Source organism: Triticum dicoccoides, chromosome 7A (genome assembly GCF_002162155.2).
Source record: "Triticum dicoccoides isolate Atlit2015 ecotype Zavitan chromosome 7A, WEW_v2.0, whole genome shotgun sequence".
In the NCBI taxonomy this organism is placed as follows: Eukaryota; Viridiplantae; Streptophyta; class Magnoliopsida; order Poales; family Poaceae; genus Triticum; species Triticum dicoccoides.
The window spans coordinates 405,430,471-405,502,559 of record NC_041392.1 but is presented as its reverse complement, the minus strand read 5'-3'; the positions used below and the strand labels follow the sequence as shown (position 1 = coordinate 405,502,559).

At 47.2% G+C, this 72,089-nt stretch overlaps 1 protein-coding gene across 2 annotated transcripts; it reads right to left on the bottom strand.

Moving 5' to 3' along the window:
- Positions 1-57,622: 57,622 nt before the first annotated feature.
- On the bottom strand, positions 57,623-60,208 carry LOC119329133 (60S ribosomal protein L13-1-like). 2 transcript variants are annotated; one of them, XM_037602131.1, is made up of 5 exons: positions 60,055-60,208; positions 59,626-59,753; positions 58,820-58,953; positions 58,125-58,283; positions 57,623-58,038 (listed from the first exon to the last, which is right to left on the bottom strand). In XM_037602131.1, exons 2-5 carry the CDS (start codon positions 59,732-59,734, stop codon positions 57,814-57,816), a joined length of 627 nt encoding a protein of 208 aa, XP_037458028.1. In that variant the 5' UTR covers positions 59,735-59,753; positions 60,055-60,208; the 3' UTR covers positions 57,623-57,813. The 2 variants fall into 2 exon arrangements, with proteins under 2 accessions (XP_037458028.1, XP_037458029.1); XM_037602132.1 differs by having other exon boundaries at positions 59,983-60,080.
- Positions 60,209-72,089: the final 11,881 nt, after the last annotated feature.

The window sequence follows — 72,089 nt, the reverse complement described above, 5'->3', positions numbered from 1 at the left end:
AACTCCCAGTTGAATCAAGTGATTGCAGTACCCAGAATCTTGAGTATATGCTCACTGACAGAACTATTCTCCTCCATCTTGCAGCTGTAGAACTTATTGGAGACTTCATATCTCTCAATCCGGGCATTTGCTTGAAATATTAACTTCAACTCTTGGAACATCTCATATGCTCCATGACATTCAAAATGTCATTGAAGTCCCGGATCTAAGCCGTAAAGCATGGCACACTGAACTATCGAGTAGTCACCAACATGTGACTGCCAGGCATTCACAATGTCTGCAGTTGCTAGTGCAGGTGGTACACCTAGCACTGCTTCCAGGACATAACTCTTCTATGCAGCAATGAGGATAATCCTCAAGTTACGGACCCAGTCTGTGTAATTGCTACCATCATCTTTCAACATTGCTTTAAAATTTAACGGAACAACAGCACGGGCCATCTATCTACAATCAACATAGACAAGCAAGATACTATCAGGTACTAAGTTCATGATAAATTTAAGTTCAATTAATCATATTACTTAAGAACTCACACTTAGATAGACATCCCTCTAATCCTCTAAGTGATCATGTGATCCATATCAAATAAACCATGTCCAATCATCACGTGAGATGGAGTAGTTTCAATGGTGAACATCACTATGTTGATCATATCTACTATATGATTCATGCTCGACCTTTCGGTCTCCGTGTTCCGAGGCCATATCTGTTATATGCTAGGCTCGTCAAGTTTAACCTGAGTATTCTGCGTGTGCAACTGTTTTGCACCCGTTGTATTTGAACGTAGAGCCTATCACACCCGATCATCACGTGGTGTCTCAGCACGAAGAACTTTCGCAACGGTGCATACTCAGGGAGAACACTTATACTTTGATAATTTAGTGAGGGATCATCTTATAGTGCTACCATCAATCAAAGCAAGATAAGATGCATAAAAGATAAACATCACATGCAATCAATATAAGTGATATGATGGCCATCATCATCTTGTGCTTGTGATCTCCATCTCTGAAGCACCATCATGATCACCATTGTCACCAGCACGACACCTTGATCTCCATCGTAGCATCGTTGTCGTCTCGCCAATCTTATGCTTCTACGACTATCGCTACCGCTTAGTGATAAAGTAAAGCATTACAGGGCGATTGCATTGCATACAATAAAGCGACAACCATATGGCTCCTGCCAGCTGCCGATAACTCGGTTACAAAACATGATCATCTCATACAATAAATTTTAGCATCATGTCTTGACCATATCACATCACAACATGCCCTGCAAAAATAAGTTAGACGTCCTCTACTTTGTTGTTGCAAATTTGACGTGGCTGCTACGAGCTTAGCAAGAACCGTTCTTACCTACGCATCAAAACCACTACGATAGTTTGTCAAGTTGGTGTTGTTTTAACCTTCGCAAGGACCGGGCGTAGCCACACTCGGTTCAACTAAAGTTGGAGAAACTGACACCCGCCAGCCACCTGTGTGCAAAGCACGTCGGTAGAACCAGTCTCGTGTAAGCGTACGCGTAATGTCGGTTCGGGCCGCTTCATCCAACAATACCGCCGAACCAAAGTATGACATGCTGGTAAGCAATATAACTTATATCGCCCACAACTCACTTGTGTTCTACTCGTGCATATGACATCTACGCATAAAACCTGGCTCGGATGCCACTGTTGGGGAACGTACTAATTTCAAAAATTTCCTACGCACACGCAAGATCATGGTGATGCATAGCAACGAGAGGGGAGAGTGTTGTCCACGTACCCTCGTAGACCGAAAGCGGAAGCGGAAGCACAATGCGGTTGATGTAGTCGTACGTCTTCACGATCCGACCGATCAAGTACCGAACGCACGGCACCTCCGAGTTCAGCACACGTTCAGCCTGATGACATCCCTCGAACTCCGATCCAGCCGAGTGTTGAGGGAGAGTTTCGTCAGCACGACGGCGTGGTGATGATGATGATGTTCTACCGACGCAGGGCTTCGCTTAAGCACCGCTACAGTATTATCGAGGTGGGCTATGGTGGAGGGGGGCACCGCACACGGCTAAAAGATCAAACAATCAATTTTTGTGTCTCTAGGGTGCCCCCTGCCCCTGTATATAAAGGAGCAAGGGGGTGCGGCCGGCCAGGAGAGGGGGCGCACCAAAGAGGTGGAGATGCAGAAGGAAAGGGGGCGCCGCCCCCTCTCCTTGTCCTATTCGGACTAGGGGGAGGGGCGCGCGGCCCTTGCCTTGGCCGCCTCTCCTCTCTTCCACTAAGGCCCACTATGTCCCATTAACTTCTCGGGGGGTTCTGGTAACCTCCCGGCACTCCGGTAAAATCCCGATTTCACCCGGAACACTTCCGATATCCAAACATAGGCTTCCAATATATCAATCTTCATGTCTCGACCATTTCGACTCCTCGTCATGTCCGTGATCACATCCGGTACTCCGAACAACCTTCGGTACATCAAAACATATAAACTCATAATATAACTGTCATCAAAACGTTAAGCGTGCGGACCCTATGGGTTCGAGAACTATGTAGACATGACCGAGACACGTCTCCGGTCAATAACCAATAGCGGAACCTGGATGCTCATATTGGCTCCCACATATTCTACGAAGGTCTTTATCGGTCAGACCGCATAACAACATACGTTGTTCCCTTTGTCATCGGTATGTTACTTGCCTGAGATTCGATCGTCGGTATCTCAATACCTGGTTTAATCTCGTTACCGGCAAGTCTCTTTACTCGTTCCTTAATACATCATCCGTACTCATTAGTTGCAATGCTTGCAAGGCTTAAGCGATGTGCATTACCGAGAGGGCCCAGAGATACCTCTCCGACAATCGGAGTGACAAATCCTAATCTCGAAATACGCCAACCCAACAAGTACCTTCGGAGACACCTGTAGAGCACCTTTATAATCACCCAGTTACGTTGTGACATTTGGTAGCACACAAAGTGTTCCTCCGGTAAACGGGAGTTGCATAATCTCATAGTCATAGGAACATGTATAAGTCGTGAAGAAAGCAATAGCAACATACTAAACGATCGGGTGCTAAGCTAACGGAATGGGTCAAGTCAATCACATCATTCTCCTAATGATGTGATCCCGTTAATCAAATGACAACCCATGTCAATGGCTAGGAAACTTAACCATCTTTGATCAACGAGCTAGTCAAGTAGAGGCATACTAGTGACATAATGTTTGTCTATGTATTCACACATGTATTATGTTTCCGGTTAATACAATTCTAGCATGAATAATAAACATTTATCATGATATAAGGAAATAAATAATAACTTTATTATTGCCTCTAGGGCATATTTCCTTCAGTTCAAGTTGGACCCGAAAGATGATGTAACTAAAGAAGCATGCACTCGTGTTTTTCAATCTACTCTGCGACAGTATCGGTACCACCTTAGAAAATCTCACTTTGAAGGCAAGGCTAACAATGAAATCGCCCAAACATCTCTAGTGGAATATATTACAGATGAAGACTGGACAGCCCTAGTTAAACACTGGTCTGATCCAAAGTATCAGGTAGGCTATATGTATTTGATCAGACCATATATTGAACTTGTATTTATGTATGTGCCTTATAAGTGTATCTTCTTCTAGGCTAACTATTTGAAGAACAAGACCAACCGTTCTAAAGTGAAATTCCAACAGACAATAGGATCTCGTAGCTATATTGCACACTATGAGGCTCTTGTAAATAGCTGCTACTTCCTTCTTTTTTATGTGCCATATTATCGTATCGATATTGACTTGTTCCAAATACAGAGGAAAGCGCGGACCAAAAAGAACCTGAACCGAATGTAGTGAAAATCTTCAAGGATTGCCACACTAGCAAGATGAAAGGCATGAGCACACCAGTTGAAGCCGCTGTTGTAAGTCCTTACTCCTCCTGCCTTTGAAATGATTGGTACTGTGATGTGTTCATTTAACTACTTGGTTTGGAGCCAATGTCAGTTACTCTGTTCACTTTTATACACAGTTGTCTTAATGTATCATTTCACCTTACATGGTTTAAAAGAGATGAAGGATATTCTTTTGGTCTTGATCTATATTCTAGTTGTTATGTTCACATGCGCACAGAATGATAAAATAGCATGTTTGTTTTATATCTGTTTGCCCATGATATGAATGATGCCATACTATGTTCATCCTACTTTAAACCATGTCTCTTTATCCTTAGATGTCAACGAATGTGAGGAAATAGACAATACATTAGGCATGCTACATGGACATATGTTCCGAAAGTGATTTTATTATGTAGTTGGCACTACAATACATGCTAATGTATTACAGTAGTTCACCAAAATAAGTTATGTATAAACGTGTAACCTACTTTGTTTGTTTTTGTCTCATTAGTAACTTATCTAGTACACTAATCTACAAGTTCAAACTTTCAGGAAGCTATGGAAAAAAATGATTGAACAGCCACAACCACCTGAAGGTGACGAGGCTACCACAAGCACAATGTCACCTCTTGTTGCAGTGCATCAGTATCTCTCCACTAACAGTGCAAAAAGCACCTTCCTGCGTAATTCTGGGTTGGTTTTCAAGGTAACCTTGTCCAAATCGCCTACTGAACAAAATCTTCCTGCTAGACAGAGTGATATATATGTGCTCCAGACACAAGTCCAATCCCTAATGGACGTTGTTTTGGAAACAAGAATAGTGGTTGACAAATGTCGTCAAGATATGAATGGGTTTGAAACCAGACTATCAGACATTCGCTTCGTTGTTCAAGAGCAATGGCGGAAAAAAGGTGAAGATCGTGCTACTCCGTCAGATTCTATAGCATGAAACATTAGCACTCAGGTCAAATGATCTGTGCTTCTATACATCTGATGGTGCTTTTATCTGCAAGGACTGTAAACTTTATGCCAACAGGCCTTTTGTTGTATGGTTGGAATTTATTTTGTTGTGATACAACATTTATGATGCTGCCAAAGGCTGCAATAATTACGACGCTATCTTTGTATAGTGTAGGTTTATCTTAGTAATGTATTCAGCCGAAAGCTTCATAGGAGCCCAACATGCCAACATTCGTCGGGCCCATTCCAACTGGCTAAAAATGATTATGGGCTAAAATTTGCATGTAGCCCACTAAAAATATCTAGGTCTAAATCAGCATAAGATTTCATATTTTTCTGGTAAGCCTATGCCCATAGTGGGTCTTTAACAGGCATAAACATAATTTGGGCCCTAAGTAACAATAGGCCATTTACAGGTGTAAATATCTAGAGCCCATAAAAAACATGGGCCTTTAAAAGACCGAAAGTGAGATTGGGCCCTGATTGTGCCAAATAACCCACTGGTCTTAGAAGCCCGAAATTGTGGCCCATTTACGATGCCGATCTTTCACAAGCCGAAATTCAGACGGGCCGTAAATGCGCCGACCTAATACACGGGCCTTTAACAGGTCGGAAGTTCGGTCGGGCTAGATTATCTTCATTTTTACATGGACCTTTAATGGGCCCGATGTGACGTTGGGCTACATATGGCCCATGGATTTCGTCCGACGTTAATAGGCCGAAAATCAAAATGGGCCGAAAGTGGCCCAAATCTATAGTGGGCCTCTAACAGGCCGATTGTCAGACATGGCCGAATATGACCCAAATCCTTCATGGTTGTTTATGGGCCGAAAGTTTCAATGGCCTGTAGATGGGCCCAAATGAAGCAGGACCTTTAAAAGGCCGGAAATACATCGGGTCGTAATTCGGCCCATATACTTAGCGGACTGTTAACGGGCCAGAAGTGGCCATGGGCCGCGATGATGACAAGTTTAGGACAGGCCGTTGACGGGCTGATTTGACACTAGCCGTACGGGCCTTAACTGAGAATGTTGGGCCTTTAGCTGGGCCGGCCCATTATGGCCCGCAAAATCTCATGGGCCTTTAGCTGGGCCGGCCCATTATGGACCACAAAATCTTGTGGGCCTTTAGTTGGGCCAGCCCATTTAAAATTTATGGGCCACTTTTGGGCCGGTCCATGTGTCAACATATCCTAGGCGCATCTCGCCCATTGGATGAGTGACACCTGTGCCAACGCGGAGCTGACACGTGTTTCCATCAGCCAATCAGAATTTTACACGTGGAAAATCCCCATTGGTTCGGGCTATTAACGGGTTATCGGATCCAAAACCGGACCCGATAGCTTAACGGTGTTCCGTTACGGTGGATGCCACGTGTCGGTCACCCTTGACGAAAGCACTTCTGTGACGCGTGATTTATCGTCATGGAAGTGGACACTTCCGTGATGATAGTTTTGGTAATGTTGTGGAACACTTCTACGACAGCACAGGTATGACTATCTTGATTCTGTCATAAATTTGTCATGGATGTACATGCTTGACAGAAAACGTGACCTACTGTGACAAACACGTATCATCACAGAAGTGTATTTTTTGTAGTGAAGAACAGATGTTTTTTCTAGATCTTTTCCTTTGGAGCTACATATTTATATATGATCTGTGAATCATTGATATGCATTAGCATGTTGATCTTATGTATGGGAATCGTACTAGTTCGTTGTGAATTTGGGCTACTAATGTGAACACTACAATGCTAGGCCTATGAGTCTTGTGTGAACATTTCGAACGGATCAACTCTAACTACTGTGACAGCATGATCCTTGTTTTTGTGTTCTCAGTGTTTACAAGTTACTGACAGTTCCTTATTTCTGTTCGCTCAGTGTATACAAGTTACTGATCAATCACTAGCTAGCCTACTAATGCACTCCTGGAAATTTTAGATGAAAGATCCAAAGTGGCAGTTTTCTCTACTACCTAAAAGAACCATAAGGTTCTGTTTCCCATTTTACGTCGGCCCTCCTTCGTATGCCTCCCCTTCCAACGTGCCCCACGTCAATTTAGGTATGCTTGTTTGTTCCCATATCAATTTCTTTCCCCCGTAATCAATCCTTCCCATAGCCCTCTCGTCCATCTCCTTAATTGCCACGTAATGTTTCCGCTCCCATGCTTCCACCCCCTCGTCCATCCTCCTACCCCTCCAGCAATTTCCATCTCCTCCTGATCAATATTTGGTAATTTAGTCAATTCACAGATGGCAATTAATATCTTTATTTGGTTGATAACGCTTATACCACAATTAATTCAGGTACATTATGGACGGTAATCTCTCATATTCCTTCCTTTAACCGTTCCCTCTACCTCGCCTCCCTCGATCCCATCTTGTCGATCCTCTACTTCATTCGCTTCTACTAGCCGCCACTGGGTGCAATGCTCGATGGGGTCGTGGCCATCCATGATCCATGACGTTTGAACTTGGAGAGTGGCGGCACAAGAAGATAAGTTCATGGCCATCCATACGATCATGTAGCGCGGCAGGCGTCATGTGGACTCCCGCTTCCCACCAGCGATCTCCATCGAAGAATCTGATATTGCTTAGGAGGGCACCATTGCCGCTTTCCGTGAGCGACTAGCCGACACGGCCTTCTTCCTAACAACCTCGATGACTGATCATGCTAAGGTCATGTCAGGAAACTATTTCCCATTTTAATTATATTTTTTTGCCTTTATTTACTATGCAGCCTCTGTGAGGCCCGTGTTTCACTTCCCGTGTTGTAACATGCGATCTTATCTAACCACTTCCTTGATTGTTGTGGTTGTAGTCTACTCGCTTACTTGCTTGTTGGTACTGGACCGATTTGCAGCGCTTCCACGGCTGGCGACAGAGGAAGACCGTAATTAGCTTTGGACGCTTCATTCATGGTGCACAGTAACCAATTCTTTCATAAGTGCGCCGGAGCAAATAATATTCAAGTGAGAACACCATGCTTTCTTTCTATGTCCAAGCATGGTAGAGTTATGTCATATTTCTAATTAATAAGAATTTTGCATTCTATTGTATGAAAATGTGTACTTTCGAATGTCAGTTCCTTCTCGCAAAAAAAGAGTTAGTTATCTGCTAATTACCAGATATGATTGACTTTATGAGGGGCTGACTGCCAAAAATGTGAATCATGTGGTTCTTACACAAAATTTACCATAAGAGAGTTGACTTTTGTTGGTTGAATTATTTTTGTCTTTAGTAATCGATCATGTATTCAGTGATTGATATACTAATATTTTGTGTTCATTGAGAGTTGTAATGTAGAGCTGGATATTTTTGGTTGGCCTGCCAAAGAAATTGTACACCAGTCATAGTTATACTCATATGACCTTTACCCCTAAATTAAATATTTTGTTCTGTGCATAATAGGGAGCTTTATTGTTTACTAAAGTTTGCTTTTTGTTTGAGAGCTTGATAATAGAGCTTGCTATGGTACTTTAAGAGGAAGCGCGTGACTGACTTGGTAACGGGTTTTTTTGTAGGTAACTGACTTGGTAAGTGTACATTGACAAACAATTTATTCCTATATACTTTAGCTTTACTTTTATATTGTTGTCACGAACAAAATTGTGTTGGTATTTCATGTTCTTATTTTGTTAAATACGCTATTTTCGGGGAGGTGGGGGCGGGGGAGTCCTTAGTAGACATATACAAGTACTATATTCGAAATTATGTACAGTCTCGCTGGACTAATTTCCCACAATAAACAGCCTAGGGAGATAGAGCAACACATATGTACAGGGCAGGTTTTGATTATTTCCATGGTGAAGACAACACAATAGACACGTACTGACGTACATGGAAAGTTGGAGCTATTTAGATTGTCATCACTAACACATATCCTTTGATATAGGTAAGCTTTGGATTCTTTTTAAAACTTCCCTAACTAGAAAATAGAAACCACCCGTAATGCTTCTCCTTGACAGGTAAGCTCAGACTATTTACAAAAACAGTTGTCTATTGACATATAACATACACTCCATCTTTTGTCGGATTATGGGTTCCGGCAAACCCTTGAGGTTCGAACACTCGGGTGCGCACGAAGATCTCTCTCCCCCTGCTCACGCTCTCGCAATGATCTCAAAGCCTAGCTCGTCGAACCCAAGGAACAAAGGACACAAGAGTTTATACTGGTTAGGGCCACCATTGCGGTGTAATACCCTACTCCAGTGTGGTATGGTGGATTACCTTGTAGGCTGGGGGTGAACAAGTACAAGGGAAGAACAGCCTCCTGAGGAGAGGTGTTCTTGAGCTCGATGAGGTTGTGTGGTTGGGGATGATCTGAATGATCAGTTTCCAGATGAGCCCATCCCTGGCTACGGTGGTGGCTAGCCCTATGTATAGAGGTCCGGGTCCTCTCCCCAAATATTAGGCGGGAAGGGATCCCACAGCGGCCAATTTGAAGGGGGACAACGAGTACAAGTGATCCTGACAAAAGGTGGTCTTCGCCTGCCAAAGGCTCTGGTGGTCACGCCGTCGTGGGCTCCTTGATGACCTCCTTCTTGCCGTCCTGCTGGTCTTGGTCTCGTTGCATCGATATGGAAACCTTTGCATGACGCCTCGGGACTCCTCGCCTGCGCCTGCCTCTCTAGCACCAAAGAGGAAACTGGCACTCTGTGCCCACTGGTGCCGGCCTAGCCTTGGTCGTCATGGCTCATGTCACGGAAACCTCACGGGGTGCACCTCGCCTTGATCTCTCCGCTCCTCATGAGCCAGCCTAGTGAGGCTGCCCCTTAGGAGGTCTTGTGTCGTCCGCCTCGCGAGGCTTGGCCCCTCGCGAGGGTCGTGAGTGTTAGTTGATGAAGATGGGCCGTATGAGGCTGCTGGAGGAGCCACGCCCTGGGCCGCAGGTAGGCAAGTCTTGGTACCCCCATTCCCAGGACGTCGACAGTAGCCCCCGGGCCCAAGGCGCGCTCGTGCTTGGCTTCGCGGCGAAGCCAAGGGGCAAGTGTGGAGCGCCATGGGACCCAATAGCCTGCAGCCTTGATTGACGCGTGGCGATTGACGGGACGTGGGCGTCTCCACTTCCCCACGCAACCTTGATTTCCGCCTGGCTAAGCACCCACCATCCTCTTCATAGCTCCTCCTGCTTTACGAGCAGCACTCTCTGCCGCTCCCTCATCTTCTAGAAGGCCGTGGATCTCTTTCCCCGGTCCAATCTTACACCAACACCCCCCGCCGACATGGCACCAAGCTGGAAGAAAAAGGGAAAGAAGGAGTCCCATACCTTGGCCCCCATGATGCCGGTCCTCGAGTCCGCCATCGAGCGATCGGTGGTGCTCAACCAAGAGGCGATGAGCAAGGTTCACCTAGCGCTCGCCGCCGATTTCAATGAGTGGGGGCGACGGTGGCCTGGCCTGCTTCCTGCGCCGAAGTTGACAGGATGACCACCGAGGTCCCCATCCATCTCCACGCCCTCTTGGCAGGCTTGATTCCCCCCTTCTCCAATTTCTTCAATGTGGTGCTCTCACATTACCAAATGAACGCACTGCATCTCGACCCCCAATCCATCATCCTCCTTGTTGTCTTTGCCTTCGTCTGTGAAGCCATGGTGGGTATTGCCCCTTCCGTGGCTCTGCTTCTCCACTTCTTCTCGCTGCACTTGATAGATACTATCCAACACTCTGGGTGTGTATCCCTCTAGGCCGTCACGGTGACGACTGGCTCGAGAATTGACTTCGAGCCCTTGCTAGTCGTCGAAGGCTTCAGGGAGAGGTGGGTGTTCGTGGACGTTGGTGTGTGCAGCCCCCTGCTGCTGCTCCCCCTGGCCCCAGCTGCTCCGAACTCCGACTGGGAGCACACGAAGCTCACCGATCGGTGGCTCACCCATGTCTGGCTCCGGTTTGCCAGGTTGAAGGACCTTGGTGTGACGGCGCCCATGTTAGTGAAGGAGTTCATCCGGTGTCGCATCGCTCCGCTTCAGCACCACTCTCGGCAAATGTGGACCTTCTCCGGCTACGGGGACCGCATGAGGCTTCAGGCTCCGGCTCTTCCTCCTGAGGCGTGGCGCACAGTTCTCGAGCTCCTGACAGGTGACCCGATGCCATCCAAACCTGCCGGAGGAGGGCTGTCTTCTGTACTGCTGCTTGAACAAGGTGGAGTTCATGAAGCAGATGCCCCTCTTTGACGAATGGGGACCATGCCCGGTTGGCCTTGAAGGGCCTCGTGAGAGCCCTGTCTTCGTGGCCCCCCTTCCTTCCATGAGCGTGATGCCCACCTCGGGAGCGAACGCGGGGGCGGTTGCTGTCGGGCGATGGTGGCGCTGCTGCTGAGGAATCGGCACCACTCAGCGCTCCTGAGGTGCCGTCCCCCAGGACCCTGGAGAGTCGTCCCGAGGAGACGTCCTGGGGGGGCAACATAGTCTGATGCTCCTGAGACCGGAGTCCCCGAGGCCTCGGTAAACCTCCACAAGGCGAGTGTCGAGGTCTTAGCATGGTCTGGCACCCCTGAGGTCGCCTCCCCATGGGTCGCACCATCTATGCCCGGCCTTGGTGACCGTGCCTAGGGCTTCGGCCATCTCCGGCCGAACTTCGCAGCACTCCGCAAGAGGAGGGGATCTCCAGGCTATAGAGGTGACGCCTTCCGGCCATTGAAGCAGAGGAAGTACATCGCTATTGATGAGTGAGTACCTTATCTTTGTAATTTCCAGGGTCCCGTTTCTCCTCCTAACCGTGATTCCTCAGGGTCCCTTCTGCCAAGGCGACGAAGTCTCCCGAGAAACAACCTCCTCCTGCCTCGAGTCCTCTGCTGACCTTGAGCGGCTCAAGCCAGCCTGCGGCACTTGGTGTGAGGTTGACCGGAGAGGCAAGCACGCAGGCTTGGCGTCTCGACCCCGCGTTCTTGTCGTCCGCTCTTCGCGGCCTTGCTTGGGTGCGGAAGGTGTGCCTAGGGCTCCTCCTCTAGTTATTGATCGTAGCTGGGTGGCCTCGGTTCTGGCCTCTCCTTCAGGTAACGAGCCTTCGCCCCTCCGGGCCCCCGAAGGGGCCCGAAGGGCGGCTGGAAAGGCGCTAGCCTCCAGCCCCCTGCTGGGAGGAGGCGGGCCACCTCGAACCTCTTCAACAAATCCCTGCATGGAGGACGGGCCCGGTTGCGCATTCGAGCTTGCGCGCAGGCGGGGTGTCGTTCGTCATGAGCTCTTCCAGGAAGCTATGAGTGCACTGAGCCGTCTCGGGGAAGAGCTTGTGGATGTAGATGCTCACCTTGAAACTGAGGGTCTTCGGCTGGTGGATGAATGGCGTCAATTGAAGGTGGCCATCAACCTTGGGCGCCTCCAGCGTGAGCATGCCAACGTGAAAGCCGAGGCATCCCTTGCAACCTCGCGCGAGGCTAGCGCCCGAGCCTTCGAGGAGGCCAGTGAGGCAGACCACCACCGCGAGGTTGCCGAGAAGCGCAGGCAGGAGCTTCAGGCCCTGAATGCCTTCCTGGAGCGGCAGGCGGAGGCGCGCAGAGCTGCCTTGGTGTCGATGAAGAGGGTGTTGTCCGATGAGGAGGAGATCTTGAAGCACGAGGAAGCGCTAATGCTGGAGTCCACAGAGCGTAGCCTAGAGCTCGAGCGGTTGGAGACGTGGGAGCGTCAGGTTGCTCAGGCGGAAGATGCCGTCAGCGCGCGCGAGGCCGGGATCCAGGAGGAAGTGGACCGCATGGTGGAGGAGGCTCGCGCTGATCTTGCCAATAGGTACGACCTGAAGCTGAAGCTCATGGAAGCCAAAGCTAAGGGCAAGACCACCGCCCTCAAGTTGAGGTTGACTGAGGCGGAGCAGCGTGAGAAGGCCGCCGCAGCTACTTTCATCTCCATGCAGGTCGAGTTGGCCTCCGCCTGTGCTGAGCTGCTCCCGCTTCAGCAGCGAGTTACCACTGCCGAGTCCCTCGAGCAGCAGAGCGGGGAGGAGGTGATCCGCCGACAGACATTGCAGCGCGAACACGCCCCCATGCTCCAGGACCTCAGGGTGAGGGCCACCCGGGCGCTGGGCATCATCTGTGATGAAGACGCCCCTCATCCTCATGCAGAAGACTACACCGGCCATCTTCTCTTCTTCACCGACGTTGTGACGCGCCTGGAGGACCGGGCTGAGAAAGCTCGCGAGCTCATTGATGAAAAGAGTCGCGGTCTCCTTGGGCGCGTGTTTTCCTGTGTCTTCAGCCGTCTTTAGAATGCCGATCCCAACTTCGACTTCGACGCCGCCATCGCCCCAGTGCCTGGGGCTATTCGGGGCAACCTGGCGTGCTTGGTGGATGATAACATGGATGTTCTGGTCAGAGCTTTCGCTTCCGATGATGACGCTGTGGTGTTCGCGGCGGATGAAGGCGACGTGGTCGATGATGGTGAAGACGACGCTGGCGACGACGTCCGGTAGCGTGTCCGGGAGCGATTCGGAAGACGTTGCGAGCGACATGTCTGATTGAGCCCACGCTCCTTGTTCTGAACCTACACGCAAAAAGCTCGGGCATGGCCCCCGACGATGTGGGTGCATTTTGGGGAGGGGGAGCCCCTGATGTAATCAGACTATTGTTTTATTCCCTGAGCCAGACTTAAGGCATGCTTTAGCAAGTTCTCAAGTTCCTTCGCGAGCTCGCCACAGTAACTTACCTCAGTCTAGGCGGGCCCCAGACTGGCCTTGTAGTTGTCGATGATTAGTTATCCTGAGGGGGGTCCTCCGCGGACTTGCAAGGTTTTGGGTTTCTGTGGAGCCCGCTAGTCCACCTAAGAGGGCCTTGCGAGAGACGGGCGTTAGATCACGGTGAGACGCGCGCGCATACCACGCCCAGCCCCCGCTCGTGAGGCGCTCATGAGGAAGGGGCGGCAGGCGCCGGTCCCAAAACAAGGCACGGAGCCGGAAAACTCAAGAAATCAACACAAACGAGAAAAGATGCCCCCCATGCTTTGCCAATGAAAATACGAATGCGAGTTCAAATCCAAAAGGTGACAAATCGAGCTACAGAGAAAGGGGTTGAAAGCAAAAGGCCGCGTCCGGCACCTAGCTAGTCTTCTTATCTTCTCACCAGCGCAGAGCCTAGTGCTTTTGTTGGCCGTGAGCTTAGTCATTGGGGGATAGTGTCAACGGCCAGCGCTAAGCATGGTGCGTCCACTAGGACGTGGGCGAGTGCCCCCGAGGCCCGAGGGCGGCTCTCCGGAGACTCTAGGGCGTGTACAGCCCCACTCATTATTACATGAGAGTGTCACGGGCGGAGACCTTCACAGGCGCAAGCCTTGCTTCATATCGCCAGACGAGGGGGCCGCCTTGCGCCATCCTCGACCACCATTGGGGCATCCGGAAACTTGGACGAGGCCAAGGGGCAAAGGGAATGTCAGCAGCGCCCTCAGCGACCACGGGCCCTCTGCCGGGGGGAGGGCTCACCGGCGCCTCCCCGAAAGAGAATCTACCTCTGGGTGACGCCTTTCCTCGGGTGACATGAGGGAGGGCCTTGCTCCGGACCCCTTCCATCCAGCCCCCAGTGCGTCGCCCCTGACTAGAGTGGGGCTACAGCGCTGGGGTTGCCGTCCACCGCTGCGGCTCGGTCCACCTGCAACCCATGGTTAGCATAAGTTGCTCTTAAGATATTAGTGGTACCCTAGGGTGGTTGTCATCGGCGGGGTCGACGAGGCTCCTGGGTGGCTCGTAGAAGGCCTCGGCCTCCATCATCTCTTCTTCCCAGCCTAGGTCATGGAACGTGCAGGGTCGTCCTCTGGCGTGTACTCCTGATCCACCATGCAGGGCAAACGGGCTTCCTGAGCTGCCTCGCCGGAACCTCCACCGAGGCACCCTGTGCCCCACGCCGCTGAGCCCGGCGTGCCTTCCTGGTGGTTGTGGGGTGGCACTCGATTGGTACTGTGAGGAGCAACACACGCTCCTACGCCACTCGGGGGAGGCAAGAGCGCGACCGGATGTCCGATACCACCAATCGTGCTAACTCTGGTGAGCCCCCTGATGCACCTGGGAGCATGCGGGCACAACGAGGCCCGTCGTGTGACCTGGCCACAACTTGAGATGTAAGTAGGGAGCAGAAAGGCGGTGTACCCCTGGCCGCAGCATCCAACAGCTCGGCGACGCATTCTAGCAACGCATCGCGGCCGCTCTCCATCAGTCGGCACCGTAGCAGCTCCCGCGCCACCACGAGCGTGGCTCGCATGTTCACTTGTTCCCGTCGGGTGTGGGGTGCCGTCGCTGCCGCGTAGCTTGCAGATCTTGCGGCGGCCCGCGCATGCCGTGGCGTGAGGGTGGCGGACATCGATCCCTGTTGCCCGCGCCCGTGGGCATTGGGCGGCGCGCGGGCCGCCTGGAGCACGAGGTTGAGGTCTTCTAGAGTGGATCTAGGTACTCGAGCTGGCCGAGCCACCCAGCGGCCGGCCTGGGTCCTTGGATTGTCAGACATCGGAGACGTAGGGCGACAGCAGGTCGGTTGATGGGGAAGAAAACCTCGGCGCACCCCTACCTGGCGTGCCAAATGTTGGATTACGGGTTCCCGCAAACCCTTGAGGTTCGAACACTGGGGTGCGCACGAAGATCTCGCGAACAAAGGACACAAGAGTTTGTACTGGTTCGGGCCACCATTGCGGTGTAATACCCTAATCCAGTGTGGTGTGGTGGATTGCCTTGTAGGCTAGGGATGAACAAGTACAAGGGAAGAATAGCCTCCTGAGGAGAGGTGTTCTTGAGCTCGATGAGCTTGTGTGGTTGGGGATGATCTGAATGATCCGTTTCCAGATGAGCCCATCCATGGCTACGGTAGTGGCTAGCCCTATTTATAGAGGCCCGAGTCCTCTCCCCAAATATTAGGCGGGGAGGGATCCCACAGCGGCCAATTTGAAGGGGGACAATTAGTACAAGTGATCCTGACAAAAGGTGGTCTTCGCCTGCCAAAGGCTCTGGTGGTGACGCCGTCATGGGCTCCGTGATGACCTCATCTTGTCATCCTGCTGGTCTTGGTCTCGTTGCACCGATATGTAAACCTTTGCCTGACGCCTCAGGACTCCTTGCCTGCGCCTGCCTCTTTAGAACTAAAGAGGAAACTGGCACTCTGTGCCCACAGGCGCCCGCCTGGCCTTGGTCGTCATGGCTCATGTCACGAAAACCTCCCGAGGTGCCCCTCGCCTTGATCTCTCCTCTCCTCGTGAGCGATCCTAGTGAGCCTGCCCCTGAGGAGGTCTTGTGTCGTCCGCCTCACGAAGCTTGGCCCCTCGCGAGGGTCTTAAGTGTTGGTTAATGAAGATGGAGGAGCCACGCCCTGGGCCGCAGGCAGGCAAGTCTGGGTACCCCCGTTCCCAGGACGCTAACATCTTTGGTCACATGCGCATTAGGCAAGGTGGCAACTATTGCGTGTGTATGACACCATGATCTCCTCGACAAGGACTTGGGTAGGGCGAGACAACACAAAAGTGGTTACACATGTGTTGCACGCGCACACTTATATGATGAATCTAAGGAAGTGAGAGAGCGGGGAACATAGTAATTTTTACATGCAAATCTTTTTACTAGAATATGCATACTCCGACTGCAATGCACTGGCATTGACCTAGGGTACAACGCTTGATCTGGGAAGGTGATGGATAGATGCGACACCGGCGGGGTGATGTGATGCTAGTGTCAAGAAGGGGAGACCTGTGTGAGAGATGCAATTTTACCGCTATGATGTTGCTATTGTACGTACTGCTGATGCTGCTACGCTGCTGCTTCTATTTGTGCTGAAAGCTTCTATTGATCATGGAGTGAGAGAGATAATATGTGATTATTTATGGTACCATGTTGTTGCTATTTGTTGTTGTAGCTGTTGGAGCTTTGTTAGCCTGTTGAGATAGGCGCACCGATGAAGAACAAAACTAAGTTTAATTCAGTTGTTGCTAACACACACACGGGCAGTGGCATGCCTTGTGGTGGAGCCGATGTGAGGCACGGCTCGATGCATAGGTGACTACTTTTGCTACCGCTGCACAACCATTTCTGGTGCCTCACGATGTAAGAACTGTGAACATTGGTTACCTTTTATCTTATATATGAATATATGATGTATGTAAAAATTCCTTTGATATGATATTTCATGTAGATATTAAAATTTCACTTCCAAATTTATTATGTGACAATATCACTTCACAATTGGACTCTCCTTCTAGTATGGATCGTGGTCGGCCTCCGTCATAGCTTTTGTTAGCTTGTTCCTTTAATGATTTTGCATGACATCGCAGGTGCATATGCAACTGGCCTACGGCAACCATGAAAGCTTAAAGTGAACTTGAAGTCAAAATTCCAGGATTTTTTCACATGTTTAGTCATGCATGGCTCGATTCTGGTGATCCATGGTCTTGGTGTGTTGCTGTGAATAACTTCCACTGATCCATGACAAATCTAATATTTCCTCCGGAAAGGGCCTTAATGTATATCATATCAGCGAAAAAGTTTAATGTGTGATCAAATTGTACAATTGTTCAAAAAATGTATGCCTTGTTTTTCAATTTTAAATGTCTGTAACTCAGTTTCGGTATCCTCGCAACTTAAGTATATATAGTAGAACAACTAGATTATATGCTCCCGTAGCAATGCACGGGCAATTACCTACTTTGAATAAAAATGCCTACCTCTAAAGAAACTGACAAGCTATTCTGAAGAAAATGCCATGCGAATCTAAAGAAACTGCGAGCAAAAATGTTCGCAAATGCCTTATATCCCAGCGAACGTTCATCCGCTATTGCGATCCTACACATACACTATCCGACCGACTCGATCCTATGCGAATAACCAGCGGATCACGCATGTACCTCATTTGCATGAATCGAGCGCACTCGTTTGACCGTCATGCCGACGTGCGACCCAGCACGGACGGGACTGATACGTCTCCAATGTATCTATAATTTTTTATTGTTCCATGCTATTATATTATCATTCTTGGATGTTTTATAATCATTTTATAGTCATTTTATATGATTTTTTGGTACTAACCTATTGACATAGTGCCAAGTGCCAGTTGCTGTTTTCTGCATGTTTTTTTTACATCGCAGGAAATCAATACCAAATAGAGTCCAAACGCAGCGAAACTTTTTGTGGATATTTTTGGACCAGAAGACATCCAGTGGGCCGGAGAAGCACCTAGGGGTGCTCCGAGGGGAGCACAACCCACCAGGGCGCGCCTGGAGGCCTAGGCACGCCCTGGTGGGTTGTGCCCACCTCGGGTGCCTCCCGAACCGACTCTTTGCTCTATAAATACCTCAATATTCCAGAAACTCTAAGGGAGTCGACGAAAATCAATTCCAGCCGCCGCAGAGTCCAGAACCACCATATCCAATCTAGACACCATCACGGAGGGGTTCATCATGCCCATTGGTGCCTCTCTGATGATGTGTGAGTAGTTCTTTGTAGACCTTCGGGTCCGTAGTTAGTAGCTATATGGATTCCTCTCTCTCATTTGATTCTCAATACAATGGTCTCTTGGAGATCCATATGATGTAACTCTTTCGCGATGTGTTTGTTGGGATCCGATGAACTTTGAGTTTATGATCAGATCTATCTCTTTTTACCTAGGAAATTTAATTGAGTCTTCTTGATCTCTTATATACATGATTGCTCATAGTCTCATATTTATTCTCCAATATTTGGGTTTTGTTTGGCCAACTTGATCTATTTATCTTGCAATGGGAAGAGGTAATTTGTGATGGGTTTGATCTAACGGTGCTTGATCCCGGTGACAGAAGGGGAATCGACACATATGTATCGTTGCCATTAAGGATAACAAGATGGGGTCTATTTCTACATAAATAGATCTTGTCTACATCATGTCATCATTCTTATTGCATTACTCCGTTTATGCATGAACTTAATACACTAGATGCATGCTGGATAGCGGTCGATGTTTGGATTGATAGTAGTAGATGCAGGCAGGAGTCGGTCTACTAATCTTGGGCGTGATGCCTATATAATGATCATTGCCTGGATATCGTCATGATTATTTGAAGTTCTATCAATTGCTCAATAGTAATTTGTTTACCCACTGTTTGCTATTTTTCTCGAGAGAAGCCACTAGTGAAATCTACGGCCCCCGGGTCTCTTCTTTAATATATTTGCCTTTGCGATCTATTTTCCTTTGATTTTATTTTCAGATCTATTAAACAAAAAATACAAAAAATACCTTGCTGTAATTTATTTTATTCGAGATCTATTCATCTCATCTATCATATTTTTATCACGTTCGATTGCCAATTTTTGGCGTCGTTACCCGAAAGGGATCGACAACCCCTTTAACACGTCGGGTTGCGAGTATTTGTTATTTGTGTGCAGGTGTTGTTTATGTAGTGTTGCTTGGTTCTCCTACTGGTTCGATAACCTTGGTCTCATCACTGAGGGAAATACCTACCTTTGTTGTGCTACATCATCCCTTCCTCTTTGGGGAAATACCAACGTAGTTCTAGCAGACATCAAAAGGAATTTCTGGGGCCATTGCCGAGGAGACATCATCAACATCTACCAGGTTCCTAGTCACAAATCTCATCTCCTCGCAATTTACATTATTTTCCATTTGCCTCTCGTTTTCCTCTCCCCCACTTCACATAAAAATTGTCGTTTTATTCGCCCTCCTTTTTTCGTTTGTCGTTTTCTTGCCGGATCTGTTTTTGCATGCTCTATTGTTTGCGTAGTCATGATGCCTCAAAGAAAATATTATGTTGTTCCTTACCCCAATATTTTGCTTCAAATTGAGAAAAATACTAAGGAATATATGACTACCCAATTTGAGCATAATAAGTATTTTACCGAACAACTCAAGTAGCACTCCGTTGTGCTAGATGCTATAACAAAACAACTTGATGATATTAGTAGAGAAGTTTGCAATCTCCAATCTAAGTATGCTTTTGCTGAAAGTTTTCTAGGAAAAATATCCGATGCACAAGCTACCCTAGTAAATCAAATGAACGCTAAACCTACTTCACTAGAAGATAAAAGTGATGAACATCTTAAAATGATTGGTGTTTCTTCTATTGATTCCTTGCCTAGTAAAATTAAGATTGATGAAAAAGGGACTGAAGAAGAGTCAACTTTAGCTAGAACGAGTCCTGATAATTTGGAGGGTGAAATCTTGTTGAGAAAATTGATAAAAGTGGGTTTGAAGAGGTCAAGACTTTAACTAGTGATGTGCCCACTCTTCTGGATTATAAAGACTTTAATAATGAAAGTTGCTCTTTGATTGATTGTATTTCTTTGAATCCATGATAAATTCACCCCATGCTTATGGACAAAATAAAGCTTTTACTAAACATATTGTTGATGCTATGATGAAAGCTTTAGAATAAAAGTTGGAATTAGAAGTTTCAATTCCTAGAAAATTACATGATGAATGGGAACCTACTATCAAATTTAAGTTTAAAAATTATGATTGTTTTTCTTTACATGACTTGGGTGCTAGTGTTTCTAAAATTCCGAAATATTTATGTGATGTTCTTGGTCTTACCGATATTGAAGAGTGTTCTTTAAATTTGCACTTGGCGGATTCTACTATTAAAAAGCCTATGGGAAGAATTAATGATGTTCTTATTATTGCAAATAGGAATTATGTGCCCATAGATTTTATTGTTTTTATATTGACCGCAATCCGTCTTGTCCAATTATTCTTGGTAGGCCATTTTTACGCACTATCGGTGCCATGATTGATATGAAAGAAGGCAATATTTAATTCCAATTTCCACTAAGGAAGGGAATGGAACACTTACCTAGAACAAGAATTAGGCCACCATATGAATTGATCATGAGGGCATCTTATGGATCTCAAGACAAAGATGACAAAACTTAAATCATTTGCTTTATGCCTAGCTAGGGGTGTGAAACAATAACACTTGTTGGGAGGCAACCCAATGAATAAAAATTATTTTTGCTTTTTGCTTTCTGTTATTAAGTGTTTGCACAATTATGCTACTGTTATTATTGTGTTTTTTTGTTTTAATTAGTGTTTGTGCCAAGTAAACCCTTTAGGATCTTCTTGGGTGATAGTTGTTTGATCTTGCTGAAAAACAGAAACTTTCGCACTCACGAAAATAATTTTAATTTTTAACACAAGTGTTATAAAATACCAATTCTTTCTACATAAGGTTAATATACAAATTTATCAGATTGTCCTAATTTTTCAGAATTTTTGGAGTTACAGAGGTATTCAAAATACCCAGGTTGCTATAGACTGTTTTGTTTTTGACAGATTCTGTTTTCTTTGCGTTGTGTGCTTGTTTGATTCTATGGTTTTCTTTGAAGAGCTTTTGCCATAGAAAAGTTGGAATAGAGTAGATATAATGCAAGAATAAAATATGAATTGGTTTGAAACAACACTTATAGTAGTGATTTCTTTTCTTATACTAGCGGATCTCACAAAGGTTTTGTTGAGTTTTGTGTGATTGAAGTTTTCAAGTTTTGGTTATCTTACGATGGATGAAGCAATAAGGAGTAAGAAGAGCCTAAGCTTGAGGATTCCCATGTCATCCCAAACTATTATCCAAAGATAAGCAAGCAACTAAGCTTGGGGATGCCCCGAGTGGCATCCCCTCTTTCTTCTAACGACCATCGATATTTTACTCGAGGCTATATTTTTATTCGTCACATACTATGAGTTTTGCTTGGAGCATCTTGTATGATATGAGTCTTTGCTTGTTTTGATTTTTTTTAAGTCTTGATTCCTTGCTGGACACACCTATTTGAGAGAGCCAAAATTATGCCATGACTTGTTAGAATTGCTCTCTATGCTTCACTTAAATCTTTACGAGCTATGGAATTGCTCTAGTGCTTCACTTATATCTTTTTGAGCATGGTGTGCTTTAGTATTTTTGAAGAAATTCTCTCTTGCTTCACTTAGATTTAATTGAGAGTTAGTAAATTTTTTTAGAAATTCTCTCTTGCTTCACTTAAATTCATTTGAAAGAAGGAAAACTATGCTCATGATCTTCACTTATATTTGTTTGAGCTTATCAAAAGAATCACACAACAATTTGTTCCAAACTGATAGATATCCAAGAAGGATATAATAAAAACTTTCATGAATATATTGGACAAAATAAACTTGATTCCTTGTAATAGTTTTGAGATATGATGATGTGATATGTGAGTCATGTTGATGAGTAATTATGCTTTAGTAAGAATATTGTTGTTAAGGTTTGTGATTCCCTATGCAAGCATGAAAGTCAATAGTAGTGGAATGAAATTACATCCTACTTGTTGTGCATTATTCGATGTTAATTATGCTCAATGCTCGCTTATGAGATTATTCGTTCCTTGGTTGGTCACTTATCAATCTTTTGCTAGCCTTCATTTTGCACTAAGTATGATCACTACTTGTGCATCCAAAATCCCTTAAACCAGTTTTACCACATGAGTCCACTATACCTACCTATATGCGGTATTTTGTCGTTCTAAGAAAATTTGTATGTGACATCTCTAATTTTCAAAATAAATTTCTCTTTTGTGTGCTCGTACCGCTCGCGAGGCGGTGAAGGGTGGCCAATATTTTCTATGCTAGATGTGTTATTCTCATGATGAGTGTTTATTCACTTGAAATTGCACGAGAGTAAGGCAAAGGTATTAGGGATGCCCAGTCCCAAAATGAAAAATGAACTTACTTTATGTTGTCAAATAATAAATTTCTTGGAAAGTGTTGGTATGGAGAGCATCCGTGGATACGGTTAGCCATGGAAAGTGAAAGTATGGTGGGAAAAGGAATAAACTTTATTTTCTGTTTGGGAACCGCCTATGATATATCTATCATGGAAAGTGTTGGGAGCTCTAAGTCGTTTTCGTTGGTGGGAAAGGTATGCTTCTCAAAATGTTTTTATCTCTCAATTTTCGCTTTGACCTCTGGCACCTCTACAAATCCCTACTTCCCTCTGCGACGGGCCTTTCTTTTATTTTATACAATTTTTATTTTTATTTGAGTCTCCATCTTTTCTTATAAAGCACCAACTAGGGGGCACTATGATCGTACTTGAGCATTGGGTGTAGCTAATATGCGAGTGTGTTTCATGAATGGATCAATGATTGAGCATGATGGGCTAAGGATAACTTATTTTAGCGTTGATATTTTGAAAGACATGGTTGCTTGTTGATATGCTTGAGTATTTAAGTCTCATGTCAAAACTATACTATTGCTTTGAATCATATAAAAGTCCAAATGTCACTACTGCAGGATGCTGCTAACGCGACACTATGATCAGAGACCCTTCAACAAAACTGTGTGTGATGCAATAATCACAAACGGTGGTGTAAGAGAACCGTAAAAAAGGTGCAAAATGTTTGCGATGGTGGATCCATCAAACACAGTTCAGATTGTAGTTGCGTGTGCGATGCAGGGAATACAGTTCAATCCAACGAACTGTTTGCAATGAGGCGGAACAAAAGAAACGGGTAGCCTGATGAAGGCGTGTGCGATATACAACATACGGTTCACTCGGATGAACTGTTTGTGATTAGGCAACACAAAAGAAACGGTCAACCAGATAAAGGTGTGTGTGATTGAGGGCATATGCTTCAGAAGGATTAACTGTTTGCAATTAGGCAACAGAGCAGAAACGGTTCAGCCGGATCAAAATGTCTGTGATTGATGGCATACACTTCACATGGATGAACTATTGGCGATTAGCCACAACAAACTGAAATAGTTAGATAGATCAACGTGTGTGCGCTAGATGGGCACACACATTCTAATTAAAAGAAGCATGCGCGATGGTAATAACGTGCGCGCACGGTTGTTAGAACAAGATGTGTGCTGACATTGCCTATTGCGGTGCATCCTATGCTGCAATCGCCACGTACGCAGCCGAGAAGGCATACGTGCCCATGTTATGCCTTCTGGGAATAGTGCCGCACTTATAACTGTTAGTAAATTTTGAGCATGCATCCCATCACATTCCAAATTGCAAACTTGTTCACACTGATCAAAACCTAAACGGTTTCCCACTTAGGAGCGTATTACTACTCGGTTATAAATACTACTACTACAAGATGACTGCACATTCCTCCTCAACTCCTCATCCACAATAACAAAGTCATTCATCATCGTTCCCTTTGCGTCTGCCATGGCCAGCGTGAGTTATGGGTCGAGAGATTGCCACCAGGGAGATGCGAGCATGGAAGCAGAAGCATGAGAGATGTCCCGCCTCGCAGCGAACGCAGCCGGCATGTCCTATCGCATGACTGTAGCAGCAAAGAGGTCCCGCCGCACCGCCGAAGCAGCATGCAGGTCCCGTCGCGCCGTCGATGCGGCAAGCTGGTCCGGCCGCGCTGCGGAAGCAGAAAAGATGTCCCGCCACACCACGAATGCAGCAGAGATGTCCTCCCGCACCGCGGCAGCCTGGAAAAATGTCTCGCGGGCAGGCGAGGACTCTTACAGGAGCATGCATGCGATCGTCCATAGCCAGATGGATTAGATCTCCGGCTGGGCGAGGTTGAAGGACAACATGAAAGCCTCTTATGCCGGCGTCATCCAGAAAATAAATGAGAGCAATACGAAGCTCCGGGCCAAGCGTGACCTGATGAGGGCGAAGATCGTCGGAAGTGCGGAGCAGCAGGAGGAGACCGCTGCCTTGTTGAAGAGGACTGGCGTCATCGTCGAGAAACTTATGGACGAGAATGGCATGCTGCACATCAAGCGCAGAAGGCTGGTGGAGGAATCTGTGGATGCTCTCAAGCAGCATCTTGAGGACAAGAAAGAGCTCATCGCCGCTTGCCGCGGAGACTAGTTCCCGCGGCCTGCAGCAACGTAGAGATCAGCGAGCCAGATCGTTGTCTTCCTTCTTCTTTTTCCCTTGTGTATTTCGGGTGTTGCCGCATGTGGCTTTTTTTAATTATGTTCCTAAATATGTAAGACAATTATTATCCACTGCCATCATCCTTATATTCATCATGCTTGCTATAAGTTGCAGACGATGATATATAGGTCCGTCAGATCTTACATCAAGATCCATGGAAAACTTTCTTTTCAAATTTTCATTTTTCTCTCTTAAATCTCAGTCCAGTGAGACACATAGCCACACCGTAGAAATAGGGGCCCGGGCGCCATTAATGGAGACGCTGGGAGGGAGGCGCGTGGCGGGTAGCGGTCAAAGGGCTCTCCTCCCGATGAGCACGTGCAGGGGTCTAATCGCATGCCTCCCGTACTCAAATAGCTACCCCGCATGACACCTCCTAGCCAACAAAAAAAGGGGACGTGTAGCGGCACATAAATGGTAATTAGAATGCCCATGGTTTCAATAATACTTGTGTTTCCGATTTGTAACGTGACAATAGTTGTTCCAAAATGACTTTGTCGATTGTTAATGTGTGCGCCTTCGCAAATCGGACAAAAAAATTACCACAGCATGTTGGTGCCATGTCATGACATCATGCCAAGTTTCATGATTTTCAGGCGTGCTTTGGATTTATAGGAATTAAAAAATCAAGTTTATCAATCTTTCCGGCCGAGCCACGACGCCCAGATGTTTGAATTTCATTCCCATTTCTTGCATGGGAACTAAAAATTCACCCAAGGACACACATGTGATTTTTCAATCAACTTTTTTGCATTGGAGCCTGTGCTTGTAGTTCAAACTTGAATTATGAACATTAAATGCGCAGAAACTCAATTAATGTATAAAAAAGGCCAAACGAACCCAGAATAAATCCAAATTTTGCACCGTGCTTCTATTTGGTCTAATATGCCTGTGTAAAAAAGTTAAGGCGGGAGAAGGCAGTGTACGTATCTCGTTTCGCACACAGAGGTGACACGTTCCCTCTCGGAACCACAAGCCTTCTTGAGGGAAGCTCCAGTTTGCAAGAAGCTTACACCAAAGCTTGTCCCAATTTGGCCAAAAAAAATTACTGCAGCATGTTGGTGCCATGTCATGACACCATGCCAAGTTTCATGATTTTCAAGTGTGTTTTGGATTTACAGGAATTAAAAAACCAAGTTTTTCAATCTTTCCGACCGAGCCACGACACCCAGATGTTTGAATTTCATTCCCATTTCTTGCATGGCACCTATAAATTCACCCAAGGACACGCATGTGATTTTTCAACCAACCATGGTGCACTGGAGCATGTGCTCGTAGTTCAAATTTGAATTATGCACATTAAATGCGCAAAAACTCAATTAATGTATAAAAAAGGCCAAACAAACCCAGAATAATACCAAAATTTAGCACAATACTTCTATTTGGTCTAATCTACCTGTGTAAAAAATTAAGGCGGCAGAAGGCAGTGTACGTATGTTGTTTCGCACATGGAGGTGACACATTCCCTCTCGGAACCACAAGCCTTCTTGAGGGAAGCTCTGGTTTGCAATAAGCTTGCACCAAAACTTGTCCCAATTCGGCCTAAAAAAATATCGCAGCATGTTGGTGCCATGTCATGACACAATGCCACGTTTCATGATTTTCATGCATGTTTTGGATTTACAGGGATTAAAAAACCAAGTTTCTAAATCTTTCCGGCCGAGTCACGACGCCCATATGTTTGAATTTCATTCCCATTTCTTGCATGGGACCTATCAATACACCCAAGGAAACACATGTGATTTTTCAACCAACTTTCATGCACTGGAGCATGTGCTTGTAGTTCAAATTTAAATTATGCACATTAAATGCGCATAAACTCAGTTAATGTATAAAAAGGTGAAACAAACCCAGAATAATTCCAAAATTTAGCACGATACTTCTATTTGGTCTAATTTGCTTGTGTAAAAAAATTAAGGAGGGAGAAGGCAGTGTATGTATCTCGTTTCGCACACGGAGGTGACACGTTCCCTCTCGGAACCACGAGCCTTCTTGAGGGAAGCTCCGGTTTGCAAGAAGCTTACATCAAAGCTTGTCCCAATTCAGCCAAAAAAAATTACCGCAGCATGTTGGTGCCATGCCATGACACCATGCCAAATTTCATGATTTTCAGGTGTGTTTTGGATTTACAAGAATTAAAAAACCAAGTTTCTCAATCTTTTTGGCCGAGCCACGATGCCCACATGTTTGAATTTCATTCCCATTTCTTGCATGGGACCTATAAATACACCCAAGGACACACATGTGATTTTTCAACCAACTTTGGTGCACTGGAGCATGTGCTTGTAGTTCAAATTTGAATTATGCACATTAAATGCGCAAAAAATCTATTAATGTATAAAAAGGCCAAATGAACCCGGAATAATTCCAAAATTTAGCATGATACTTCTATTTGGTCTAATCTGCCTGTGTAATAAAATTAAGGCAGGAGGAGGTAGTGTACATATCTCGTTTCGCACACGGAGGTGACACGTTCCCTCTCGGAACCACGAGCCTTCTTGAGGGAAGCTCCAGTTTGCAAGAAACTTACACCAAAGCTTGTCCCAATTCGGCCAAAAAATTTACCACAGCATGTTGGTGCCATGTCATGACACCATGCCAAGTTTCATGATTTTAAGGCGTGTTTTGGATTTACAGGAATTAAAAAACCAAGTTTCTCAATCTTTACGGCCGAGCCACGATGCCCAGATGTTTGAATTTCATTCCCATCTCTTGCATGGGACCTATAAATACACCCAAGGACACACATGTGGTTTTTCAACCAACTTTGATGCACTGGAGCATGTGCTTGTAGTTCAAATTTGTATTATGCATATTAAATGCGCAAAAGCTCTATTAATGTATAAAAAAGGCTAATCGAACCCGAAATATTTCCAAAATTTAGCATGATACTTCTATTTGGTCTAATCTGCCTGTGTAAAAAAATAAGGCGGGAGAAGGCAGTGTATGTATCTTGTTTCACACACGGAGGTGACACGTTCCCTCTCGGAACCACGAGCCTTCTTGTGGGAAGCTCCGGTTTGCAAGAAGCTTACACCAAAGCTTGTCCCAATTCGGCCAAAAAAATTACCGCTGCATGTTGGTGCCATGTCATGACACCATGCTAAGTTTCATGATTTTCTGGCGTGTTTTGGATTTACAAGAATTTAAAAACCAAGTTTCTCAATATTTTCGGCCGAGCCACGACGCCCAGATGTTTGAATTTACTTCCCATTTCTTGCATGGGACCTATAAATTCACCCAAAGACACACATGTGATTTTTCAACCAACTTTGGTGCACAGGAGCATGTGCTTATAGTTCAAAATTGAATTATGCACATTAAATGACCAGAAACTCAATTAATGCATAAAATGCCTAATGAACCTGGAATAATTCCAAATTTAAACACGACACTCCTGTACTAGTTGCATGTTCACTGTACATAAATGTTCTAGCAATTCAAACACCATCATTTCCCTCCGTAACACCATTTTGTCTTTCAAAACATAATGAAAAAACCAGGTATACCACAAACAGTTTACTAGAAAGAATCGTGTGGGATGCGATAGAAAATTTTTTGGCGCACCGTCTTGTCTGGCTTACGTAGGAAGCTTTGTCGTCTACAGTCCACCGCCCCCACTTGAAACACACTTGCGCGCTAGTTTCTCGTAGCACCGAGCGAAATTTTTTTGCCCACGCAGAAATATCTATCTCCCCGCCCCCTCCCTCCTGCCAAAAGCCACATTTCCACTGTTCCTCCTTGCTTTCCAAGTTCAAACCTTCACTGCTGCTTACTGGCAGCTCAGCCTCCTCGCTGGCAACCCTTCTTCTTGCAGCGCCACCTCCTCGCCAGCTACCCTTCTTCTTGCAACGCCGCCTCCTTGCCGGTGACCCTTCTTCTTGCAGCGTCGCCTCCTCGCCGGCGATCCTTCTTCTTGTTGCGCGGTCTCCTCGCTGCCAACCCTTCTTCTTATTGTGCAGCCTCATCGATATGGTCAGGTAATCCACACCCCACCCACACCATCCTCCTCCTTTCCCATCCCACATGCCCCGACCGAGGGCGCGACACCTTCCACCGAAATCACTACCCCCTCCTCCAATTAAGCACCGCCCATAGCCATTTTGCCCGCAGTATAACATGGAGCTCAGTAGCATGCAATCGCATGCACGCACGAGGTCGTTATGGCTGCCATGCGTGTTGACCGCCAGATCTTGGAGGATCACCTCGTCTTCGAGGCCGCCGTCGACACCGCCACGTGGTTGTCTACTTTAAAATATAGCTTGTGCTATTTTCTCGAGGCCACCGCCAGTGCCTTCTAGTGATTTGTCCTCTGTAATGTTAATATGCAATCTGATGTTCAGTTAACAGTTTGGTCCTCTGAAATGTAATGTTCCGTTAACACTTTGGTCCAACAATTGCTACATTTCGTAGTACTGTTCTCAAGCATTCTTTGTTTTGTTAACTGTCTTATCTTCTGGTACATGTTTCTATTCTGCAATGTCGTGCTCAGTTAACTATTTTGGTTCATTTGGTATGTTGTCCATTTAACTGTTTGGTTCAGTTCAGCAATTTGATTTTCATTTGCTGTGGGTACAATTTTGTATTGTTAAGCATGTGACGCCAATCGAATTTGGTTGTACTCAATACATATTCTACTGATAGTATGGCAACTCTTAGTTAACCTGATCAAGATATTCCTTATGTGTGTTGTAGGGAAACAATGGGAGACATTGTGGTTTACCATCAAGGTTTGTTCAAGTAGGGTCCTTTGGCTAATAGCACATTATTGTGTAGTTGCGGGAATCATTCTAATATTTAGGTTTCTTACAATTTGGTCTTGCACATGTAGGTCCTACTGTCAGACGCTTAGACCCACTATTCGACCCATTTTGCATGTGGGAAATGAGATGTCCATGAATATCAGTCAAGTCAAGAAACTCAGAAAGATTGTTAGGATGAAGAAACTTGTGACGAATAACAGCAAGATCTTTGTTTGCATAATGAAGAAGAAATCAGTCAACTATAGGATGGTACCAACTCTTTTACCTTGTTTTTACCCCTTGCGCCATTTCAAAATTTACAACAGCGATTTATGCATAGCTTTGTTTTCAGTACTTTTCAAAGCAGTTCACCGATGATTACCTCTCAAACCACCTGCATGGTCAAGAGGAGAGGAAGGTATTCATTCAACACCCATGGTACAATATTGAAGTCTTGCTGAAGAGAACGAAGGTTGGGTGGGCAATTATCCATAGCCACTGGCCTAAAGTTGCAAGGACATTCAACATCACTGAAGGCTCAATATTTGCCTTGTGCTTCTGCAATTTTCCATATGAGATTCATCTGTCTATTTACTGTGTATGATGCTACTTTCCAAAGGTTTTTGATGTTGCATGTGAAACTTGGTGCTATTGTGTAATGGCGTAACTGAGTGCGGAAGCTATCTGATGTAATTTGATTATGAAATCCTGGTTGCTTTTATACGGATATGAAATATCTGGCGTGTTTTATAAGAAATATCAGTTTGATTAGTACATGGATTATCAATAATAGGCTAATTACCCTACTTATTGGGGTTTTCTATTGTAGACAGTTACTCAGACAGCACCGTGGGCGATGAACTCAAACAACCCGCACGGTTTCTAGAAAGTAGGCGTGTTCGATCAACTAACAATCACACACGGCTTTCGGCGGTGAACTGTTTGTGTTAGGCCACCTTGCACAAACATTTCCACACAAAGAACTGTGTGTGATATACATACCTATGGAAATCTTTTTCTAGGATTCACCATCTGGGATGTACATACCTACGGAAATGATTTTCTGGGATTCACCGTGTGGGATGTACATACCTACGGAAATGATTTTCTGGGATTCACCGTGTGGGATGTACATACCTATGGAAATGTTTTTCTAGGATTACCGTGTGGGATGTCAATACTTACGGAAATCATCGGGTTTCGATGCCTCTCCCAATCGCACACGGCCCCAGCCTGTGTCCTAGGAGGGCCTATCCCCGATGATTTCTGGGTCATGTGGGAAGGACCCACTATCGCCCACACTCACTTGGCGATGGTTCCAAATGCCGTCGCGGAAAGGGGTTAAAAACCGTTTGTATAGCACGTCGTTGTACCAGTGTGTCCATGCTATAAAGAAAATGAGATGACATGTTAGGCAACATTCCACATCAAAAATTATGTTTTTATCATTTACCTACTCGAGGACGAGCAGGAATTAAGCTTGGGGATGTTGATACATCTCCAACGTATCTATAATTTTTTATTGTTCCATGCTATTATATTATCAATCTTGGATGTTTTATAATCATTTTATAGTCATTTTATATCATTTTTTGGTACTAACCTATTGACATAGTGCCAAGTGCCAGTTGCTATTTTCTGCATGTTTTTACATCGTAGGAAATCAATAACAAACGGAGTCCAAACACAGTGAAACTTTTTCTGGATTTTTTTGGACCAGAAGACATCCAGTGGGCCGGAGAAGTTCATGGGGGGTGCTCCGAGGGGAGCACAACCCACCAGGGTGCGCCTGGAGGCCCAGGCGCGCCCTGGTGGGTTGTGCCCACCTCGCGTGCCTCCCGAACCGACTCTTTGCTCTACAAATACCCCAATATTCCAGAAACCCTAGGGAAGTCGATGAAAATCAATTCCAGTCACCGCGGAGTCCAAAACCAATAGATCCAATCTAGACACCATCACGGAGGGGTTCATCATGCCCATTGGTGCCTCTGCGATGATGCGTGAGTAGTTCTTTGTAGACCTTCGGGTCCGTAGTTAGTAGCTAGATGGCTTCCTCTCTCTCGTTTGATTCTCAATACAATGGTCTCTTGGAGATCCATATGATGTAACTCTTTTGTGGTGTGTTTGTTGGGATCCGATAAACTTCGAGTTTATGATCAGATCTATCTCTTTTCATCCATGGAAGTTATTTGAGTCTTCTTGATCTCTTATATGCATGATTGCTTATAGCCTCGTATTTCTTCTCCGATATTTGTGTTTTGTTTGGCCAACTTGATCTATTTATCTTGCAATGGGAAGAGGTGCTTTGTGATGGGCTCGATCTTAGGGTGCTTGATCCCAGTGATAAAAGGGGAACCGACACGTATGTATCAATTGCTATTACAGATAACAAGATGGGGTCTATTTCTACATAAATAGATCTTGTCTACATTATGTCATCGTTCTTATTGCATTACTCTGTTTCTCCATGAACTTAATACACTAGATGCATGATGGATAGCGGTCGATGTGTGGAGTAATAGTAGTAGATGCAGGCAGGACTCGGTCTACTAATCTTGGACGTGATTCCTATAAAATGATCATTGCCTGGATATCGTCATGATTATTTTTTTACCCATTGTTTGCTATTTTTCTTGAGAGAATCCACTAGTGAAATCTACGGCCCCCGGGTCTCTTCTTTAATATATTTGCCTTTGCGATCTATTTTCCTTTGCTTTTATTTTCAGATCTATTAAACCAAAAATACAAAAATACCTTGCTGCAATTTATTTTATCCAAGAGCTATTTATCCCATCTATCATATTTTTACCATGTCCGTTTGCCAATTTTTGGCGTCGTTACACGAAAGGGATTGACAACCCCTTTAACACGTCGGGTTGCGAGTATTTGTTATTTGTGTACAGATGTTGTTTATATAGTGTTGCTTGGTTCTCCTACTGGTTCGATAACCTTTGTCTCATCACTGGGGGAAATACCTACCGTTGTTGTCCTGCATCATCCCTTCCTCTTTGGGGAAATACCGACGTAGTTCTAGCAGACATCAAGGATGCACCACTGACGGGACGGGACAGGACGACACAGTCATAATTTTAGTTTTTCTAGTTTTCCACGGCAAGCTGGTGTGCTAAGCCATGCTTGCTTAGGCATTGAATTCGGATGAACGTGATGACCATCGCGTTTCCTGCGACACGCTGGTTCACCTACCTTCCACCTATAATTACTAGTTCCTTGTGTTCTCCGGTGGCACCATGACCCAACTCGCCCTATCCTCATACGCCCCCACTGGCCCAACATCGCTTGCCACTTATCCTCTCTCTTGCCACGTCCGTCATGCCCATGCCTGTCCGCAATAGGCGATGCCGGAGGTGGTTACCACCAGAACTAGTTGTCAGCATTCTAGGAACGGGGGTACCCAAACTTGCCTGCTTGCGGCCCACAGCGTGGCTCACCAGTGGCCTGGTACAGCCTAGCTTCAGCATCAACAACCCAAGACCCATGCGAGGAGCCAAGCCTCGCGAGGCGGACGACACCAAGACCTCCTCGAGGGACGGCCTCCTCAAGCTGGCTCACGAGGAGCGGAGATTTCTATGCAAGCTTCACCTCGTGAGGATCAGATGATGTGATCCATGACGACCAAAGCCGGGTGGGCACCAGTGGGCGCAGTGTACCAGTTTCCTCTTTGGTGCTAAGGAGGCATGCCCACTCTGGCATTACTGCTACTTATCACCGCATCAAGGCACTATTTGGCGCAGGCGCAGAGTCCCGAGCAATCAGCCAAAGGTTTCCATTCCGGTGCAACAAGACCAAGACCGCCAAGATGACAGGACAGAGGTCATCGCCGAGCCCACTGCGGCGTCATGACCAGAAGCTTTTGTAGGCGAAGACTACTTTTGCCAGGAAAGCATATACTAGTTGTCTCCCTTCGAATTTGGCCATTGTGGGAACCCTTCCCGCCTTCATTTTGGGAAGAGGGCCAAGGCCACTATAAATAGCGCCTAGCCACCACCATAGAGGGGGATCTGGATCCGAATCTTGGAGATGATCCTCTCCCCGCTAGCTCAAGAACACGCATCCTCCTGAGGTTCTCCCATTGTACTAGTTCATCACCAGCCCCTCGAGGCCAATCCACCACAAAGCAGGAGTAGGGTTTTACACCGCAAGGTGGCCCGAACCTGGATAACTGTTGTGTCTCGCTTCCTTCTTGTTCATCGAGTTGTTGTGAGTTTGGTGAGTAGGCAGACTAGGGAGGTTGAGTTCTTCGAATGCACCCCAGAGTTCAAACGTCTCAAGGGTCTGCAGAACCCGAAATCCGACATATGGCATGCCAGCTAGGGGTGCGTCGGAGCCTCTCTTCAACCGGTCGATTCGCCACCACTCCACTGCTTCCATGGCTGACGCTCGTCGAGCTCGTGCTGAGCGTCAGGATGCCCTCGCCGCCCGCGTCACTCAGACAGCACCGGCAGGCAACGGCTGCCCTCGCCGTCCCCCGTCGCTAGTGGCGAACGCCGCCATCGGCCCCACGGGCCATGAGCAGCAGGCTTCGTCGCTGCAGCCTTCCATGCAGCGCGATGGACGCACCGCCACCCCATCGCTGACTCCAGCTGCTTCATCCTCCCATGCTCGTCATGGTCCAGCGAATGCGCAGGCTGCGCTGCTCATGGCACGCGAGCTCCTGCGCTACTGCCCCGTCGATAATATCTATGAGGACTGGCTGGACCGCACCGCCGAGCTTGTCAGCTCCGCCAGAGAGGCTCCTGCACCATCTCGCTCGCTGCCTCACCCGCCACCTGCCGCGGGTGATGTGACTCACGGAGCACCTCCTCCACCTCCCAGGCAGGACGCCATCATTGAGCCAAGGCGCGACGGTCCACGGCGCGATCCGCCTCGCAGGGCACCGGCGCGCGGCGAGGAAAGCTGCCAGGTGGTGCAGCACCGCCACGTCAAGACTGCGCGCCACTGATACCTCTCCAACATATCTATAATTTTTTATTGTTCCATGATGTTATATTATCAATCTTGGATGTTTTATAATCATTTTATAGTCATTTTATATCATGTTTTGGTACTAACCTATTGACATAGTGCCAAGTGCCAGCTTTTGTTTTTCCATGTTTTTTACCTCTTAGAAAATCAATATCAAACGGAGTTCAAATGCCACGAAACTTTGTGGAGAATTTTTATGGGCCAAAAGGAACACAATGGGCCCTGGCTACGCCTAGGGGTGCCCCGAGGGAGGCACAACCAACCAGGGCATGCCAGGAGGCCCAGGCGCGCCCTGGTGGGTTGTGCCCACCTCAGGTGCCCCCCGGACCGCCTCTTTGCGGTATAAATACCCCAATTTTCCCAAAACCCTAGGGGAGTCGACAAAATATTCATCCAGTCACCGCAGAGTCCAAAACCACCAGATCCATTCTAGACACCATCTCGGATGGGGTTCACCACCTCCATTGGTGCCTCTCCGATGATGCGTGAGTAGTTCTTTGTAGACTCTCGGATCCATAGTTAGTAGCTATATGGCTTCATCTCTCTCTCATGATTCTCAATACAATGGTCTCTTGGAGATCCATATGATGTAACTCTATTGCGGTGTGTTTGTTGGGATCGATGAACTTTCAGTTTATGATCAGAACTATGTTTTTATATCCATGAAAGTATTTGAGTTTCTTTGATCTCTTTTATGCATGATCTCTTATAGCCTCGCATTTCTTCGCCGATATTTGTGTTTTGTTTGGCCAACTTGATCTAATTATCTTGCAATGGGTAGAAGTGCTTTGTAGTGGGTTCGATCTTACGGTGCTTGATCCTAGTGACAGAAAGGGAACCGACACGTATGTATCATGGCTACTAAGGATAAAACGATCGGGTCTATCTCTACATAGATAGATATTGTCTACATCATGTCATCGTTCTTTTTGCATTACTCCCTTTCTTCATGAACTTAATACACTAGATGCATGCTGGATAGCGGTTGATGTGTGGAGTAATAGTAGTAGATGCAGGCAGGAGTCGGTCTACTAATCTTGGACGTGATGCCTATATAGTGATCATTGCCTGGATATCGTCATGAGTATTTGAAGTTCTATCAATTGCCCAACAGTAATTTGTTCACCTGCCGCTTTGCTATTTTTATCGAGAGAAGCCAGTAGTGAAACCTATGGCCCCCGGGTCTCTTTCTCATATTATTTGCCTTTGCGATCTACTTTTATTTGCATTTATTTTTCAGATCTATTAATCCAAAAATCCAAAAAATACTTTGCTGCACTTTATTTTATTTGCGATTTGTTTATCCAATCTATTACAACTTTTTCCCATCACGCACCAATTTCTCGCACCGTACCCGAAAGGGATTGACAACCCCTTTAACACGTCAGGTTGTGTGGATTTGTTATCTATGTGCAGGGGCTGTTTACGTTCTGTTGCTTGGTTCTCCTACTGGTTCGATAACCTTGGTTTCATATCTGAGGGAAATACCTACCACCGTTGTCTTGCATCATCCCTTCCTATTTGGGGAAATACCAATGTAGCTTCAAGCAACATCAAAAGGAATTTCTGGCGCCGTTGCCGGGGAGGATCTTCAACATATGCCAGGTTCCTAATCACAATCTCATCTCCTTGCAATTTACACTATTTTCCATTTGCCTCTCGTTTTCCTCTTGCCCACTTCACAAAAATTTGTCGTTTTATTCGCCTCTTTTTTCCGTTCGCCGTTTTATTGCCAGATCTATCCATGTTTTGCTTCCTAGTCATAATGGCTAGTGTGCCTACTCCTCCTTTGTCACCAGATTTTGAAGTGCTTTACCTCAAGCAAATACAAGGAGAAAATTTAAAAGATGCTTGGTATAGGCTTATGGAATCGTATCGTATTTCCAATTTAAAGGGGGACACTAAGGTTTTGCTTTGTAATTTTTACATAGGATTGACTATGCATCATAGAAAACTCATAGATTTTTCCGCTAAAGGGAATTTTATTGAGCTTGATGCCAATGCTGCCTATGAAATTTTAGAAGGAATTTTGGGGATTACACCTCAAAAGAAGGGGTTTACTTTCACCCTAGAGGGAGTTCAAATGCTAGACAAACTTGGTGATATGCATAAACACATGGTTGAATTACAAAAATATAATGAACCCCTCAAACATCTCAATGGTGGTATCAATCGCATGAATACCTTGATTACTCTTTGTAACAAGCAATTGCATATTTTGGATCTAAAGATGGTTTCTTTTCTGGAGAATTTAGGGAAGCGTAAAGAGCCTCTCAGGTTTGAGAAAACCCTTACAAAAGTTGCCAAAACTTCGTAATACAAAACTTAGATCCTTGCTTTATGCCTAGCTAAGGGCGTGAAACTATAGCGCTTATTGGGAGGCAACCCAATGAATAAAATTTATTTTTGCTTTTTGTTTCCTGTTTTTGAGTGCTAGCACAATTATGCTACTGTTATGATTGTGTTCTTATGTTTTAATTATTTTTTGTGCCAAGAAAAGCCTTTAGGATTGAGGGAGTCCTGGATTAGGGGGTGTTCGGGTAGCCGGACTCCAAGACTATGAAGATACAAGATTGAAGACTTCGTCCCGTGTCCGGATGGGACTTTCGTTGGCGTGGAAGGCAAGCTTGGCGATGCGGATATTCAAGATCTCCTACCATTGCAACCAACTTTGTGTAACCCTAACCCTCTCCGATGTCTATATAAACCGGAGGGTTTTAGTCCGTAGGAAAATTTCATCATACAACAATCATACCATAGGCTAGCTTTTAGGGTTTAGCCTCCTTGATCTCGTGGTAGATCTACTCTTGTACTACCCATATCATCGATATTAATCAAGCAGGACGTAGGGTTTTACCTCCATCAAGAGGGCCCGAACCTGGGTAAAACATCGTGTTCCTTGCCTCCTGTTACCATCCGGCCTAGACGCACAGTTCGGGACCCCCTACCCGAGATCCGCCGGTTTTGACACCGACATTGGTGCTTTCATTGAGAGTTCCTCTGTGTCGTCGCTTTTAGGCCTGATGGCTCCTTCGATCATCAACAACGATGCAGTCCAGGGTGAGACTTTTCTCCCCGGACAGATCTTCATCTTCGGCGGCTTCGCACTGCGGGCCAATTCGCTTGGCCACCTTGAGAAGATCGAAAGCTACGTCCCTGGCCATCAGGTCAGGTTTGGAAGCCTAAACCACACGGCTGACATCCGCGGGGACTTGATCTTCGACAGATTCGAGCCACAGCCAAGCGTGCCGCACTGTCTCGATGGGCATGATATAGCTCTGCCGCCGAACAGCGCCTTGGAGGCCGCACACGCATCGGTTCCGACCATTGATTTGGAGCCTACTGCGCCGATCGAGGATCAGCAGTTGGACGTTGCCTCAGGGGCTACGATCTCAGAGGCGATCGAGCCGAACTCCAGCCCCGCACTCCGCATGGCCCGTGACTCCGAGGAGCCGGATTCCTCTCCGAACTCCGAGCCCCCTGCGCCCCTGCCGATCGAATCCGATTGGGCGCCGATAATGGAGTTCACCGCCGCGGACATCTTTCAGCACTCGCCCTTCAGCGACATCCTAAATTCTCTAAAGTCTCTCTCTTTATCAGGAGAGCCCTGGCCGGACTACGGTCAGCAAGGTTGGGATACGGACGATGAAGAAATTCAAAACCCACCCACCACCCACTTCGTAGCCACTGTCGACGACTTAACCGACATGCTTGACTTTGACTCCGAAGACATCGACGGCATGGATGACGATGCAGGAGACGAACAAGAACCAGCACCTGTAGGCGCTAGAAGGCCACCTCGTCATATGACATATATATGGTGGACACTCCAAAGGATGGAGATGGCGATGGAACAGCTGGGGACGATACCTCTAAGAAACAACCCAAGCGCCGGCGTCAGCGGCGCCGCTCTAAATCCCGCCAAAGCAAAAATGGTGATTCCGGCACGGGAGATAATACTACTCCGGATAGCGCCGAAGAACACCCCCTCCAGCAAGATTCAGCACAGGAGGACAGAGAAGCCAGCCCTCACGAGAGGGCGGCGGACCAAGAGGTTGAGGACGATAATTATACACCTCCCTCCAAAGACGAGGCAAGCCTCGACGACGACGAGTTTGTCGTGCCAGAGGATCTCTCCGAACAAGAGCGTTTTAAACGTAGGCTTATGGCCACGGCAAGCAGCCTCAAGAAAAAGCAACAACAGCTTAGAGCTGATCAGGATTTGCTAGCTGACAGATGGACTGAAGTCCTTGCGGCCGAAGAGTATGAACTCGAACGCCCCTCCAAGAGTTACCCAAAGCGCAGGCTGCTACCCCGACTAGAGGAGGAAGCACCTACATCACCAGCGCATGACATGGCCGACCGGCCACCTCGTGGTCGCGACAGAGAGGCCTCTTGGCCCTCCACTCAAGCCATGCCCCGACGCCGCGTCAAGCATACTAAGGCACGGGAAAATGCGCCCGACCTGCACAACATACTGGAGGACAAGGCAAGGCAAACAAGATCGATCTACGGATCGTGCAGGCGCCCCATGGCACGTGACGGTGATCGTCACTCCGGATGCAATAAATCCAGCCGGGCCGAACTCAACAGACAAAGCTCCTTCGAGCTGCGTCGTGATATAGCCCAATACAGAGGCGCCGCACACCCACTATGCTTCACAGATGAAGTAATGGATCATAAAATCCCTGAGGGCTTCAAACCCGTAAACATCAAATCGTACGATGGCACAACAGATCCTGCGGTATGGATCGAGGATTATCTCCTTCATATCCACATGGCCCGCGGTGATGATCTACACGCCATCAAATACCTCCCACTCAAACTTAAGGGACCGGCCCGGCATTGGCTTAACAGCTTGCCAGCAGACTCAATCGGTTCTTGGGAGGACCTAGAAGCCGCATTCCTTGACAACTTCCAGGGCACTTATGTGCGACCACTGGACGCCGATGACCTAAGCCACATAATTCAGCAGCCAGAGGAATCGGCCAGGCAATTCTGGACATGGTTCCTAACAAAGAAAAACCAGATAGTCGACTGTCCGGATGCAGAGGCCTTAGCGGCCTTCAAGCATAATATCTGTGACGAGTGGCTTGCCCAGCACCTGGGACAGGAAAAGCCGAAATCTATGGCAGCCCTCACGACACTCATGACCCGCTTTTGCGCGGGAGAAGATAGCTGGCTAGCTCGCAGCAACAATTTAACCAAGAACCCTGGTAATTCGAATACCAAGGACAAAAGCGATAGGTCGCGTCGGAACAAACAAAAGCGCCTCGTTAACAGCGACAGCAACGAGGATATGGCAGTTAATGCCGGATTCTGAGGCTACAAATCCGGTCAACGGAAAAAGCCATTCAAAAGAAATACTCAGGGCCCGTCCAGTTTGGACCGAATACTCGACCGCTTGTGCCAGATACATGGCACCCCCGAAAAGCCAGCCAATCACACCAATAGGGATTGTTGGGTGTTCAAGCTGGCAGGCCAGTTAAGAGCCGAAAACAAAGACAAGGGGTTGTATAGCGACAACGAGGAGGAGCCCAGGCCGCCGAACAACAGTGGACAGAAGGGATTTCCCCCGCAAGTGCGGACGGTGAACATGATATACGCAACCCACATCCCCAAGAGGGAACAGTTCTGATCTAGACCCAATCATTGACGGATTCCATCTCACAAGAGTCCTCATGGACGGCGGCAGCAGCCTGAACTTGCTTTACCAGGATACAGTGCGAAAAATGGGCATAGATCCCTCGAGGATCAAGCCCACCAAAACGACCTTTAAAGGCGTCATACCAGGTGTAGAAGCCAACTATACAGGCTCAGTCACACTAGAAGTGGTCTTCGGATCTCTGGATAACTTCTGAAGCGAGGAGTTAATCTTCGACATAGTCCCGTTCCGTAGTGGCTATCAAGCACTGCTCGGGCGAAGCGCATTCGCAAAATTCAACGCGGCCCCAACCCTAGCCCTCGCGATATAGCGAAACCAGTGCTTCGCGTGCATAAATATGCTCTTGAAATACCATGGGCACAGGGGAAGGGGCACTATCACGGCACGCCCGAAATACGGCTTAAACCGCACCAGGGGCTGCCGGATTCCTTTTTTTCCTTTTTTCTCTTACTCTCAGGACTCCATACTTCGGATGACCCGTTCGGCAATTCAACTGTCGAACAAACGATGCAAGATCCAGGAAAGCAGACAAGCCACACCGCATTATGGAACTCCCAGGTGGTCTCTATTACGAGTAGTATACCTGTTTTTTAATACAATTCCGCGGCCTGCCCCTGGCCAGGACATGTCAAATAGTCCAATTTCTTTTGCTTATCGCACTATTTGTATCGTTCCGCTTTCATAGCAGCCTTTCTATAAACAATGCATAACTTTTTGTCTATTTTTTGCATTATCCTCTTTTTATATATATGTTTATCAATAACATGTTGCATCCGTGCACTGTGGTACGGAAAAAATACGCCAGGGGCTTCAGTACCCATCAATATGGCGTGAGAAGTCCGTACACTTTCACAAGTGCGGCACCCTGAACTTATAGCACTATATGCATCGGCTCCGAATCATGATTTGGGTCAATAGTTGGGTTTGCCCGGCTCCTATGTTTTGGTGCCTTACGTTCCGCTATATCGGCTAAGGTAGCACTAGGAGAACTACTGCGATTGTGCCCCAGTTGAGCTGGGCTGAGCACCTCGGTAGAGAAAGCTAAAACTGACTGTCATGATGAGGCGAGAGACCGGTCGTTGTTCGAGAGGTTTTTCGAGTCCTTAAAGACTTATGCCGCTTCGAGCGAGGAACCGGCTTTGTCCGGCCAAGGCGTGGATAGCGCCCCGAACTCGGTCTTCCGAATACTAGGGGCTTCGCCGAAATTTAAAATTATAGAGTTCTATGGCTAAGTGAGAGTGTTCAAGCATTATAGTCCGATTGCCTTGTTCGTTGTGCTGAGCGCCTCCCTCGATGGACCCAATCATGGGGAAAAGAGCGCTCAGGTTTATCTCGAACACCCCAGCACTAGTGGCATGGGGGCAGAAGCCGACGACTGGCCATCTCTCAATTTTTTGATAAACGGCCGCACAGAAAGTAATATTTTAAATTCAAGCATTGCTTAGCGCATATGAACAAGTTTTCAGCGCAGAGGATAACACGAGCGAGTTCATTCAAAAATTACATCCTTGGTGCATTCATCCGCCATAAGGCGGGCACTGGCCAGAACATCCTTGTAATAGTTCTCGGGCTTGCGATGCTCCTTCCCCGGCGGCGGCCCGTCCCTCACAAGCTTCTCACCGTCCAGCTTACCCCAGTGCACCTTTGCACGGGCAAGGGCCCTACGGGCACCTTCGATGCAGACGGAGCGCTTGATGACCTTGAGCCTTGGACAAGCCTCCACCAGCCGCCGCACCAGTCCGAAGTAGCTCCCAGGCAGGGCCTCTCCAGGCCACAGCCGAACTATGAAGCCCTTCAGGGCCTGTTCGGCCGCCTTGTGGAACTCGACCAGCTGCTTCAGCTGGTCGCTCAAGGGCACAGGGTGTCCGGCCTCAGCGTACTGAGACCAGAACACCTTCTCCGTCAAGCTGCCCTCCTCGGCTCGGTAGAATGCGGCGGCATCGGATACGCTGCGGGGAAGATCTGCGAATGCCCTTGGAGAACTCCGGATTCGGGTAAGTAACAAGTAGTTTACTTTTATATGTCTGCTTTGCATAGAGAATGCCTTACCTGCCGCTATCTTTTTCACCGCATCCAATTCCTGGAGGGCCTTCTGGGCTTCGGCCTTGGCACATTTGGCAGTTTTAAGGGCCACAGCAAGCTCGGACGCTCGCGTCTTCGAGTCGAGCTCCAAACTCTCATGTTTTTTCATGAGAGCCTGAAGCTCTTGCTGCACCTCGCCGACCTGCGCCTCAAATGTCTCCCGCTCGGTGTGCTCCGTGGCCGCTCTCTTCTTGGCCTCGGACAGCGCCTGCTTGAGGGTCGCCACCTCAGTTGTGGCCCCTACAATAAGCAGTATACTCCTGTCATTTTTTGCAATTGCGTCTTCTTATAGGCATTTTTTGCAATAAGCAGTATACTCCTCAGTTGTGGCCCCTACAAAAAGAATATCATGAGTTACTCTGGTATCCGAACACTTACGATTTCGCCGGACGCTTGGCCCTGTCCGGCCACTCCTCTTCGTCCTCGTCGGCATCGGGGGCGTAGTCCGGCGGAGGGGTTTTCCTCTTCTTGGACCCTTCGGCCTCCCCTACTAGGGCGGCCTTCCTCTTCTTTCCTCCCCCCGCTGGAGGGGGAGAGGTCTCTTCTTCCTCCTCCTCGTCTTCATGGGAGGAGTGCGTCTCGGACTCATCGGATGACGAGTCCGACACCACCATATGCCAGGAACTCTTTCGAGTCCCCGTGGCCTTCTTCTTCTTGGCCTTCTTCTCCGGCACCACATAAGGTGCCGGAACCAGCAGCTTCACTAAGAGAGCAGGGGCTGGGTCTTCGGGCAAGGGAGCCGGATAGTTAATCAGTCCGGACTTCGCCTGCCAATCCTGTCAAAGGTGAGGGAGTTTAGATCCCGCATAGAATCAAACTATGAAGAAAACTTAACATCCTGTAAAAGGTGAAAATATTTTACCTCGCCAGCAGGACGCTGCGAGCTGAATCCGCGGTCTTTGGAGGCGGATGTGGGAGCCTCGGCGCCTTTGGTTAGCCCCTTCCAGCCATCTTCGTACGTCGTGTCGAAGAGCCTGCTCAGAGTTCGGTGCTGCGCCGGGTTGAACTCCCACAAATTGAAGTCCCGTTCTTGACACGGAAGGATCCGGTGGACGAGCATGACCTGGACTACGTTGACAAGCTTGAGCTGCTTGTTCACCAGGGACTGGATGCATTTCTGCAGTCCGGTCACCTCTTCTTCATCGCCCCATGACAAGCCCGTCTCCTTCCAGGACGTGAGCCACGTAGGGGGTCCGAATCAGAATTCAGGGGCTGCGATCCACTTCGGATCGCGTGGCTCGGTGATGTAAAACCACCCTAACTGCCACCCCTTCAAGGTCTCCACAAAGGAGCCCTCGAGCCATAGGACGTTGGCTATTTTGCCCGCCATGGCACCTTCGCACTCCGCCTGGTTGCCGCGCACCACCTTTGGCTTGACGTTGAAGGTCTTGAGCCAGAGGCCGAAATGGGGGCAGATGCAGAGGAAAGCCTCGCACACGATGATAAACACCGAGATATTGAGGATGAAGTTCGGGGCCAGATCGTGGAAATCTAGGCCATAGTAGAACATGAGCCCACAGACAAAAGGGTGGAGAGGAAAACCCAGTCCGCAGAGAAAGTGGGGAAGAAATACTACCCTCTCATGGGGCCTTGGGGTGGGGAGAAGCTGCCCCTCCTCAGGAAGCTGGTGCGCGATGTCTTTGGATAGGTATCCGGCCTTCCTTAGCCTTTTGACATGGCCCTCCGTGATGGAGGAGACCATCCACTTGCCTCCCGCTCCGGACATTGTTGGAGAAGGTTGAGGTAGGAAGTGCGGGCTTGGGCACTGGAGCTCGGGTGCGCAGAAGATGGATAGGCAAAGGAGGAAGAAGGCATAGGTAAAAAGGTGGATCCTTATCCCCTTATATGAGCGGATGCGACTATGCGTCCCCACCAGCCTAGTAAAACTCGCTTGCCTCCCAAGCGTCGTGATAAATGGCGCGGTTGGGTTACCCACGTCCGTATTGATGAGAATCCCGTAAATGGGGGACACGATCTCTGCTTTGACAAGACGTGCCAAGGAAACCGCCTCGCAAAACACGCTAAGGTGGAAAAGTGAAAACGATTCGAATAAAGGCTTGGCCGTAGTGTGATGTCACGCTGCGGAATACGTTAGCAGATTAGATTTGTGTTAATATTATTCTCTCTGTGGCAATACGTGGAAACTTGTTTTGCAGAGCTGGACACTACTCTTGGTGTTTACAAACTTTTATGAAGAATTTGGAGGAGGAACCCTCCTTGCAATGCCGAAGACAATCTACGCGCCGGACTCGTCGTCATTGAAGCCTGGTTCAGGGGCTACTGAGGGAGTCCTGGATTAGGGGGTGTTCGGGTAGCCGGACTATACCTTCAGTCGGACTCCAAGACTATGAAGATACAAGATTGAAGACTTCATCCCGTGTCCGGATGGGACTTTCCTTGGCGTGGAAGGCAAGCTTGGCGATGCGGATATTCAAGATCTCCTACCATTGTAACCGACTTTGTGTAACCCTAACCCTCTCTGGTGTCTATATAAACCGGAGGGTTTTAGTCCGTAGGACAATTTCATCATACAACAATCATACCATACGCTAGCTTTTAGGGTTTAGCCTCCTTGATCTCGTGGTAGATCTACTCTTGTGCTACCCATATCATCAATATTAATCAAGCAGGATGTAGGGTTTTACCTCCATCAAGAGGTCCCGAACCTAGGTAAAACATCGTGTTCCTTGCCTCCTGTTACCATCCGGCCTAGACGCACAGTTCGGGACCCCCTACCCGAGATCCGCCGGTTTTGACACCGACAAGGATCTTCTTGGGTGATGGTTGTTTGATCTTGCCGAAAAAACAGAAACTTCTACGCTCATGAAAATAATTATCATTTTTTGTCAGAGAGCAATCAAATACCAATTCCACTTGCAGTAGGTCAATATACAAATTTCTCAGACCGTCCTGAGTTTTCAGAATTTTTGCAGTTACAGAATTAATCGAAATAGTCAGATTGCTAGAGATTGTTTTGTTTTGACAGATTCTATTTTCTTTGTGTTATGTGCTTATTTTGATGGCTCTTTGGTTTTCTTTGATGAGTTTTTGCCATAGAAAAATTGGAATACAGTAGATATAATGCAAGAACAAAATATGAATTGGTTTGATACAACACTTATAGTAGTTATTTATTATTCTTATACTAACGGATCTCATGAAGGTTTTGTTGAGTTTTGTGTGATTGAAGTTTTCAAGTTTTGGGTTATCTTATGATGGATGAAGGAATAAGGAGTAGAAGAGCCTAAGCTTGGGGATGCCACGGCATCCCAAGCTATTATCCAAACATGAGCGACCAACTAAGCTTGGGGATGCCCCCGAGTGGCATCCCCTCTTTCTTCTAACAATCATCGGTATTTTACTCGAAGCTATATTTTTATTCGTCACATACTATGTGTTTTGCTTGGAGCATCTTGTATGTTATGAGTCTTTGCTTGTTTTATTTTGTGTTTCAAGTCTTGATCCCTTGCTGGACACACCTATTTGAGAGAGCCAAAATTGTGTCATGACTTGTTAGAATTGCTCTCTATGCTTTACTTAAATTTTTTATGAGCTATGGACTTGCTCTAGTGCTTCACTTATGTCTTTTTGAGCATGGTGTGCTTAGTATTTTTGAAGAAATGCTCTCTTTCTTCACCTAGATTTATTTGAGAGTTAGTAAAATTTTCAAGAAATTCTCTCTTGCTTCACTTAAATTAATTTGAGAGAAAGAAAAATTATGCTCATGATCTTCACTTATATTTATTTGAGCTTGTCAAAAGCAACACATGAAAAATTGTCCCAAAGTGATAGATATCCAGGAAGGATATAATAAAAACTGTCATGAAGATCATTGGACAAAATAAACTTGATTCTTAGTAATAGTTTTGAGATATGATGATGTGATATGTGAGTCATCTTGATGAGTAATTATTCTTTAGTAAGAATATTGGTGTTAAGGTTTGTGATTCCCTATGCAAGCACGAAAGTCAATAATTATGCAATGAAGTTATATCCTACTTATGGTGCATTATTCGGTATTAGTTATGCTTAATGCTCGCTTATGAGATTATTCGTTTCTTGGTTGGTCACTTCCCAATATTTTGCTAGCCTTCATTTTGCACTAAGTATGATCACTACTTGTCCATCCAAAAACCCTTAAACTAGTTTTGCCACATGAGTCCACTATATCTACCTATATGCGGTATTCTTTTGCCATTCTAAGCAAATTTGCATGTGCCATCTCTAATTTTCAAAAATAAACTTCTCTTTTGTGTGTTTGTTTCGCTCGCGGAGCGGTAAGGAGTGGCTAGTATTTTCCATGCTAGATGTGTTATTCTCACGACGAGTGTTTATTCACTTGTCATTACACGAGAGTAAGGCAAAGGTATTAGGGATGCCCAGTCCTGAAATGCAAAAAATGAATTTACTTTATGTTGTCAAATAATAGATTCCTTGGAAAGTGTTGGTATGGAGGGCACCCGTGGATACGCTTAGCCATGGAAAGTGAAAGTATGGTGGAAAAAGGAATAAACTATTTTCTATTTGGGAACTGCCTATGATATATCTAAGCATGGAAAGTATTGGGAACTCTAAGTCATTTTCGTTGGTGGGATGGATACACCTCCCAAAATGTTTTTATCTCTAAGCTTTTCGCTTTGAGCTCTGGCACCTCTACAAATCCCTACTTCCCTTTGCGAAGGGCTTATCTTTTACTTTATGAAATTTTTATTTTGAATTTGAGTCTCCATCTTCTCTTAAAAAAGCACCAACTAGGAGGCAATATGATCGTACTTGAGTATTGGACATAGCTAATATGCGAGTGTGTTTCATGAATGGATCAATGGTTGAGCATGATGGGCTAGGGATACTTATTTTAGCGTTGATATTTTGAAAGACATGGTTGCTTGTTGATATGCTTGAGTATTTAAATTATCATGTCAAAACTAGACTATTGCTTTGAACAATATAAAATTCCAAATGTCCATGCTATAAAGAAAGAAATATGATATGACATGTTAGGGAGCATTCCACATAAATAATTCTGTTTTATCACTTCCCTACTCGAGGACGAGTAGGAGTTAAGATTGGGGATGCTGATATGTCTCCAATGTATCTATAATTTTTTATTGTTCCATGCTATTATATTATCAATCTTGGATGTTTTATAATCATTTTATAGTCATTTTATATCATTTTTGGTACTAGCCTATTGACATAGTGCCAAGTGCCAGTTGCTGTTTTTCCATGTTTTTTACATCGCAGAAAATCAATATCAAACGGAGTCCAAATGCCACGAAACTTTACGGAGAATTTTTATGGGCCAAAGGGAACACAACAGGCCCGCTGCGCCTTAGGGTGTCCCGAGGGAGGCACAACCCACCAGGGCGCGCCCTGGTGGGTTGTGGCCACCTCGGGTGCCCCCCGGACCGCCTCTTTGCTCTATAAATACCCCAATATTCCCAAAACCCTAGGGGAGTCGACAAAATATTGATCCAGCCCCCGCAGAGTCCAGACCCACCAGATCCAATCTAGACACCATCTCGGATGGGGTTCACCACCTCCATTGGTGCCTCTCCGATGATGCGTGAGTAGTTCTTTGTAGACTTCGGGTCCGTAGTTAGTAGCTAGATGGCTTCATCTCTCTCTCTCTCTCGTGATTCTCAATACAATGGTCTCTTGGAGATCCATATGATGTAACTCTTTTGCGGTGTGTTTGTTGGGATCGATGAACTTTGAGTTTATGATCAGATCTCTGTTTTTGTATCCATGAAAGTATTTGAGTTTCTTTGATCTCCTTTATGCATGATCTCTTATATCCTCGTATTTCTTCTCTGATATTTGGGTTTTGTTTGCCAACTTGATCTATTTATCTTGCAATATGAAGAGGTGCTTTGTAGTGGATTCGATTTTACGGTGCTTGATCCCAGTGACAGAAAGGGAACCGACACGTATGTATCATGGCTACTAAGGATAAAACGATGGGGTCTATCTCTACATAGATAGATCTTGTGTACATCATGTCATCGTTCTTATTGCATTACTCTGTTTCTCCATGAACTTAATACACTAGATGCATGCTGGATAGCAGTTGATGTGTGGAGTAATAGTAGTAGATGCAAGCAGGAGTCGGTCTACTAATCTTGGACGTGATGCCTATATAATGATCATTGAATGGATATCGTCATGATTATTTGAAGTTCTATCAATTGCCCAACAGTAATTTGTTCACCCGTCGGTTTGCTATTTTTATCGAGAGAAGCCACTAGTGAAACCTACGGCCCCCGGGTCTCTTGCTCATATTATTTGCCTTTGGATCTACTTTTATTTGCATTTATTTTCAGATCTATTGATCCAAAAATCCAAAAATACTTTGCTGCATTATTTTATTTGTGATCTATTTATCCAATCTATTACAACTTTTTCCCGTCACGCACCAATTTCTGGCATCGTACCCGAAAGGGATTGACAACCCCTTTAACATGTCGGGTTGCGAGGATTTGTCATCTGGGTGCAGGGGCTGTTTACGTTGTGTTGCTTGGTTCTCCTACTTGTTCAATAACATTGGTTTCATATCTGAGGGAAATATCTACCGCCGTTGTGCTGCATCATCCCTTCCTCTTTAGGGAAATATCGACGTAGCTTCAAGCGACATCAGCCGCCTGTGGTGGTGGCGCGCGAGCGCCAGGATTAGGCTCCACCTCCACGGCAGGCCCTTGTGACCACAACTGGGTGCCGCGCGTTCACTCCGGAGCTGCGCAGCATCGTTTGGCCAGGAAAGTTCAAGCCCGACATGCCTCCATGCTACGACGGCACCCCCGACCTTGCTGAGTTCCTGCAGCTCTACGAGCTGAGCACCGAGGCGGCCAACGGCAACAAGAAGGTTATGGCGAACTAGTTTCCCATGGCCTTCAAAGACGGCGCGCACTCGTGGCTCCTGAACCTCCCCGCGGGATCGATCTCCTCCTGGGACGAGATGCGAGAGCGTTTCGTCGCCAACTTCCAGGGCACTCGCGACCGCCCGCCGGGTATGGGTGACCTGCGGCGCATCAAGCAGCAGCCAGGAGAGACCTTGCAGAAGTAAATCTAGGGCTTCAACAGTGTTCGCCTCAAGATCCCCAAGGTGTTGGACGAGGCCATCATCTCAGCTTTCGCTAATGGTGTCCGCGATGTCGAGATGAAGGAGGAGCTCGCCATACACGAGGACCTGCGCATGGCTCTGGAGATGTTCAACATGGCAACCAAGTGTGCGAGAGCTGAGGAGGGGCTGCTCTCCCTTCTTGAGCTCCCTGACATGGACCCAGAAGACAAGAAAGCCAAGGCCAAGGACGTGAAATGCAAGGGAGCAGTCGTGCTCGCGGCCGAGCCAGAAATGAAGCGCGGCTGCGACCACCCGGAGTCATCCAAGGGCAGCCGCTCGTTCTACGTCTTCCACAGCATGCATAGCCACAACACCAATGACTGTCAAGAGCTCAGGACCATCCATGACGGGTGCCTCGGTCATCGCCCCGAGCGCAACGATCGAGGCTACGGTCGCGGAGGTGGCCCTGGTGGAGGATGCTGGGACGGCCACGACCCTCATCAGGAGTGGCGCGACCAGCCTCGTGAGGACCGCTGGCAGGGCCAGCCTTGCGAGGGTGCCTAGAGATATCATCCTCGCGAGGACCTCCCTCAAGGCAATGCCGGCCTTCCCCCGCTGCCGCCACCACAAAGGAGGAACGACGACCACCACCAGGACGAGGGGGCTGGGTGCTTCCAGGAGCCTCATGCTATCGTTCGCATCCTGGGCGGTGCTCAAGCCCCAGCCTCCCATCACATCTTCAAGCAGGTCGCGCGTGAGGTGAACGCAGCCCTCCCCAAGCTCGAGGCAACACGCCCACTTAGGTGGTCCAAGTACACCATCACCTTCATCTCTTCCGACCAGCTCAAGTGCGCGGCAACTGTTGGCCCTTCCAATGCTCTGCTTGCCTACCATAAGCAACGTGCTCGTCACCAAGACACTCATTGATGGCGGTGCGGGGCTCAATGTCCTCTCCATCAAGATGGTCTACCGACTCCAGGTGCCCTACGACCAGCTGCAACCTACCAAGCCCTTCTCAGGAATGACCGACGGCTCCACCACCTCGATAGGGCAGATCCGCCTCCCTATCACCTTCAGCACCCACGACAACTACCACACTGAGCTCATCGACTTCGACGACGCCCACATTCGACTCCCGTACAACGCCATCCTCGGGTATCCGGCCCTGGCCAAGTTCATGGCAGTGACCCACCATGGCTACAACATCCTCAAGATGCCAGGAAGCGACGGCATCATCACGGTCGCCTGCGAGGAGATGGATGTGGTGTGCTCTCTCGAGCGCGCCTACCAGGCTGCGGCAGTCGAGGACCCAGATAATGAAGCATCGTCTACCCCCCGGAGGCTGTCCCCAAGAAGAAGAAGCGGCTACTCCACCAAGCACCTCAGGAGGGCGGAGCATCCGGTGGTGCCACCTCAAGCTCTACGCCCATTGGTGGGGCGCCTCCCTCTCTTGCATAGGAAGGTGCGTCCGGTGCCCCCCTCAGGTGGGGCTGGGGGCTCTCCTCTGGAGGGCCTCCGAACTGACCAGCGTCTCGAGGGAGGTGTTCGGGCACCATGTGGAGGCCTGCTTCAACGTGCGCTTCTGTGAGGGAAGTGTAGGGCGCGAGGCGCCAGGCGCTCAAGAGTTCGTGACCAAGATAACCGAGGAGATCCAAGAGGCAAGAGCTATGTGGGGTGACCATCGACTGATACATCTCCAACGTATCTATAATTTTTGATTGTTCCACGCTATTATACTATCTGTTTTGGATGTTTAATGGGCTTTATTATGCACTTTTATATTATTTTTGGGACTAACCTATTAACCAAAGGCCCGGTGCAAATTGCTATTTTTTAACCTATTTTAGTGTTTCACGAAAAGGAATATCAAACGGAATGAAACCTTCGCGAGGATCATTCTTGGAACAAACTCAATCCAGGAGACTTGGAGTGGACGTCAAGAAAGCAGCGAGGAAGCCACGAGGCAGGAGGGCGCGCCCCCACCCTTGTGGGCCCCTCGCAGGTCCACCAACCTACTTCTTCCTCCTACATATACCCATATACCCTGAAAATATCCAGGAGCACCACGAAACCCTATTTCCACCGCCGCAACCTTTTGTACCCGTGAGATCCCATCTTGGGGCCTTTTCCGATGCTCCGCCGGAGGGGGAATCGATCACGGAGGGCTTCTACATCAACACCATAGCCTCTCTGGTGATGTGTGAGTAGTTTACAGCAGACCTTCGGGTCCATAGTTATTAGCTAGATGGCTTCTTCTCTCTCTTTGGATCTCAATACAAAGTTCTCCTCGATTCTCTTGGAGATCTATTCGATGTAATTCTTTTTGCGGTGTGTTTGTCGAGATCCGATGAATTGTGGGTTTATGATCAAGTTTATCTATGAACAATATTTGATTCTTCTCTGAATTCCTATATGCATGATTTCATATCTTTGCAAGTCTCTTTGAATTATCAGTTTGGTTTGGCCTACTAGAAATGGGAGAAGTGCTTAGCTTTGGGTTCAATCTTGCGGTGCTCGATCCAAGTGACAGAAAGGGAAATGACATGTATTGTATTGTTTCCATCGAGGATAAAAAGATGGGGTTTATATCATATTGCATGAGTTTATCCCTCTACATCATGTCATCTTGCCTAATGTGTTACTCTGTTCTTATGAACTTAATACTCTAGATGCATGCTGGATAGCGGTCGATGTGTGGAGTAATAGTAGTAGATGCAGAATCGTTTTGGTCTACTTGTCATGGACATGATGCCTATATACATGATCATGCCTAGATATTCTCATAACTATTCGCTTTTCTATCAATTTCTCGACAGTAATTTTTTCACCCACTGTAGATTATGCTATCTTGAGAGAAGCCACTAGTGAAACCTATGGCCCCGGGGTCTATTCTCCATTGTATTATTTTCCCGTCAACTTGCTAATCTCTATCGCCGTTTATTTTGCAATCTTTACTTTCCAATCTATACAAAAATACCAAAAATATTTATCTTATTATCTTTATCAGATCTCACTTTCGTAAGTGACCATGAAGGGATTGACAACCCCTTTATCGCGTTGGTTGTGAGGTTCTTGTTTGTTTGTGCAGGGACTAGGTTGACTTGCGTGTAGTCTCCTACTGGATTGATACCTTGGTTCTCAAAAACTGAGGGATATACTTATGCTACTTTGCTGCATCACCCTTTCCTCTTCAAGGGAAAACCGACGCATGCTCAAGAGGTAGCATCGACCACCACCCGGTGCAGCTCCCTACCCCGGCGAGGATAGCGAGCTGCGCGCGTGCGTCAACATCCCTGGGCTCAACAGGGCCACATCTCAGGAGCTCTTCTGGCCGTCCCGCGTTGGCCAATGCGAGGGCCCGCCTCACAGCTATGTCGGCATTCCTTTCGGCTTGTTGAACAGGGCTGCCATGCGTCAACGCCACATGCGTGGCATCCTGGCGGCTCATGAGGCCAGGCAGCAGGCGATCCTGACAGAGATGGCAATGGATCCTCACGAGCCCCCCGGTCCTCCAGAGCCTCCCGAGGTTTAGGACCCAGGCAGCTCATGAGGAGCGACTTCTGCAACACGCGTCTTTGGCTACTCCAACATCTCTTCGGCAACGGTTCTAGGTGACATTGGTTTGTTCAGTTGGGGGCGCCCCTTGGGCTGCATTATCCCCAAGTCGCGTGGGTCCATCCCTGCGGCATGTATCCTTCTTGCATCTCTCAGAATTGGCTTTATCTTTGATCATTAGCTGCTTTATGATTATCACCTGCCTGTCCGGTGCTTTGTCGCCATGAACGTTGTACGCCCTTGCAAGCCCACCCACGACCGCCTCATGATTAAGGACTGGCACAGCGTCTATGCTCGGGTTCGTCCCTGCAGCGTTGCTAAACCCAAGTGGCTAAGCTCTGGCTCGCGGGCCAGCTCTCATGCACGTCACCGTCCATGGTCCTTGGTGCCTTGTTCTCGCATGAGCTAATCACGGGCAGATGAGTGAGGGCGCGTGACCCTGTGCCTCGTCGCTACAGGATCTGCATGTCGGTTGTCTCTCTTCAAGACCTTCGCATGAGAAGACTGGGCATGACGTCTATGCTTGGGTCCGTCCCTGCAGCATCGATAAACCCAACGACTGAGCTCTGTCTGGCGGGTCGGCCCTGTTCACGTCACCTCCTGGGGTCGTTGGTGTTTGGCCTTCTCATGCGATAACCTCAGGAGATTCACACGGTGCAGGTTGTCTGACCATCTCGCAGGACTATCACAAGTGTTCTGAATCAAATTCAGGCGCAACCCACCTTGACGTAGGGCCTCGTGAGTCTCGCGCTAGCTCACGAGTGCTCATACACACCTCCTTTAGCCCTGTCGTGCAAGCCACATGTCAGGGCGGGGTTGTACACGCCCTAGAGCCTCTTCTTAAAGGGGGGGGCTAGCACCCACGTACCAGTGGAAGCACCATGCTTCGCGCTGGCAGTCGACACGGTCGAGGAGTGGCTATGCCCGTGCAAGAGCGGAAGCGCCATGCTCCACGCTGGTGATAAACAACTGAGGGTGGCCTCACGGCTGCATTAACCTCAGGGAGCCACCAGGCTCAGTGCTCAGCCTCACAGCGCTCCTTTCCCCTCGGGAGAGTTGCGCGAGGGGGCTAGGCATAGGGGCTATGCTCAGGTCATGCCTGGCGTATGCCACCTCGCCAGGTCCCTCGGATCTGGTGTTCGCGCACCCCTCCTGAGCGAGAGCCCGGCGAGGAAAGGTATGGAGGTTTGTTCGTACATCAAGGGGGACTCCTGAGCATCGTGACTCAGGAACCTAACTGGTCACGTAACCCCTCACCCATTGGTCTCGTCCTAGTGATCTGGATGCCCCAACGATGGCTAAGGTATGCGTGGGGCCGGGCCCTGCCAACGTAGAACGCTAAGGCCTACTCTCGCATCTCCTTCCCGAGGGTTGTTTGCACGTCAAGGGGGACTGCTGAGCATCGCGACTCAGGAGCCTAACTGGTCACGTAGCCCCTCACCCCTTGGTCTCGTCCTGGTGATCCGGATGATCCAACGGCGGCTGAGGTATGCGCGGGGTCGGGCCCTGCTGATGCAGAACGCTAAAGCAAATGGAAAGGAGATTGCAGAACCCTAGCAAATTATTACAAAAACATACTGTTTCTTAAGCGTACCAAGCACAAGTTCTTATGCCTCCACGAGGCACGGTACATGTTGCAGGACTTAAACATAGGGGAGCGCAGTCATTAAGCTTCTTCTTCAGTCTTGGGTGCCGCCATCGCCCGCTTGGGGAGCCCCGTCGTCGATGACGTCGCCGCCATTGCCGTGATGGCTGAGTCGGCCTAAAGCCACCCCGAGACCAACTCCAGGCGCCCCGATGCCCTGTGCCGGTCAGGGCCCTCAAGATTGTCCTGAACCTGGTATAGCATGGAGAAGGCCTGCTCTAGAGCACCAGGCATGGTGGAAGAACCATGGCCCGTCGGCATGATGGCTGGGGGAGGAGACGGCGCCGACGTCAGGGTTGGCAAAGCAGCAGCAGCAGAGAGGGCAAGGGGCTCCGGAGCCCTCGGGTCCTCAGCAGGCGCGAGGGCGAGCGCCTCCGGAGTCACCTCGGCCACAAGGACCATCTTCTCCTGAGGCTGGGCTCCAGATCCTCGGGAGGATGACCTCGCGCGTAGGGGCATGGGAGGCAGCCTCGTCCTTCCGCGCCAGAGTCGTGGCTACCATGACAGGTCGCTTGGCCTTGGCGGCCCTGGCATCCTCTTTCTTCCTCTTCGCCACCGACATTAGCCTGGCATCAAGATGGAGACATTGAGTACTGCGTCAAGATCAAAGAGCAAGGGCAAGGAGATACACTTACTGATCCTCGGCGATATACTCCCTCTTCTTGCTCAGGAGTGCAAGCTTCCCGCGCATGGGCGTCATCGCGCTCTGAGGGGCGCACGAGCGCGCGGACGGCTCTGTGGTGGTGGTGGCCCGCGGCGAAGTGGAGCCACTGCCCGGAGGAATCAGCGCCGACCTATCCCTCTTCGGGATCCCCTGCCCCAGCCTCTTCCGAGGGGTGCCCCGAACCTCGTCGTTACCCCAGTGGAGAGCGACGACTCCCTGACTGGGTGCTTGACGACATCGTCGTCATCAGAAAGGCTGCGGTGAAGATCTGTCTGCCGCGGGGGAGAAGTCTCCCCCCTCCTCTAGGGTCACCTCTGAGTCCGACCTCGCCTCCTCCTCGGGCTCGCCGGAGTACAATGGCACCGGGGAGCCGGGGGGCAGAGAAGGCTTCAGCGGCACAAGCCCACGCTCTTTGGAGGTGGGCATGGCCGCGGCCACCTTCTCTCCATCAGTGCGTCGGTACAGTAGGAGATGGGAGTCTGGGGGCAACCCTGGTCCTTCCCAAGCAAGGTGCGCACGACCTTGCTCAGCTCCTCGTCAGGCAGGTTGTCCGGGCGCAACCGGAGGTCGTCTTCCGCGCCCTTGAATTTCCACAGGGGGGCGCGAGTGCGCCTTGAGCGGAGCCAGGCGCTGCGTCAGGAACTCCTTGACGATCATGGCCCCTGTCAGCTTCTCCGCCTTCAGGTCAGCCTTCATCTTCTCCAGCAACAGCTCTGTCCGGTGGTCGGTGAGCTTCTCGTGGGCCCATCCTTCCAGAGGCGTTAGCAGCGCGGTCGGTAGCTCCAGCCGGGCGTGGGTGCGCTTGGCGTCCATGAAGATCCACTTGTTTTCGAAGACCTCCACCTTCTTCCCGGCCGGAGAAATCGCGTTGCTGCCGTTGGCCGCGATGAAGTTGGCACACCCCAAGCACTGGCCGCCGCTTATCCGGAGGTAGAAGAAATGGCGGAACAGCGCGACGGAGGGCATCACCTCCACGAATGCCTCACAGAAGAAGGCGAAGATCGACAGGAGGAGGATCGAGTTGGGATGAAGATGGAGGGCGTGGAGCCCGTAATGGCGGAGGATGGCGTAGAAAAAACTAGAGAGGGGGAACCAACCCAGCAAGGACGATGTGCAGGAAGAAGGGGTAGAAGGTGTCACCCAAGATTTCCGGCTTGGCGGAGCCGACTCGGAGCGCCATCTCTCCCCCCTCATTGGCGTCGCCCGCCGTCAGCAGGAGCAGGCGGCGAGGTGCTTCTCTTCTGCGATGGTGGACGCGCTCAGGGCCGGCTCGAACCAAGAAGCCGGGCGCGAAGCTGAAGCCGAAGGTTTCTCCTTGTCGGTGGCCATCGACGGCAAGTTCATGGAAAAGATTCAGCGGATCTGGAGGCGCTTGGAGCAGAGGAAGAAAGGGATCTGGAGCAAGACGAAGGAAAGGCAATGAAGGCTCCGCACCAAGCACCAGCCTTTTTGTCAGCCTGAAACAGTTGCCGAGGCCGCGCGCGGGAGCGGAGATGCCCACGTACCATCAATCGCAGCGCGTCAACCAAGGCCGCAGGCGGTTAGGGCCCGCGGCGCTCCGCACTTGTCCCTTGGCTTCACCTTGAAGCCAAATTTGAGCGTGCCTTGGGCCCGGGGGCTACTGTCGGCGTTCTGGAAATGAGGGTACCCAGACTTGCCTACCTGCGGCCCACGTCGTGGCTCATCAGCGGCCTACTACGGCCCAGCTTCAGCATCAACAACCCAAGATCCTCGTGAGGGGCCAAGCCTCGCGAGGCGGACAACACCAAGACCTCCACGAGGGACGGCCTCCTCAGGCTGGCTCCCGAGGAGCGGAGATTTCTATGCAAGCTTCACCTCGTGAGGTTCGGATGACATGAGCCATGACGACCAAAGCCAGGCAGGCACTAGCGGGCGCAATGTAGAATGCCAGACCAGGAAGATTATTGCTACTGAAATTTGTTTTCTTTGTATAGCATCCAATGCCAACAAAAACCGAAGAAGAAAAACAAAACAAAAAACAGATTACTTTTGCTTTTACGACAAACACTGCTACTCCCTCCGTTCCATATTAGTCGTCGCTCAAACGGATGTATCTAGCACTGAAATACATCTAGATACAACAATTTCAGAGACAACTAATATGAAACGGAGGGAGTAGTTTTCTACATGCAAATTGTCGTGATGAAATCACATTCACATTCATGGAGATCTAGGCTAAAATAACAAAACCGATAATCCAAAAAGACTAGGTTTGGAGTGTTGATTTTGTTATTTTTGCCCAGATGAAATCACATTCATGGAGATCTAGGCTAAAATAACAAAACCGATAATCCAAAAAGACTAGTTTTGGAGTGTTGATTTTGTTATTTTTGCCCAGATGTCCACGAATGTTATTTCATCACCAAAATTTGGACACAAGAAGATAATTCAGCATAGTTTGTCGTCAAGAAAATCAGAAATTTTGGACTATTTTACTACTTTTTATTTTACTGTTCACAAGAGTTTTGAGCTGAGTGTAGATACTCCATGTCCGGTCCAAATGGCAACTTGCTCTTAATTCAAACCGTCAGTCTTCCACCAAAAAATTTACGAAATGCAACAGTCATAGCTTGACCAGTGCATTTTGGGTATAAATCAGAGAATAATACTGCTTGACCTCCACAAATTACGCCAACGAGGGGAACACTGAACAGCATATCATGCAAACAAGTAGCAGGTATCAAAGCCATCCGGTGGTCTCTATTTCCAGCCCCAAAACAAAATTTAGAACAAGTTCCCAATGATACCATTCACTAGCTGCAGAATGAAACAAAATATCTTATCACTTCTTTTCTTCCTTCTCTGCCTCGGCAGCCTTCTTCGTGCGGGCACCGAGCTGGTGCTGGTTCATCCTCTCGACACGGAGCTTGCCGTAGGCCTTGAACGCCTTCATCTCCTCAGTGACCTTCATGATCTCAACCGAGCGCTTCTCACCACGAGTAATAGGCAAGTAGTCACCCTGGACCTGGGTGGCTGTGGCAAGTTCCTCAGGGGTAGAATCACCAGCCTAAGACAAGGGCATAATGGTCATGAACAGAAGAATACATAAGAAAATATAAAATGGTGTACACAAACAATAAACTCCAGTCATACCTTAACCTTGTGAGCACACCTTGGGAAGATAACCAGCTTGGCCTTGTAAGTCTTGAGTCGCTGAATGTTTGACTGCATACCCTCAAGTGACCGGTTTTTACGTCGGTGGTCCACAGAAATGCCAATAGTAGGAGCTAGCTTCTTCGGGATGCCCGCTGACTGCAAATTACAGCATAAATTAACATTAGCAGAAAGATACAGTACGATACATAATACTCCCTCTGTCCCAAAATTCTTGTCTTAGATTTGTCTAAATATGGATGTTTCAAGCCACGTTTTAGTATTAAATACATCCGTATCTAGACGAATCTAAGACAAGAATTTTGGGACGGAGGGAGTACATGAGAAATGACAGCAGCATCTGGACAGAATAATCGGATTGCAAGGAGGATACACTAAAGGCACGGCAAGCTAACATATGAGTCTGCATGCCAAACATCAGTTCATCACTTATAGAAAGGGAAGAACAATAAACTATTGCTAATATGAGTACTTACTAATAACAAAAAACAAATGCCGAATATAAGGACAATTTACCAGAAACATGCATGACAGCAACTGATGCAGAAACAAAACCACACATATTTACTGAACAAGGGGTATATTGATTTTTCTCCCGCATTTAATAAAAAAAGGCAAACCAGAGAAAGTGACATGATTTAAAGGATTTTTACGGTATAGAAGAAACAAGTCACCTTCAGCTCCTCAAGGGTAAAGCCTCTCCCAGCCCTTGCCTTCATGTTGTACTTCCGAGTCTGGCATTGCACAATGGGACGAAGAGGACCAGATGTAGGGCGAGGGAAGATCTTCACAGCCTTCTTTTGACGAGCTGAACAAATACAAATTGTACGTTGGTTATTCAAAATTAGTCAGGCAGCAAAAACACAAGCCCCCCAAAAGTTGGTAGCTGGCTAGTGTTGCTGAGCAGCATCACAGGCATATCATCACATGTTAAAGATCAAGTGTGTGCATATTAAGACATGCTGAGTCATACCACTCCATGCATGGAGTCAGAGGTACACCAAAATTCTAAAGAAATCAATACAGAAATGGTATTGAACAGATATATCTAACAGTTGTGTTGGGTTTGTGTACAAAAGTTCAGGGTAGGTTTGCTGGAAACAATTGATTGAGCTGGCGAGGAATACTGCCGGGAGATAATTGAGGTGCCTAAATAAGCAAGAATACTTTCAACAGAACACTCAGCACAGGTATAACTTCCAAGGACAACATTCATTTCTATTAGATTACTAGCAAATATGCACTGTTAAACGTGTATACAAATGGTGGTGATGAAGGACAGAGAGCCAATGTGATCACGCAATATGGGATAAAATCAACCACATATAGCTGTCTATCACTCTAGCAGGGGTAATAAATTAACTAACCAGAATTTAAGCACTTAATTATCACTGCAATAACCGTCGCGTGATGCATGACATGTACAGTTACAAGTGTGTGACTGATAAACACGCAACAATGTAATAGCAGGGTTGCTCACCAATGCGGCGCCTCTGCTTGCGGGCAGGCTGGTTGAACCAGGTCTTGACATAGTTCTGCCAATGCTTCTTGAAGTGGCCGTTAGGGATAACATTGTTGTGCTTCACCATTTCGACCCCTTCTTCTTACCTGCACACGATCCACCACACCAACGTAAACACGCGAGCTAAACGATCCCAACAAGTTGTCACCTCTCCAAACTACTGAGCAATACGGCATGAGTGCGCATGCTAACAAGCAAGATCATGAACGCGTGGCGGATCATAAACTAACACTACGCATCCGTGAGGAAATCAGGAACCTACTGCTACCGCGCGAAGAACCAGAGCGACATGGAATCCGGGCAAGATCTATTCACCGGGATACAGGAGATGACTTCCACAGGACGGGAAGGTGAGATGACGCGAGCGACAGAGCGAACGGAACGAACCTGCACTGCGGCGGAGGGGAGGACGAAGAGGATGCGGCGGGAGGGGAGCGGGGGTTTAGGCTAGGGTTGGGTGTTTATAAGCGATCCCTAGCTTGGACGGCCGAGATCTTTCGATCATCCGAGCTGTTGCGCCAAGTGGGCCGAGGGATACAGCCCAGTGAGAGAGCCTACGGAATTTGTTGTGCTCGTGTGCCACCGGAGGCCTCCTTTCATCCTTTATTCCACCGAAATCAATGGTTGAGGAGTAACCCTGCAAAGATCAGTCGGGGGTACTCCATGCCTGACAAGCGTTGCGTTCTGGACGTTCGGTAGACTTTTCTGGATTGCTCTGCGCGTGACACTTGTCGTGTGGAGGAGCTTTCCCGTGTTCTCTGGTTTTCGATTTTCGTTTCCTAGTTTTCTCTGTTTTCACGTTAGTCTTTAAACATTTAAGGTTTCTATTATAATTTTGATATGTTTCTCTCTTGTGGTGCCATCCCCGACGCCGACGTCTAGCCTTTTTGCTCTATTTCCTTTTTTGTCCGGCGTCGCTATCCTCGCCCCCGTCGTCGTCCCCGCCGCTAGCCGCCGGCCGCCGCGCCTCCACTGTCATCCACCCGAGGATCGCGGCTGCGACGTTCTCCTCGACCAAGCGGAGCTCTTCCTCCTTCTCCATCCGAGCCATCCGCGCCGCCCGCGACAACGCCGACTCCTACTATGACGAGGCCGTCGTGTACCATGCCTAGGCTATCTCCCTCCGCGCCCAGGCTGACTCTCTTCGCGCCACCACCCATGACGGCGAGGTTCTCAGTGTCATCGATTTGATGATCCAGTCCCTTGGCAGCAACCCGATACATACGTCTACCGATCTAATTATGCTATCGCCTGGCTATGGCGGCCCTTGTTTGCCGACGGTAATTGTGTTCTCCGTTGATTCCCTAGTTCTTGTTTGTTTTCCTTTATTTTTTCCATTATATTTCCGGGCAATGGAGATTTATGGGGTGATTATGGGTGAAAGCTTCCAACGCTATCAAATGTCAACTTTCAACTCGGTTCTGCAATCAATTCTTAGTAATCATTGTGTTCTTTGCATGTATGGCTTGCCCTTTTTGCTGTATGCCAAGTGGCCTTTGTTCCTCTTTTGACTCTTCTACAGATGTGTTCACCGTGGTGCTGGATAGGCCCTGTTCGAGGCGTGCTGTAAGATTAACATTTTTTATTTGTTCATGCTTTGGTGTTAAAAATTGAGGTGGCGCACATGGTTATTTCTTTTAGTGTTGGTGGTGGTGTTTTCAATGGAAGGTATTTTATGTCTTGACTTATTTGAATATGATGGTTGTTTTGATTCTTTTTGCGGTATGTTCCGTGCAGTGTTAGAGCTCATCTTGCTCAGCACACTGAGCAATAAAGGGCTTTAGCCATTCGGAGGGGTGACAAAGATACCGAGTTTGCTCTTCACACCAGTGAGGGCGAATTATATGAGAATTATATGATGTTCTGTTTAGTCATGGTCGGATGAGCAGCAAATTCCATGGTCCTTCCTGGGAGGGACTGGTGACTGATTATGGTCTCGATCATCATGACATAATGACTGTTAGGCTCGAGCACTGTGGAACGTTGATTGGTGTTTATTTTTATCGAGGTGGAGATATGTTGTTCCCTCTACCCTTTGTTGGTAAGGTTTATTTTTAAGGAAATTTTTACCTTGTTTCTCCTGACATGTTTTGCCGTTCCCTTGAACCTATTAAATTTATTTTTTAGCACTCGGGGGTCTGAGTGAATATGAGAGGGAACATGCTGGCACTTGTTTTTATACTTGTGATGTCAATCTGAATTATTAGCAGTTGTATTTCACGACAACTCTTTGATGACAACTATATACTCTTTTCCTCTCGTTCATAGGATTACTTCCATGAATGTTAATGGTCATCATATGGTCAGATTTTTTCCTGTGTTTTTTATTTTTCTATTTATTTATTATTTATTATTTGCTCTTTTATAGCCTTTTAGTTTTGTTAATTCTAATAATTTAGTGTTTTTGTTAGGTTATTCCGAGCATGGTTGTGAGGAGTTTGAAGAAATTGGTGTCAGTTTCTAGGTCTGGCTTTTTAACTCTTGAAGTTACTTTGGATTATCGCGATGATGATATATATGTGAGCACTCCTTGTTCATATTGCATTGGCTTGGGTGGTAGAATGGTGTTCAAGAAGGAAGGTTTCAGTGATTTTCTTCAAGCATCGTCTATGGAAGTAACTAGCTTGGTGCTTATAACCTAGAAAGAGCGTGATTGGAATCTTGTTGTTATCTTCAGCCTTCTGCCACGGTGATGTTACTTATAGACTGTGAAGTGGAACAGTTATGTAGCTTATAGTGGTATCCAGACATTATTTAAAATATATGGTAGAATATAGTGTTATTTAGATATATAAAACTAATATGAACCCAATTATTCATCGTTGTTCTACGCACGTAGAAGAGGCACGACTATGCATTTGTGTTTTAAATGTTTTTTGGGACAGATATCAATCTACGAGAGGTATGGTTATACATAAATCAGAGGCATGTGTGTGCCTTTGTGTTGTCCATGTTTCCCCCGACATGGACACTCGGAGAGACACGGTCGTGCAGCTAGTGGAGATACGATTATGCATAAATTAGTGGAATAGTCGTGTTTGTTTGTTTCAAATGTTTCCATTGATACGTATACTCGAAGAAGCAGGGTCATGAGGATACTAGAAGCATGGTTATTCATAAAGTAGAGGCACAGACGTGCTTTTGTGTTCGAAATGTATACAGTGGCATGTACACTCAGAGAGGCATCACTGTTAAGGTACTAGAGGCACGACCGTGCATTTTGTGTTTGAAATGTATAAGCACATGGAGCACACCCACGCCCATGCCCCTGTATTTTAAATGTTTTCCGGTTACACATTCACTTAGCGAGGCATAGCCTTAAAGCTATGGGAGGCACGCTTCCATATGGAGATAGGCACAAACATTGCCTTTGTCTTTCAAATGTCTCCAAAGGACATGTATTACTAGGGAGGCACGGCCTTGACTTCAGGAGATGCATGATTCCATATTGAGAAAAGGCACGGTTGTTCATCTATGTTTGTAGTGTTTCTAATTACACGTTCGCATGGCGAGAGGCACGGAAATGTCGTTATGAAATACATGGTTTTATCGGAAGTAGAGGCACAATCATGCGTCTATGTTCCAAAAAAATTTACGCTAAGATGTTTACTGAGAGAGGCACGATCGTGAAGCTACTCAAGGCACGGTTGTATATGCAACAAAGTCATGGGCGTGCCTCTTTGTTCCAAATGTTTGTGCTGACACGTTTAGCCAGTGAGGCATGATCGTCAAGTTAGCCATGGCACTGTATTATATTAAGTAGAGACACATTTACTCATAGAGGCATGTTCGTGGACCTAGTCTAGGCATTGTTGTACATGCATGAGAGTGACGATTGTGCGTCTTTGTTCTAAATATTTTACCGTTAACATGTTTATTGAGAGAGGCACAGGCGTGAAGCTAGTCGAGGCACATGGTTGGACATGCAACAGAGTCACGATCATGTGTTTATGTTTCAAGTATTTTCCACTAACATGTTTACTCAAAGAGGCATTGTTGTGAAGTTATTGGAGTCACGCTGCTATATTAAGAAGTGTCATGGCCGTGCCTTTGCATTTCAAATGTTGCTACTGTGTTTGAAATGTTCTGTAGTTACACATTCACTCAGAGAAGCACAACTTTACAGCTACGAGAGGCGCGCTTGCATACGAAAAAGATGCACGGTTGTGTTTTTGTCATTCAAATTTATTCAAGTGCCATATATTTGTCGGGAGGTATGGTTGTAACTCTAGGAGAGGCATGGCTCCATATGGAACAGAGGTCATGCATTTGTGTTTCGAATATTTCCACTCACATGTTCACTCAGCAAGATGCACGGTCATGACTCTAGAGGAGTCATGTTACATCATGGAGCAAACATGTATTTCAACAAAGACTATGATATTCTTGAGATGACAGATCTCACAATTCAAACATGGACCCTATTTGGGGATTATTTAGGATAGGATTTTTTAGAAAGAGATTGAAAAATTCCAAGAACGGGCGTGATTATAGTTTTTGGACCAAAAATGTATGCCCACTTGGTTGAATTTTGATTCAGAATTGAAGAAAACTTACAAGAGAAAAAACAGACTTGTGCTTGTGGTAGCTGAAGCATTAATTTCACCCAAAAGATCATTCCCAGAGTTCAAATAGCCAGTCGGTCCATAACAGCTACATGAGTACCATTTCAACTACCAAACTAGCAGCAATAGGCAATGTGCTGGAAGATGATCGACACGGGATCTTCATTGTACAACTAGAAGACCATTGCAACTACCGGGCAAAAAGGTATGTAGCGATCTGACCTCAAACGGTCAAATCTCTGTGTATAAGTGCCATCCCTGGATCGATAATGCTCACACATATACTCGAGGATTTATAACATAGTTCAATCACACACTTGTTACATCGAATCTCTCAAAAGAGAACTTATTACAATAATATGGCTGAAGGCCATCTAATTAAGATAACAGCGGAAGCTTCAAAGATAAATGAGTCCGTCAACTCCAACGACATAGCTGAGTGCACGACAACGACCGAGCGCACCTTACTCTTCGTATGAAAACTCTACAACATAATATGTTGCAGCCTGTGTAGGTAAGCACATGGAATATGCTGACAATATAACAATATAGAGCAATGAACAAGTAACAGCTATAACTATATGCATATATGGTTGGTGGAGGCTCTATGGTTATCATTTGCATAAAGCTAGTTTTTCCCTACAACAAAGGAATAGATTTTATTTAACTACAAAGTTTGTTGAAAACATTGAGAATGGTAACCCCATCTCAATCCCAAATTAATAATCATTAACCCAACAAGTGAAATTAAGTAAAGTGATGAGATCAACATAGTAATTCAAGCACCAGATACTCAAGATGTCCATAACCGGGACACGACTAACCATGATTAGTTTATACACTCTGCATAGGTTTGCACACTTTTCCCCACAAGACTCGATCTCCTCCCTTGAATTTCTCGCACTGCATGATGTTTGAGAAACGGATGACCGAGACACAGTCTTTCCGAAGAGGTCCCCTGAACTGATAGATGGGCGCGTACACCTACAATCCCCTACATCTGCTAGCCCATCATGGAAAGGATTCCCACAACTTATTCAACTATGCCAGAGCCCATAATGGCTTGTGGCCGCACACGGAAGTTTCCAACATGAAATAACATAATGATCCCTTTGAGCCTGGGTGGCGAACCATAGGAAAAATCACACGGATACCCCGGGATTCTCCTTTGGACAACACTGGATTTCCCCAAGTGCCCACAAACCAATCCACCTAGATGTGTGTTAAAGTTGTTGGGGATCGTAGCAGAAATTAAAAAATTTCTACGCATCACCAAGATCAATCTATGTAGTATTCTAGCAACGGGGGGAATAGGAGTGCATCTACATACCCTTGTAGATCGCGAGCGGAAGCGTTCAAGCGAACGGGGATGATGGAGTCGTACTCGCCGTGATCCAAATCACCGATGACCAAGTGCCGAATGGACAGCACCTCCGCGTTCAACACATGTACGGTTGGGAAGACGTCTCCTCCTTCTTGATCCAGCAAGGGGGAAGGAGAGGTTGATGAAGATCCAACAGCACGACGGCGTGGTGGTGGATGCAGCAGGATCCCGGCAGGGCTTCGCCAAGCACAAGCGGGGAGGAGAGGTGTTACGGAGGGAGAGGGAGGCGCCAAGAGCAAGGTGCGGCTGCCCTCCCTCCCTTCCACTATATATAGGGGCTAGGGGGGCGCATGCCCCCTTGGAGATCCCATCTAAAAGGGGGGGCGGCGGCCCCTTGGGGCAACGGCCCCCTTAGGGTTTCCAACCAGGGGGCGCATGCTCCACGATGATCTCATCGGATGAACCACGATGTCGAGGATTAAATCAATCCGTATACAATTCCCTTTGTCAATCGGTACGTTACTTGCCCGAGACTCGATCGTCGGTATCCCAATACCTTGTTCAGTCTCGTTACCGGCAAGTCACTTTACTCGTACTGTAATGCATGATCCCGTGATCAACCACTTGATCACATTGAGCTCATTATGATGATGCATTACCGAGTGGGGCCAGAGATACCTCTCTGTCATACGGAGTGACAAATCCCAGTCTCGATTCGTGCCAACCCAACCGACACTTTCGGAGATACCTGTAATGTACCTTTATAGCCACCCAGTTACGTTGTGACGTTTGGCACACCCAAGGCATTCCTACGGTATCCGGGAGTTGCACAATCTCATGGTCTAAGGAAATGATACTTGACATTCAGAAAAGCTACAGCAAATGAACTACACGATCTTTGAGCTAAGCTTAGGATTAGGTCTTGTCCATCACATCATTCTCCTAATGATGTGATCCCGTTATCAATGACATCCAATGTCCATAGTCAGGAAACCATGACTATCTTTTGATCAACGAGCTAGTCAACTAGAGGCTCACTAGGGACGTGTTGTGGTCTATGTATTCACACATGTATTACGATTTCCGGATAACACAATTATAGCATGAACAATAGACAATTATCATGAACAAAGAAATATAATAATAACCATTTTATTATTGCCTCTAGGGCATATTTCCAACAGTCTCCCACTTGCACTAGAGTCAATATTCTAGTTACATTGTGATGAATCGAACACCCATGCAGTTCTGGTGTTGATCATGTTTTGCTCTAGGGAGAGGTTTAGTCAACGGATCTGCTACATTCAGGTCCGTATGTACTTTACAAATCTCTATGTCTCCACTTTGAACACTTTCATGAATGGAGTTGAAGCGACGCTTGATATGCCTGGTCTTCCTGTGAAACCTGGGCTCCTTGGCAAGGGCAATAGCTCCAGTGTTGTCACAGAAGAGAGTCATCGGGACCGACGCATTGGGTATGACTCCTAGGTCGGTAATGAACTCCTTCACCCAGACTGCTTCTTATGCTGCCTCCGAGGCTACCATGTACTCCGCTTCACATGTAGATCCTGCCACAACGCTTTGCTTGCAACTGCACCAGCTTACTGCCCCACCATTCAAAATATACACGTATCCGGTTTGTGACTTAGAGTCATCCAGATCTGTGTCGAAGCTAGCATCGACGTAACCCTTTACGACGAGCTCTTCGTCACCTCCATAAACGAGAAACATTTCCTTAGTCCTTTTCAGGTACTTCAGGATATTCTTGACCGCTGTCCAGTGTTCCATGCCGGGATTACTTTGGTACCTTCCTACCAAACTTACGGCAAGGTTTACATCAGGTCTGGTACATAGCATAGCATACATGATAGACCCTATGGCCGAGGCATAGGGGATGACACTCATCTTTTCTCTATCTTCTGCCGTGGTCGGGCATTGAGCCATGCTCAATCTCGTACCTTGCAATACAGGCAAGAACCCCTTCTTTGACTGATCCATTTTGAACTTCTTCAATATCTTGTCAAGGTACATACTCTGTGAAAGACCAATGAGGCGTCTCGATCTATCTCTATAGATCTTGATGCCTAATATATAAGCAGCTTCTCCAAGGTCCTTCATTGAAAAACACTTGTTCAAGTAGGCCTTTATACTTTCCAAGAATTCTATATCATTTCCCATCAACAGTATGTCATCCACATACAATATGAGAAATGCTACAGAGCTCCCACTCACTTTCTTGTAAATGCAGGCTTCTCCATAAGTCTGCATAAACCCAAACGCTTTGATCATCTCATCAAAGCAAATGTTCCAACTCCGAGATGCTTGCACCAGCCCATAAATCGAGCGTTGGAGCTTGCACACCATGTCAGCATTCTTAGGATCGACAAAACCTTCCGGCTGCATCATATACAATTCTTCCTTAAGGAAACCATTAAGGAATGCCGTTTTGATGTCCATTTGCCATATCTCATAATCATAGAATGCGGCAATTGCTAACATGATTCGGACGGACTTCAGCTTCGCTACGGTGAGAAAGTCTCATCGTAGTCAACCCCTTGAACTTGTCGATAACCCTTAGCGACAAGCCGAGCTTTATAGATGGTCACATTACCATCCGCGTCTGTCTTCTTCTTAAAGATCCATTTATTTTCTATGGCTCACCGATCAACGGGCAAGTCAGTCAAAGTCCATACTTCGTTTTCATACATGGATCCTATCTCGGATTTCATGGCTTCCAGCCATTTGTCGGAATCCGGGCCCGCCACCGCTTCTTCATAGTTTGAAGGTTCACCGTTGTCTAACAACATGATTTCCAACACAGGGTTGTCGTACCACTCTGGTGCGTAATGTGTCCTTGTGGACCTACGAAGTTCAGTAGCAACTTGATCTGAAGTTTCATGATCATCATCAACAACTTCCTCTCTAGTCGATGCAGGCACCTCAGGAACATTTTCTTGAGCTGCGCCACTTACCGGTTCAAGAGGTAATACTTCATCAAGTTCTACCTTCCTCACACTTATTTCTTTCGAGAGAAACTCTTTCTCTAGAAAGGACCCATTCTTGGCAACAAAGATCTTGCCTTCGGATCTGAGGTAGAAGGTATACCCTACAGTTTCTTTAGGGTATCCTATGAAGACGCATTTTACCGACTTGGGTTCGAGCTTTTCAGGTTGAAGTTTCTTGACATAAGCATCGCATCCCCAAACTTTTAGAAACGACAGCTTAGGTTTCTTCCCAAACCATAATTCATACGGTGTCATCTCAACGGATTTCGACGGAGCCCTATTTAAAGTGAATGCAGCAGTCTCTAAAGCATAGCCCCAAAATGATAGCGGTAAATCGGTAAGAGACATCATAGATCGCACCATATCTAATAGAGTGCGATTACGACGTTCGAACACACCATTACGCTGAGGTGTTCTAGGAGGCGTTAGTTGTGAAACTATTCCACATTTTCTTAGGTGTGTGCAAAATTCGTGACTCAAGTATTCTCCCCCATGATCTGATCGCAAGAACTTGATTTTCCTGTCACGTTGATTCTCAACCTCACTCTGAAATTCCTTGAACTTTTCAAAGGTCTTAGACTTGTGTTTCATTAAGTAGACATACCCATATCTACTCAAGTCATCAGTGAGGGTGAGAACATAACGATAGCCACCGCGAGCCTCAACGCTCATTGGACCGCACACATCAGTATGTATGATTTCCAATAAGTTGGTTGCTCGCTCCATTGTTCCTGAGAACGGAGTCTTGGTCATTTTACCTATGATGGTTCGCACGTGTCAAATGATTCATAATCAAGAGACTCTAAAAGTCCATCTGCATGGAGCTTCTTCATGCGTTTGACACCTATGTGACCAAGGCGGCAGTGCCACAAGTATGTGGGACTATCATTATCAACCTTACATCTTTTGGTATTCACACTATGAATATGTGTAGCATTACGCTCGAGATTCATTAAGAATAAACCATTCACCATCAGAGCATGACCATAAAACATATCTCTCATATAAATAGAACAACCATTATTCTCCGATTTAAATGAGTAGCCATCTCGAATTAAACGAGATCCTGATAAAATGTTCATGCTCAAAGCTGGAACTAAATAACAATTATTGAGGTTTAAAACTAATCCCGTAGGTAAATGTAGACATAGCGTGCCGACGGCGATCACATCGACCTTGGAACCATTCCCGACGCGCATCGTCACCTCGTCCTTCGCCAGTCTCCGCTTATTCCGCAGCTCCTGCTCTGAGTTACAAATGTGAGCAACCGCACCAGTATCAAATACCCAGGAGCTACTACGAGTACTGGTAAGGTACACATCAATTACATGTATATCACATATACCTTTAGTGTTGCCGGCCTTCTTATCCGCTAAGTATTTGGGGCAATTCCGCTTCCAGTGACCACTTCCCTTGCAATAAAAACACTCAGTCTCAGGCTTGGGTCCATTCTTTGGCTTCTTCCCGGTAGCTTGCTTACCCGGCCCGACAACTCCCTTGCCGTCCTTCTTGAAGTTCTTCTTACCCTTGCCTTTCTTGAACTTAGTGGTTTTATTCACCATCAACACTTGATGTTCCTTTTTGACTTCTACCTCTGCTGATTTCAGCATTGCAAATACTTTAGGAATGGTCTTTTCCATCCCCTGCATATTGAAGTTCATCACAAAGCTCTTGTAGCTCGGTGGAAGCGACCGAAGGATTCTGTCAATGACCGCGTCATCCGGGAGATTAACTCCCAGCTGAGTCAAGCGGTTATGCAACCCAGACATTTTGAGTATGTGCTCACTAACAGAACTATATTCCTCCATCTTACAGCTGAAGAACTTGTTGGAGACTTCATATCTCTCGACCCGGGCATGAGCTTGAAAAACCATTTTCAGCTCTTCGAACATCTCATATGCTCCGTGTCTCTCAAAACGCTTTTGGAGCCCCGGTTCTAAGCTGTAAAGCATGCCGCACTGAACGAGAGAGTAATCATCAGCACGTGTCTGCCAAGCGTTCATAACGTCTTGGTTCTGTGGGACGGGTGCGTCACCTAGCGGTGCTTCTAGGACATAATCTTTCTTGGCAGCTATGAGGATGATCCTCAGGTTCCGGACCCAGTCCGTATAGTTGCTGCCATCGTCTTTCAGCTTGGTTTTCTCTAGGAACGCGTTGAAGTTGAGGACAACGTTGACCATTTGATCTACAAGACATATTGTAAAGATTTTAGACTAAGTTCATGATAATTAAGTTCATCTAATCAAATTATTCAATGGACTCCCACTCAGATAGACATCCCTCCAGTCATCTAAGTATAACATGATCCGAGTTAACTAGGCCATGTCCGATCATCACGTGAGACGGACTAGTCAACATCGGTGAACATCTTCATGTTGATCGTATCTTCTATATGACTCATGCTCGACCTTTCGGTCTTCTGTATTCCGAGGCCATGTCTGTACATGCTAGGCTCGTCAAGTCAACCTAAGTGTATTGCGTGTGTAAATCTGTCTTACACCCATTGTATTCGAATGTTAGAATCTATCACACCCGATCATCACGTGGTGCTTCGAAACAACGAACCTTCGCAACGGTGCACAGTTAGGGGGAACACTTTCTTGAAATTTTACGAGGGATCATCTTATTTAAGCTACCGTCGTTCTAAGCAAATAAGATGTAAAACATGATAAACATCACATGCAATCAAATAGTGACATGATATGGCCAATATCATTTGCTCCTTTGATCTCCATCTTCGGGGCTCCATGATCATCGTTGTCACCGGCATGACACCATGATCTCCTCATCATGATCTCCATCATCGTGTCTTCTTGAAGTTGTCACGTCAACTTGTAACACCCCGGATGTAACTTTCCCTATTTGTACTCTAACTCTTGCCGTTTTCGGCGTTAAGTTATATTTATTTCCTCGGGTTCGGGTTTTGTCTCCGTGTGTTGTTGTTGTTGTCATGCATCTCATATCATGTCATCATGTGCATTGCATTTGCATACGTGTTCGTCTCATGCATTCGAGCATTTTCCCTGTTGTTTGTTTTGCATTCCGGCGCTTCGTTCTCCTCCGGTGGTCATTTCTAGCTTTCTTTCGTGTGTGGGGATTAAACATTTCCGGATTGGACCGAGACTTGCCAAGTGGCCTTGGTTTACTACCGGTAGACCGCCTGTCAAGTTTCGTATCATTTGGACTTCGTTTGATACTCCAACGGTTAACCGAGGGACCGAAAAGGCCTCGTGTGTGTTGCAGCCCAACACCACTCCAATTTGGTCCAAAACCCACCAAACTCTGCTCCATTATCTAGAGCGTTCGATCACGATCGCGTGGCCGAAAACCGCACCTCATTTGAACTCTCCTAGCTCCCTCTATGCCTATTTAAACACCCCCTGATTTTCGGATCTCCTCCTACCTCCGAAACCCTAATTTTCCATCGCGCGCCGCCGGACATTGTCCGCCCCACCGCCGCCAGCCAACCGCCTCCTGCCACGTGGAACCCGCCACCTTGCCGCCGCCGCGGCCCGGGGAGCCCGAAGC

Excerpts from the sequence above, each read along its gene's own strand:
- LOC119329133 (XM_037602131.1), bottom strand. The coding sequence starts at position 59,734 with ATGGTGAAGCACAACAATGTTATCCCTAACGGCCACTTCAAGAAGCAT. Across the intron at positions 58,284-58,819 it reads TTACCCTTGAGGAGCTGAAG|TCAGCGGGCATCCCGAAGAA; the intron begins GTGACTTGTTTC and ends TGTAATTTGCAG. Across the intron at positions 58,039-58,124 it reads GGTGTGCTCACAAGGTTAAG|GCTGGTGATTCTACCCCTGA; the intron begins GTATGACTGGAG and ends CCCTTGTCTTAG.